Raw genomic sequence first — 72,089 nt, forward strand, 5'->3', positions numbered from 1 at the left:
TTTAGTTCAATTCAGATGATTGAAACTGGATTAGCATGGCCCCAGTTTAATTAAAAGTTATGACCAGTTTAACTAAAAATCATATAGCCTGCCTGTGATTCCTTTTTATTTCATATTAGTTAAATTCAGACTATTGAAACTGGATTAGCATGACCAGGTTAACTTGTTTTATTATTATTATTATTATTATTATTATTATTATTATTATTATTATTATTATTAACTTGTTTAAAAACATATAGGCATGTAATTCAAGATAAGTCTGCATTTTATTTCATATTTCATACAGTTCAAATAAGACTTTCTGAGCATGACCAGTTTGACTTGTTTAAATTTAAAAACATATAGGCCTGTAATTCAAGTCTGCCTTATTTCAATTGGTTTTTAGCCCTAGTTGCACTTCTGTTGCACTTTTTTGTTCATTTGAAGTTTATAACAGTGCATGAAGGCATTGTGTATTAAATTAATGCGCTATTTTTTGTGCAATTAATTTGAGTGGTTCAAAAAAAAATCCGAAATTTAGGTTGCGACTTCATGACAAGGAAAATAGTGGGTCCTGAGGCTACACCAGTTGAGAACCACTGCGTTAAAGCACTTTATTTAAGAAGATATGAAGATATCTTTTGCACTTACACCATACATTTGTATGTATTTTGTATTCGTTCATGCCCTGTCAAAGCTATTTGATGTAGCAAAGCCCGGTGAGTTTTTGTTTAACAAAAAAAAAGTTGTTTTTCAATAAACGGATGGAAACAATATCAGTGCATTTTTTAATCCGATTAATGGATTAATCGAACAAATAAACGACCGATTAATCGATTATCAAAATAATCGTTAGTTGCAGCCCTATAGCCAATATATTCGTCCCTTCGCCCAAACCTACTGTATAAATAACAGTGAACCAAGACATAGATGGATAGATAGATAGATAAATAGATAGTGTTTGCATGCTTGTGAACATTCTTTTTTAGCACATGAAGTATTGGAAACAGCGTAAATGAATGACATGAAAATATTTATAAAACAAATTGTATTTTAAATTTCCATGAGTTTTCTAGGTTTCTCATGGCCGTACGAACCCTGGAATTAGTTTGGTTGTACTTGTACTGTTCAATAACTTGCAAAATAGTCTTAAAAACCAATATGAAAAAGAATCATGATAAGATCGTGGATCGTGATCCTGCCTGAAAAAAAATCGTGATATGATATTTTTGCCATATCGCCCACCCATATATATATATATATATATATATATATATATATATATATATATATATATATATATATATTCTATTAATTCAGAATCTTTATTGTGAATTTAAATGTGGAACACATGAATGTGTGTGTCTTGAGTATAGTATTTTGCTGAGAGAAGATATATAGTTTTGGGAAAACATAATCCAGAGGAATATCTATTTTTGTTGAATAGCTGTTTTGCAGAACAGTGAACAGTTATGTTTTACTTTCCATCATATCCTCACTACAAGCTTTGCTTCAGGAATACAATCATCTCATACTGTGTCAACTAAACCAGTGGTTCTCAAACCTTTTCATGTTAAAGACCCATAAACGGACACAACTTAGACCACACCCCCCATCTGATAAGACTGTTGCTTTGAGATGTCACTGTATGATCTGGTTACATGTTAGTGATGGGCCATGGAAACAGAAATGGTGCGGCAAGAAGCGGTCAAAACGTAGCGTTAAGTCCAGCATGGGAATGATCGGACACACACACACGCACGCACGCACGCACACACGCAGGCAGGCAGGCAGACAGACAGACAGACAGACAGACAGACAGACAGACAGACAGACAGACAGACAGACAGACACGCACACACACACACACACCACTTTGGGGTGAGCTGAACTGGCACGGTGGATTTGATACCTTCACTTTTCCTGTGGAGCGACTGAGTAGTCAAGAAGAATTTAAGAAATAATTAACTATATTATAACTATACTGTTTAGAAGAAGCTGTAGTGATGCAACAGAGACAATAACTCAGAGGATTTGCTTCATGGTGGGAAAGGACATGATGCAGATAAACATGGTGGACTGTGAGGGATTTTGTGAGCTACTGAACTACATTGAGAACCAGGCTGTCGCGTCCCCCCAAAGCACAAGCCACACTGATTTATTTATTTATTCATTGTGGTATGCAGCGTTAATGATTAACCCATTAATTGACTGTTAACGTGTTCAATTAAGGGTTAAGGAAAATGCATGAAATTCCCATCCCTATATGAAACCCATGACCAAAATAGTCACACATCACACAACTTAGACCACACACCCCTATATGATAAGATTGTTGCTTTTAGATGTTTTATTTTTAACCTGATGAAGGTCGATAGACCGAAACGTTGTGTTAATTAAAAGGTTTTTTTGCAAGTAATTGACAGTGTGCGGGACTCCTCTTTATCTCTCAGATGTTTTATTACAGAAAGTGTATGAAACCCATGACCAAAATAGTCATGCATTGTGTCATTGTGCTACTTATGAATGGAAGAATAGTGAAAATAACTTATTGCTGTTTTTAGCTGGGGACCCCTGGAACTGCATCAGGGACCCCACGTTAAGAACCACTGAACTAAGTAACAGTGAAGGGAACCAATTCTACAGAACATGTTCCTTCATCATCATTACTCAAGTCTTCTCAGGTAGGCTGACAGTATAAAGTGCCTTTTAAACATGAACTCTGGATCATGTCCTGCTAGAGAGAACAGGATATTTTCAGGTTTTGCCTTTCTAAACATGAGGGGTGTTTGTTAAGAAACAACTGGATATGAGCCGTTTTTTCTGCCAGTGGGCGGCGGGGGGATAGGAAACAGCTTTAGCTATGAGGCAGTCAAAATAGTGGTCGCACCGTCGTCAATCACTGTGGGTGATTTATTTTACAAGTGGCAACTAGTCATATCTGACTAGTTTTAAATGTAGGCTATTTCTCCCCACAAAAGTTTGATAGCCTATCAGTCAGTCAGCTCCTATCCTCTACGCAGTGGAGAGGCACACAACACTGCCTGCTGATATAATTGGCTGCATCACGTTAGCGACAAATCTGGAGACTTCAAAAAGCATGCCGTTGGTTTTAACGGAGTCCATTCCAACGAGGGGTGGCAATGTGCCAAAAAATGAGCGCTTCGCCTTGCTACATAAAGCAGCCCAGTCAAAATAGTCGTCGGACTGTCGTCAATCACTGTGGGTGATTTATTTTACAAGTGGCATTTCAAGTCATATCTAACTAGTTTTCAATGTATTTCTCCCCACAAAAGTTAGGCTTTTTCTGACATGGGAGCAAGCAGCACAGCAGCATCCCTCCTGATGCACTGGACCTGGCTGCCTGCAGCTGAAGCGCATTGGCCAAACAATCAATCAAGCCGTTTTTGCAGCACTTGAGGAAACCGTGAGTTTGCTCGTTGATATAAGCGATTGCCCGGACGATTCATTAATTAATAAACTAGTGAACGTGAAGTGAGTCACGAAGAGCCACACCTGCCCACTACGGATATGCGGATAATAACCTGCCAGCTGTTTAACATGAGCTGCGATTGCGTGGAAGCGGATCTTATACCGGTGGTCGAGGTAGATAAGATACGGAGTCGCGGGAGTGCGCGTAGGCCGGCTAATTGTTGTTTAACATGCAGGCCAACCGGCTAGGTGCAGGTTATAATACGGATTCCACTGCATGTTAAGAAGTGGCTTAACAGTCCTCTTACCTTGTGTCTGAAGGTCCAGGTTCATCACTGAAGTTTGGATGAAGAAAACCTTTAGTCGAGTCACTCTTCATAGACAGGTAGCTGGGTACTGGAGACTCTGCTCTCTGCCTGTGATCCTGACCTCTGAAACAGACATGTGTTATACACATCATTAGACATTATTGTGACGGCTGCACCAAATCACCACACATCGTGTCAGTAAAACACCCTTACAAAACGCCTTTCCCTTTGTTCATCAGTTAGTTTGTAGCACATTTTACGTTTACAATACACATATCATCACCACTACCACATAACAAACTGACACATAGGCTTTGTTTCAAACATGGTCAACATTTAGTAGCATTATTGATATTGTGTTTCTCATTTAAGTGCACACATTTGAGTTAACATGTTTCTATCATTTTGCTGTGGTTTATAGAAGCTCCTTTCTTTCTCCTCCTCCATGCTGATCCACACGTGTGTCTCACCGGGAGTCGTCCGCCACCTCTTCCAGACCTGGACAGGCAAAGACTGAGCAACCGTTCTGGACCCTACTAAATACCAATGGTGGGGGTGGTGGAACCTCATAGACAACAAACGGAGTAAGGATACACTTCAGGCATAGTTGATGACGCAAGTGCACTCTGTTTTTGTTTCCGAGCGCAGAATAAATGTTGTAATGTGAAAGCTGACCAGAGGGGAGAGGGGATGGGGGCAATCGTTCCCGTGAGCGGAACGGAACGGAACGGAACGGAACGAAAGAAATCGTTCCCAGTGAGAAAGCAGCCTTACTTTGTGTCTGAAGGTCCAGGTTCATTACTGAAGTCTTTGCCGATGTCTTTAGACCGGACACTCTTCATAGACACACAGCTGGGTACTGGAGACTCTGCTCTCTGACTGTGGTACTGACCTCTGAAACAGACATGTGTTATACACATCATTAGTTCTAGTAAAGACAGACAACAATGCATGTGATGTTGCATATTGAAATGTATTGTGTGTTTGTTAGTGTGATGAAGATCACACTGTAGGTCTTGATTAGTTTGCTTCAATGTGATGATTTCAGCACGGTGCTCCTGTTCTCTGTCATGTGTTGGTTGGCCTGTCTCATGTGTGCTACTGTAGTGCTTTCAAACTGTTTGTGCCCAAGGCAAGTCAAGGAGGTTTCAGGAGGTCCCCAGCAGAAAGGGGAATATTTTATTTTCATTATAATTGCATAAGTAACACAATGACAGAATGTCCGACTATGGTCATGGGTTTCATACACTTTCTGTACTGAAACCTCTAAAACAAAATGTTTTAATCAAATGGGGGTCCGTTGTCTAATTTGTGTCAGTTTAGGGGAGCTTGACGTGAAACAGTTTGAAAACCTCATCAGCACAAGGGATTTAATCCACCTTTTTTGGGGGCCCATGGCCCTCCATCCAGAATAATGTTTGGCCCTTCATAGAAAATAATGTGGCACCTCTGGTATAACAGTCATCTTACTTTGTGTCTGAAGGTCCAGGTTCATTACTGAAGTCTTTGCCGATGTCTTTAGACCAGTCTTCAGTCTTCTTAGACAGAGTCGGACAGCTGGGTACTGGAGACTCTGCTCTGCTCTCCTCTTCCTCCACACACACATCCATCTTCTGGACTTCAGTCAGTCTGAAAGAAGCGTGCGCACGCACGCACGCACGCGCACACGCGCACACACACACACACACACACACACACACACACACACACACACACACACACACACACACACACACACACACACACTTTAATATCTTTATTTGTGTTCACATTTAGAAAAGTACAATACTCCTTGGACACAAACAATGATAGATAAATAATGGTAAATCTCAGAATGAAAAATGTATCTAGTCTGAGTCTATGAAAAAGGAAACAGCACTTGCTCCAAATGTGGTGAAGCAATAGACCAATTATACGCCTACGTCACAATGACAACAAACAGCGTCAGATGCGCAAGACGGAGGCAGAAAGACAGACTCCGCGCAGCCCTGTCAAGTAGTTTTCCAGTGGTCCGAAAACTATTCGAGCAAGACATGTCTTCGTGTTGTGCAGTGGGATGCCAGAATCGGAAAGCTATTGTAGCAGAGTATTCGGGTCTGCCTATTCACACTTGGTTAATAAAATAATAAACGATAGAGCCAGGCTGTAACGTTATAACCAGCTTCACCTTTATTCTCCCCACATATCCTGTTCTACGGCAACCGGAGGGAACATACACAGCCTCGCACACACGCAATAGGACACAACACAACACTGAACAGTCTGTTACACTATCAACAAAGCAAGGACTAAAGTTTTACTGAATCCCGTCAACTCATACTGCTTTTAATGCTAACCGTAGGTGTCTTTGGTTGCAAGCCCAAAGAGGAAATCGTTAAAAATGCCCGACTTTGCAGTGCTCGCTCATTTCATATCAGGTATGCTGTAGTAGGCTGCTAATGACAGCCACATCGCTCGGTTAGTTAACAACCAAGTAACGTTAAATCAAATGTCATTATTGAGTTGAACTGATTGGAACGAGGACATCATTAAAAATGCCCGAAATGTAGTGCTCTTCATAATCAGGTAAGCTGCCTGAAACTGTAGGCTGCTCAGCCACATCACTCGGTTAGAACGACCAAGTAACGTTACATAATGTCATTATTGAGTTGTGTGCATTATCAACATAACAATATATCTTTGCAAGTTACAGAATAATTATCTACGCTATCCCCAGTTATAAAGGAATGCACGATATATGTATTGCTGGCCACTCTAGGCTTGGCGAATTGACAGCGCCAGTGCGTATGGTATGGGTCTGTAAGACGTATCCCATTAACCAACGTTAATTTCGATGCATAACATTGCTTATCACTAGGCGATAAGCTGTGGTAGTAAGCCGAGAACTGCAATTTAAAACTAAAATCTAACTGTGTGTCGCAGATGAGCACAGAGCAGTCCTGACAGCGGCGTCTTTCACACAGCTCTGTCTGTGTCAATGAGCGGCTCCGGGCTTTTTGCCTACACGATGTGCGCGCAGCTCCATGTTGACAAGCTGTATAAGGGGTCTATAGACCTTTTTCATGGCAGCCATTTTGTGTCTCAAAGGCAACACAGGTGCAACCAAAACATTAATGAGGGCCCCTGGGCACTGGAACACCTAAATGGAATGGAAGTTGGAAACAATCATTAATGTTTTGGTTACACCTGTGTTTACCCTGCCTTTGAGACACAAAATGACCACTGTGAAAATGGTTGCAGAAATAGAGCAGAATTTTGCCAGTGCCTTTCTGTAGCTTTTTGGGCTGTCCTGCCCTCTGCAGGCCACTTCACAGCCAGCCTGTGGACATTACCTAGGCTTCCAAATATAAAGAGCAGCAATTTACGTTTGTACCCCAGCTGTATAATAGCATCCTTGAGCAGTTGGTACAGAGGAAGAAGCAGAAAGTGACTTTGCTGGTTCTACATTGCAAGCAGTGGTGTATTGCCAACACAGTCTCACAGACAATTGTAAAATAGCAACGTTTTGGACCAACGTTGTTACAATTTCGGCTCCAAAATTGTAAAATGGTAACGTTCTGAGATTTTAGGGTTAGGGTAGGGGGAGGGGTTAGAAACGGAAAATCTCCATAAACCACACCCACCCCTGTAGAAACGTATGTTACCATTTTACAATTTTTATTTTTATTTGTAACTCTAGTTATTTTTCCAGCACCTTGGCCGAGACTTGGCTGGGTCGAGCGGTGGCCCTCCCTCACAATTTTGGAGCTGAAATTGTAACATAGCAACGTCGGTCCAAAAACGTTGCTATTTTACAATTTTTTTGGAGATCGGGTTGGTATTGCAGGGTAGATGCAGATAGACGGCGTATACCCTACCCACTAATTTTTCAGCTGGCTTTGTGTCTGCACTTCTACTGGCAGATTCCACTGGGATACGTTGCATTATGACTGCGAGGAAGACACTGGAGCTGGTCGCAGCCTGTCTAGCACCCTGTGCAGACTACAGTGACGTTTGTCACCTGCTGTCGCCTGCTGGTAGCTTGGTGCTGCAGCTTGATTGGCTGTCTTCCAGTCTTTCCGTCTTCAATAGACCCTTCTCACGGGGGCCATTTTGTGTCGAGAAGCCAGGGTAAACACAGGTGCAAGCAAAACACTAATGAGGGTTTCCAAATCCCAATCATGGAAGTTGGAAACCCTCATTAGTGTTTTGCTTGCACCTGTGTTTACCCTGGCTTCTCGACACAAAATGGCCCCCGTGAGAAGGGTCTATTAGTCTATTTCAAATTGGTCCCTCCTTTCGTCGCTGCCGTCCGACGCTCATCTCTTTGCAAAGCATGCTGGGATATTAGGCGGCAGACGGCAGCGATGAGAGGAGGGGGCAGTTTGAAATCGACCGATTGAAGATGGAATGCGTAGTCAGTGAATGCCTGGGTCCACCAGACGCAGTGCTTCGCGGCACGGTCCTGAAGCTTCCACTCTGCTCCGCTAAATGCGCCCTGTGCATTTTCACTTCCCACTTGGAGTTGTGTCAAGCAGCACAGAGCAGGCTAACCTGACGCTGCCAGATGGATGTAGGTTGGTTCACATTTGTTTCACAACCTACATCCATCTGGGTTTGGCCAAGCTACCCTGCTGAAGAGGGCGGTCACTTTTTTCAAGCTACTCGGCAGGTGATTGGATGGACCGTCTGTCTGTCACCGTCTGGGCATGCCAACGCCAACCAATCAGATCGACTTGCCTTCATGACGCAGCTGCAGCGCCTGGAGAGAATTGTAAACAGCTAGGACTACAATTGAATGTTAAGAGCTAAATGAGGAAGGGCTTTGCCCGAAACGTCACCTTTTTTTGTGGTCAAATAAATATTTGGGAGCAGCTGCCAGTGTGCGGACTCTATTTTTATTACTTCTTTGCACTTCGGTCCACCTCTATGATCATGGCAATAACATCAGCCAAATGCTTTGATACAATATAATGATTTAACGCTACTATTTAGCATTAAATAGTAGTGGAACTCTGTTGTAGGTGTGGAACTCTGTACAAGCCTGCAAAGGCTTCGTTCCCACCTTGCACAGATTTGTACCTAAATTTGTGCTAAACAAATAAACTAAACTAAACTAAACATTAAGGACTGGTGAATTTTATCATATCTGTCAGTGGAATGGTAGATATTTACGCATGACTGGAGAATGTTATTTGCTTACTTTTGTGATAGTAAACTAAACAGAGAAAAGACGGCCGTGTGGTGTTGTTGTTACATAATCTGCTGGTCTTGAGGCACCATTGGATAAAATGATAAGATAAGATATGTATAATTGCATATTATCAAATCAAATGAAATCAAGCAGAGGGGGTGGAGCAATGACCGGGACAGCAGGGGGGATTGGCCAAGTACAACTGGAGAGAAAATGGGGAAGAAACAGGAAGGGGGGGTGGATGTGAAGGTGTGTGGTACCTGTGTGGATACAGACTGGACTGTCCTTTGATGCTCTCAGCCCGTTCACCAGCTGCCCTCTGAAGGGGAGAGTCTGCAGAGACAACCCTCAGTCACTCACCAATCACAGCATCACATAGAATAGCACTCCTGTTCTGAAGACCAATCACAGCATCATATAGAATAGCACTCCTGTTCTGAAGACCAATCACAGCATCACATAGAATAGCACTTCTGTTCTGAAGACCAATCACAGCATCACATAGAATAGCACTTCTGTTCTCAAGACCAATCACAGCATCACATAGAATAGCACTTATGTTCTCAAGACCAATCACAGCATCACATAGAATAGCACTTATGTTCTCAAGACCAATCACAGCATCACATAGAATAGCACTTCTGTTCTGAAGACCAATCACAGCATCCCATAGAATAGCACTTCTGTTCTGAAGACCAATCACAGCATCATATAGAAAAGCACTTCTGTTCTGAAGACCTATCACAGCATCACATAGAATAGCACTCCTGTTCTGAAGACCAATCACAGCATCACATAGAATAGCACTTCTGTTCTGAAGACCAATCACAGCATCATATAGAATAGCACTCCTGTTCTGAAGACCAATCACAGCATCATATAGAATAGCACTTCTGTTCTGAAGACCAATCACAGCATCATATAGAATAGCACTTCTGTTCTGAAGACCAATCACAGCATCACATAGAATAGCACTTCTGTTCTGAAGACCAATCACAGCATCATATAGAATAGCACTTCTGTTCTGAAGACCAATCACAGCATCACATAGAATAGCACTTCTGTTCTGAAGACCAATCACAGCGTCAGATATAGAATAGCACTTCTGTTCTGAAGACCAATCACAGCGTCAGATATAGAATAGCACTTCTGTTCTGAAGACCAATCACAGCGTCAGATATAGAATAGCACTTCTGTTCTGAAGACCAATCACAGCATCATATAGAATAGCACTTCTGTTCTGAAGACCATTCACTGCATCATATAGAATAGCACTCCTGTTCTGAAGACCAATCACAGCATCACATAGAATAGCACTTCTGTTCTGAAGACCAATCACAGCGTCAGATATAGAATAGCACTTCTGTTCTGAAGACCAATCACAGCATCACATAGAATAGCACTTCTGTTCTGAAGACCAATCACAGCTTCAGATATAGAATAGCACTTCTGTTCTGAAGACCAATCACAGCATCATATAGAAAAGCACTTCTGTTCTGAAGACCAATCACAGCATCACATAGAATAGCACTTCTGTTCTGAAGACCAATCACAGCATCACATAGAAAAGCACTTCTGTTCTGAAGACCAATCACAGCGTCAGATATAGAATAGCACTTCTGTTCTGAAGACCAATCACAGCATCACATAGAAAAGCACTTCTGAAGACTTGAGTCTGACTTGTACTTTGATGACTTGAAAAGGTTTCTAAAGTCTTGACTTGAGATCTTGTGTTTGTGTAAATGACTTAGATTGAAAGTGATGAGATTTGTTCCAGCGGACGACTGAATTTAAATTATGTTTTCAGAATTTCTATGGAATGATTAAATTGATTGAAGTTGAAACTGATGATAGAAATCAGACTCATGATGCTCTTACCAGGTTGTGATCCTATTCAAAGCATATTGCATTGAAAAGTCCTGGATATTTAGTTTGATTTCACATATTAAATTGGGACTTGATCAGTGCTCTGTCAGATGTGTCGCTGCACTAATGTGACGATGACAGATTCCTCCACATTAGCAGCACTTGGTGACTGAAGTTATTCTTCATGATGTGTTCTGATTATTCACATGTAATTATCTACTGATTTCTATCTACATATTCCTCTAACACAGCGCTTTTCAAAGTGTGAGGAGTGCCTCCACTGGGGGGCGCCAGCCAACTTCAGGGGAGGCGCGACGTGGCACGCAAAAATCAGAGAGAAGAAAATGCACAGCCTCCACTGGACATGTCCGCGCCGTCACAAAAGTAGCCTACGAGGTTGTCTGCAGAGAGCCTGCGTGGCGTGCACACCCTCTGATGACGGAATTTACACTGATTAATTATTTTTAAATGTACAAAAAGCAAAAGTAGATGTCTGGACATTGTAATTGATTTGTGCGTTACCCAACCCATGCCAACGGCACACAGCAATTAATTTCACCAACATGCAACAATGTAGTGACTTACTGGAAAGCCACTATTAGAAGTTTTCAATACAAAGCTGTGATTGAACAACATTGACCAGCATGCAATGGGAAACACTCACCAAGTCACCTGGTGGCCTGGAGGTGAACAAACAAGCACAGGGCCAGTTAGGTAATCACCTGACCTGAAAAAGATTCAGACAAAATTGAAAATCTCACCTACTCAATCAAACAAAATGAGGTAAAGCACAAGATTAAATTGATTTTGGCATTTTTTATGAGGATGTAATTTAAACAAGTTATCAAAATGACAACTGTATTTTACTCAGTATCTTCTATCTAAATTATATTATAAAAAGGAGCAAGTGGGCAATGTTTATTTGTTCTCTGTTTCAATTTTTGTCCCGCTGATATTGTCATACGAGGTATTGTGACATTGCTGATGATTGTCAAAATGAGTACGGTGTGCCCACATCCCCTCGAACCCCACAGTGACTTAAGGCCTAAACATGGTCGTCCGTCCGCCTCGAATTGGAGCCGTCTCGCCGTCTGGCGGCGCCAGCGAGCCCTACATGCTCGGACGCCACTACGCCCTCCCTCCTCCCACCCTCCCTCCTCCTGTGGGAGCTCCGTGTGAAAATGGCGGAGATTGTGTGCCAGGCAGTCTGAATGAAATTGAATGTAACGTTCCCAATTCTATGTATTAAATTCTAAAAAACGACCCTCAACATTTGGGAAGGCTAGGCCACACAACTAGTTCGTTATAATCTAACATCATGCTTTGAAAGGCGACTTTACGACTATGAGCCAAGGCAACGGCCAGTCACAACTCTCGTGCAGCTGACGTCACGCACGTATCGTCGGCGCTGAGTCACATTTTCGAGCAGCCCCCGTCAGCCGACGGCGCCCCCTCCCCGTAGGACGGGGCGAGGATCTGACGGACGACCATGTTTAGGCCTTTAGGGTGTATTCACACCTCTAGGTCGTTTGCTTTGTCAGGGGCTTAATTGATACAATTGTTGCATTTGTGCCTTGGTTCGTTTGTGTTCACACAGCCACAAATCAAACGATCCAAATAGTATTGCCAAGCCTCCTGGATTGGCCAGCAGACACTCTGATAGGCTAATAGCCTCCTGGGATGGAAAAAATAATTCCCAGAGATTTTATATGATTATAATAATGTGTTTTGTTACACCTACATTGTAGGCTACGTCGAGCGTGCGCGTGTGAGGAGAGAGAGAGAAAGAAAGAGGGGGGGATCGGGAGAGAGAGAGTGAGAAAGTTATTTATTTATTTAGGCTGTCTATCGGGAATTTGGAGATAGAAGATCAAAGACCCTCGCAACCTCTGCTATTAGCTACTATCACGGAGACTTCAGAGGATTAGCCGACACATAGGCTATGAACACCTGTCCTGTCAGGAATAAAATATTAATAAATAATTTAATAATAGCCTACGGACATTTCAAGGAATACATGCAATCAGTCTGATTGTCTGATTGAGCCAGACAATCTTATCACAAAGAAGGCTAGCTCTGATTACCACGACTTGTTATTTAATGGAGACCAGAGGTAAGATGATCGAGTTCAAACTGCTTATGTGATGATGCACGGTTTTTATATGATAAAAATGCTCGTTCTTCAGGCCATTACGCACAGCGCAGCTGACTACGGCAACTGTTTTATCCAAAAGTGCGCACTGTTTCCTGCTTTGTGTCGGATCGAGGTCGGATCACGTTCTCACTACAAACGAACCGCACCAGAGTTCGCTTGGAAGCGGACCGAGACCACCCGCTTGTTTTGTCCCGCATCCGAGTGCGATTGCTGTGTTCACACTCCCCCAAACGAACCGCACCAAGGGGGAAAACGCTCTCTGTTTCGGAACAACTGCTCCAAACCAGATAGGTGTGAATACACCCTAAGGGTCACATATCCTACAAGCCAACGTGCACATTCAGCGGAGGAGTGATGTCATCTAGGACACCATGGCTTGATGCTGCTCAGAGAGCAGCAGCCAAATGGCATGAAGAAAAGAAGAAGTTAGAGGTTATTGCATTATGATGGTATAATTCAGTAATTATTAGGGATGCTCCGATCCGCATTTTTCGCCTCCGATACCGATTCCGATATGTGGGGGTCCTGTATCGGCCGATACCGAGTACCGATCCGATACCAGTGCTTGACATTAACGGCTGTCCAGTTGCCCTTCGCAACCATAAAAAAAAATTGGTCTGTGGTTGCCTCAGTGGCAACCACATTTTAACATATAAACAATAGGGACAGCAAACAGCAAAATGTGCACCCCAAAATAAACATGTTTCTAATATTCCTAAAACCCTAAATCGATATTAATAAGATGACATCACACACAGACTGTCTCTCTCTCATCTCCCCAATGCAGCCCTGCGACTCCACAGTCGCTAGGCATCAGCTTTTGGTTGCCGAAACTGTAATATGGTTGCCATTCTTAGTCACCTTATATTTTGAGTAATTAAGATACTATGCACTTAGTCAACTGGCATGGGTTGGTGGTACAATATGGAAATGATTCCTGTCAGAGAATCCTTTGTTGTTTGATTATTTCCATGAACTGAGTGAACATACAGATATTACAGGGTCTGAAATAAACATAAGCAAATAAATGGTCTTGAGTTTAATGTAGCCTAAATCCAAATATAACAAATATGACGATTATTTCTGTTATACAATAGCTAAGTACACTGTGTATTGAGATACCGTAAGTAACTAACTTTACCTCTTTTTTTAGCACATATTAACAGATTGTCTTAATAAGGGAGAGTAATAAACATTTCAACTGTGTCCATACACCAATAAAGCCATACAGAATTAGGCCTGACCAGCACTGATAATAAGGTAAGGTAACTTCATCTGAAAAGTAGGGTACTTAAACCGTCAGTCAATTGAGCAAGACGTCGGCAAGTAGGCTATGCTAAACAAACAAACAGAATGAGGTAGAATTATTCACAACTGAAATATCACAGCTTACATGTAGGCTATGTCCTCACACAAACTTCAGGGTTATAGACAGTCCATATTATTGTCTCTGGACAGCGTTTCAGCACATACGAGCATGCAACAGCTGCTGCTCGTTAAAGATCGTTAACTAGCTGCTAGTAGGAGTTGCTCTTAATCAAGCAGGGCTGCGTCAGGGAGATGAGAGAGGGAGAGAGAGGGTCCGTGTGTGATGTCACCTTATCAACTGGGTAGCTGTTAATGTCGAGCCCTGTGTCAAACTGGTTGGTGTAGCTAGAGTGAAATACCTCCAAATAGGGGATCCTTTGGCTTGCTCCATGCTGTTAGCTGCTGCTGCCTAGCCTACATCAGTTTGTTTGGAAACAGCCAGGCAGGCGTGCTGAGCACGTTGCTAGCGTATGACATCACACGCTGCACATACATAGAATTAGAGTGAATAGAATGGCCCCTATGGATCGGTCTATGGATCGGGCCATTTGCCACCGATACCCGATCTAGAGCCATTTGCCACCGATACCCGATCTAGAATTTTGTGCTATATCGGGGCCGATACCCGATACCAGTATCGGATCGGTGCATCCCTAGTAATTATGAGGTTTATAATCAGGTTTTGTTTATGTGTTTAAGGGTGTATTCACATCTGTAGGTCGTTTGCTTTGTTCCGATTCAGGTACTTAATTGATACAATTGTTGCATTTGTGCCTTGGTTCGTTTGTGTTCACACAGCCACAAATGAAACGGTCCAAATAGTATTGTCAAACTTCCTGGATTGGCCAGCAAACACTCTGATAGGCTAATAGCCTCTCGGGATGGACAAAATAATTCCCAGATATTTTCCTATTATGATTATAAAAATGCGTTTTGTTAGACCTACATTTTAGGCTATGTCGGGCGTGCGCCGTGCGAGGAGAGAGAGAGAGAGAGAGAGAAAGAAAGAAAGAGGGAGGGATCGGGAGAGAGAGAGAGGGAGAAAGTTCTTTATTTATTTATTAATGTATGCTATGTAGCCTATGTATTTATTTAGCCTATTTAGGCTATTGGGAATTTGGAGATAGAAGATCAAAGACCCTCGCAAATTCTGCTATTAGGCTACTATCACGGAGATGAGGATTAGCCGAGACATAGGCTATATAAACACCTGTCCTGTCAGGAATAAAATATTAATAAATAATTTAATAATAACGGACATTTCGAGGAAGACATGCAATCAGTCTGATTGTCTGATTGAACCAGACAATCTTATCACAAAGAAGGCTGGCTCTGATTACCACGATTTGTTTTCCTTTATTGAATGGAGACCAGAGAGAGCGAGAGAGAGGGAGAGAGAGGGAGGGAGAGAGGGAGCAGCACCCGCTACGCAGCAGCACACCGCACACAATTTACAGGCAAAATCCGTAGAGATTCAACACATTAACGTTGCTTCCCATGGTCCGAGGTAAGTTGATTGAGTTCAAACTGCTGATGTGATGATCCAAAAATCCCCCAAAGCTTATCGATGCAAGTCACAAGTCGCCAAAACAGGATCTGAAAGATGTTGTTTTAAAACGATAAAAATGTTCGTTCTTCAGGCCATTACTCACAGCGCAGCTGACTACGGCAGCTGGTTTATCCAAAAATGCGCACCGTTTACTGCAGTTGTGGCGGATCGAGGTCGGCTCACGTTCTCACCACAAACGAACCGCACCAGAGTTCGTTTAAAGCGGACCGAGACCACCCTTTCTTGGCGATCTCGGTCCGCTTGTTTTGTCCCGCATCCGAGTGCGATTGCTGTGTTCACACTCCCCCAAACGAACCGCACCAAGGGGGGAAATGCTCTCTGTTTCGGAACAACTGCTCCAAACGAGATAGGTGTGAATACACCCTAATACATTACAAGTGGTAATCAATGTGTTCTAAAGGTGTCTGGTGGATACGTATGAAACTATGGTTACAGTACAAGTACAGTAGAGTTAAAACATTATGAGTTTCACACACACAGGGCCTGTGGGGTAACCATGCTGTGTGTGGCAATGTGCACGCATCCGGCAGCAGAACCAGAGAGGAACATTCACGTGTAGGATGCACAGGGCCTGGGGGTATGTGTGAGTTGTTAGATGGCACATACACACACAGTTAAATACAGTGGAGTATGGGCACGCACACACATTTATATTAAGGGTGTAGGGAGTTAAATTAAGTGTGTTTAGAGGAAAAAGAGATAAATGATTTGATGATAGAGGGGTAAAAGAGGAAGTAGATCAGGTGCCTGCTTGAGAAATACAGTGGTTGACTGAAGATATGTGGAAATGAGGAAGTGGTGGTTGGAGAGTTTGCAGGTATGGCGTAACAGTGTTGTAAGAACTGCATGATTTGGCAGAAAAGGTATTTTAAAAAAACAGGAGAAATCATCAATTGGGGTCTTCACGTCCCCCGGCGTGCGGATGCTATCTCCGACCAACCACGGACCTGAGACCAGCCAGAGCGCGAGAGTGAACACTTGCAGAGACCCAGTCTGATTTTGATGGGTACTGGGACCTTTTCAACAAAGGTTTAAGATGTAATTTGTATAAGGAGGGGTCATCTGTCGTTAATTCACAGCTGATAGGAGCACAGGTGGATAGCACAGATGATGTGTCTAGATGGGCTTTTGGCTGATTTCCTCTGGTTAGGAAACAACAGTATGCGTCTGCGAGCCGCTGAAAGAGCCGCCTGCCACAGGAAAGGAAGTGGTTTTTATTAACTGTTAGATGATATTACCTTCCTCCAGGCTAGCGGTTGGGAGAAAGTTTGATGTGTTTAAGCGGCAGTGAGCGAGCTGGCATTAATAATATAGTATTGTGGGTTGATTTGATTTGAGACCGGTTAGAGGGGTTGGGCTTAAAATGGTTGGTGAAGCCGTTTTTTCCTGAAACAGGAAATATATGAGATGAGTGGAAAGAATTAATTTAAAACAGGAGATCACAATTTGTAACAAAGACTATCCATAAGTTACCTAGGCTGGAGCAATTTTATTATTGGATATATAATTAGAAACATAGCGGGCATTCATAGGAGTGGGTTTTGCTATAGAAAAGGACCTAAGACAAATTATTCTATTTGGAGAGAATGGATATAAATGATCCATAGTTATAGAAGAATATTTCCCATATAGCAGAGGGGGGTAAATAAATTATTTCATTAGTCACACACCTTGATTTGTAAAGTAAGTGCTATCATATGGTGAGGCATTTCCATTGTAAAGGTGTTTAAATTAATTTCTCTAACCGAGATAAAGGTGTATGAAGATTGTATAATTGTAAACAAATATTATACAGTTGACAGATATCAGAAATGAATCTGCTCTCACAGCCACACTCCTAGATATAGAGGGAGCATTATTATGTGCTCAAGGTGACGTACATTGCCTTCTATGCTAAAACCCTCTAAATGAATTTTCCCCCTTAAAGCGAATGCATTTATATAAAATACATTTATAGCAGAATAGATTTTATTCAGTGAAAGTTTAGAAATAATTCATTTTCAGGCGTACACACCATGATCAGAATGCGACATGTAATGCCATCTAGGTTCACTTATTAATGGAAGATGGTTAGAGGCGTTTTCCATTTGAATTGAATTCATGCACTGTGGGATTATATGGGATTATTATTAACACTTCATATGGGAGTTTGATGAAATAGCATTTTATTCTGGGAACAATTGTACTGGAATTTATCTGGCTGGGAATTTGATAAGGCAGCACTTTATTCTGGGAACAATTGTACTAGATTTTATCTGGCTGGGAATTTGATAAGGTGGCATTTTATTCTGGGAACAATTGCAAAGTGGTTTATTTGGCTGGGGTGTGAACGTAAACAAGGCAAGTGTTATATCAGTGAGCCTAGGTTAGAGTGAATCTATTTGTATCTGGGGAGGAAACCAGTGGTTTGAGGCCCGCTCGACCTACAGTACAGCTGGTGGTTGACACTCATGTCCCGCTGAGAGGTCAAAAGGACTTAAACGAACGGAACAGGGCCTATAAGCATGCCATTCTACTTAAGGAAATTACATTTGAGTTATTTACTTTATCTCAGCTGGATCATGTCAAGTCCTGGACAATAAGATCTTGTGGAAGCGTTACTTTGAACAAGGAGTGTTAGATTTGGATGGGGGGAGAAAACACTTCCTCTTTTCACTGCGTTAAGCAACAGGTTGGCGCATGAGAGAGCGGCCGTGACAGCTATTTTTAGAATGGGTGCAGAAGGCCACATGCAGCCACAATCAACTTCTACTGAAAGTTACAGTAACTAATTAAAATGTACTGTAGCCATACAACATGTGTTGGGATTTGACTGGAGGTGATCCATCTGAGTTATAGTGACTAATCAGAGTATACTGACTATGGTCATGTTCAATTCAGTTCAAGTGAGTTATATATGAACAGGGTAGCCACCATACCAGAGGGGAAATGCTGTTCAAATGTTGGCTTGTCTGAATCTGGGATGCTATTCCAATGTTGGGGGTGAATTTGGAATGCCTTTAGTGAACATTACGTGCTAACCAGTGAGATTTAACCCATTGATACCTAAGCGCGTTCTCTAGAGTGGCACTCTATAAACCTACTGCACGTTTGTAAACAGCTCCTGTAAACCAGACGTTTTGTGCTCAACTTGACAGAGCGGTCGGCGTTCACTAAAGCCTTCATATCTCAGGCTCTGTAGCACATAGAAACATAAAATAAAAAGCATTTGAGAGCTTAACCCTTTGGCTTTTCGTATTATATTTGCTCTAATGTTCATTAAAACAATGTTTTTATCTTTAACCCCCCCCCCAAAAAATAAAATAATTCTAATGCATTTTACGAAATGTTACTAAAGATTACGGCAAATGTAACCCTTCCAAATAAAAAGCCACGGGTTTAAGCTCTCAAATGCTTTTTATTTCATGTCGATAGCTACTAGAGAGACGGAGGAAATAGGTTTTGTTGAACCCTTGACAATTACTGCAGCAAAAGTAACGCCTACATTCCACTAGGTCCGTGTTCGGTCCGTCTGCGCTACGGCATCGGAGCCGATACGTTTCCACTCTAATCATTGTGTCAACTCCCACCTACTCCGCTGCGTTGCGTGTCTACTCCGTCCCAGCTCCGACGATCCGGAGCTCTCCGAAAAAGATACGCAAGGCTTCTATTTTTCACGGATGACGGAGCAAAGCCGCAGCAAGTTGGGCGGAGCCAGGCATGAAATCAACAGGGCAGAGGTGTTTACAGCATTCAATATCAAGCCAGAGGACAAACATGTATGAGGAAAAGTTCATCATTGAAGTGGAAAACCACAAAATAATATATGACACGACGCATCCTTTTTACAAGGACAACACCAAGCAAGTCCACCCCTCCTCTGCTTCTCCAGTTGGGAACAATGATCTTCTGCCTGTTTGTCATTGTATTTATCCCACATACAAATTGTCTCGCGCGATTTCACCGCGAGAACCTGTCGGTCTCGTCACTCCAGCTGTCTGGCGGAGCGGAGCTGTGACGTGCTCTGCACGCAGCCGGTTAGTGTTGGCGGAGCACAGAGCACGGAGCAAAAGCCGGAGAACAGCCGCAACGCAACGCAAATGCAACCAGTGCAATCCCGGCGTAACGTTAGCGATCTCCGTTTTGCAGTCGTCTTGAAATACGGCAAATTCGCCAAAAGTCACTCACCCAATGAGCCTTGGCTAGCGTGTCAACAGTCACATCATAATCTGGGTGTGGAATCTTCTTATTCATTGATGTCTTCGTCCTCAAAGTACTGGGGAATCGCACTGGTTGCATTTGCATTGCGTTGCGGCTAGGGATGTCCCGATCACCTTTTTTTGCCCCCGAGTCCGAGTCCGAGTCATATGATTTTGAGTATCTGCCGATACCGAGTCCCGATCCGATATTTCTGCAATGCATTGCAGAAATAGTTGGGACAACAAGTTGAGACAACTTGGATGCTTTTCCCCCCTTTTCTTCTAAGTGTTTAAGTGTTTTTATTTTAACCAACCAATATGACATCTTTGTACGGCTCTTTTATCACAACCACAACTCAGTTAGTGCAGCATTGGTTTTAAACCAAGTAAACAAAATAAAATATCTTTACAGCTTATCAATGGTGCAGCACAAAATAACAAAATAAAAAATATGACACAGACTGTTTTTTTCACTACAAACTCGCCATGTTGAAATCTAGCAATTTGAGGTGAAAGGTTGTATGGTGAAAACACATAACACATAAAATGGAGTCGTTTTAGAATCAGTAAATAGGTATATTTTGTAAGATAAAAACTGACTCTGAGAGAGAAATTATGGACACGGCTGGTAGTATTCATTTGCATGCTGCCTAATTTCATTTCACTGGCTAATGTCTGCTATTGTTTCGAGTTTCGGCCATTGAGCCACATCAATAGAATCAGGCATGGAGGTTCTCCACTGTCTGCAGCCAGGTACTCTTCTTGAGCATGCTTGCTAAATGGGGGCGGGGTGCAGCGGTGCAGCTCTGTTTACAAGTTAGACAACATGGAGACACTGAGGACAGTCTGTGTGGATTTAAAATGTTTGAAACTTTATCTGTGAGACGAGTGCAGTCCGGCCACTTCTGACACCATGGAGGAACGACAGATTTTATTCACAAGACCGACGGAATGCCGACAACAAAAAGATGTTCGTTATGGGAACTTTACTGATGATGCAGGCAGTGCAGAACACTTCTGGCTTTTCTTCCTAGTCCGACTCCTAGGTGAGTTTAATCATGATCCCTAACTAACGTTACGTCTTGTTTCTGTTTTAGCCACTGTGCGACCATCTAGTTATGGTTGGACATGTGTTTTTGTATGTTTTATCGCGTTCTGATCAGTTCTGATGTGTGGCTAGTCGAACACTAAACAAAGAGTATGGAAGGAAAGAAGTGACATTAGCAAGAGAACCGCGGCCATTTTGGCGCCGCAAACAACAGGACAATAGCACAGAGAGGTTTGTTGCGCCCCAAAATGGCCAATCTCTTGTGCGCTGTTGCAACGGATTAGTTCGCTTCTTATCAATGCTCACTCGTCACTCCCCACTACTAAAGTTAAAACTGCGTGTGTTGCTGCGTGCAAGAGGGCTCGTGTTTACGATGAATATGACAAATTGCAATGATAAAATAAATGACAGATTGTTTATTTGGATGACTGAAATGTGAGAATTGGCATATTTGTTTTGTGACGTTTTTATACATAAAAATCCGATCTCTTCCCCCCGATTCCGGATCAGTTGAAAATCACGTGATCGGCCCCGATTTCCGATCACGTGATCGGATCGGGACATCCCTAGTTGCGGCTGTGCTCCGGTTTTGCTCCGTGCTCTGTGCTCCGCCAACACTAACCGGCTGCGTGCAGAGCACGTCACGGCTCCGCTCCGCCAGACAGCTGGAGTGACGAGACCGACAGGTTCTCGCGGTGAAATCGCGCGAGACAATTTGTATGTGGGATAAATACAACAACAAACAGGCAGAAGATCATTGTTCCCAACTAGAAGCAGAGGAGGGGTGGACTTGCTTGGTGTTGTCCTTGTAAAAAGGATGCGTTGTGTCATATATTATTTTGTGGTTTTCCACTTCAATGATGAACTTTTCCTCATACATGTTTGTCCTCTGGCTTGATATTGAATGCTGTAAACACCTCTGCCCTGTTGATTTCATGCCTGGCTCCGCCCAACTTGCTGCAGCTTTGCTCCGTCATCCATGAAAAATAGAAGCCTTGCGTATCTTTTTCGGCCGATACGTTTCCACTCTAATCATTGTGTCAACTCCCACCTACTCCGCTGCGTTGCGTGTCTACTCCGTCCCAGCTCCGACGATCCGGAGCTCTCAGCACAGAGCACGGAGTAAAACCGGAGAACAGCCACAACGCAACGCAAATGCAACCAGTGCAATCCCGGCGTAAGTCATACTCCGTTCAGTTCATCACTTAGCGTTAGCATTAACTTAGCTTACTGTCTGAGACGCGGCCATGCAGAATTGCCACCGTGCAGCAGAAGAACGTGCAGTAAAACCTTGAGGCTATTGCAGATTGGAACATGAGATAAATAAATCTGAAATTAGTCAGCAGCATTAATTTCATCCTCTAAAGCCACTTTCACACATGAACTCCGGATCAGGTCAGGGTTGCCCCCCACTGAGCCTGCCCCGGATGATAGGTGAAGTGTACCCTTTCACACATGAGGCATGTTGCATTCACACATGAGTAGCACCTCCGCAGAGTTTGTAAAGTAGAGAGGGGGCGGGCGGCGGGGGTGGGGGAATTTGGGCATGACCACACAGTTGTGAAAACTAAAAATACATAATGGGCGATAACTGCCTAACGTTCACGGCATATAATCGTTTGCGCATAACGTTAGTAAGTAATTAATTAAACAACCCTACAACTCATGCCCAGATGCATCGATTTCCTCGAGTCGCAAGCAGTACAAACAAAACAGGTCTTTGCTATGTTCAGTCCTAAAATGCCTCAAATCTACTAGAATTATACAGAATACAGGAAGCTAGACGTTTTTACCTTCAAAATAAAATAAATGTTGTATTACTTAGTAACAAAAAATCAGAATGTCGACTCACTACGGGTTAAAATTGACTTTTCGAAGGGAGCAGATATTCTTCCAGTTTATCTCCGTTCTGTATCTTTCGAAACACACACAAAAAAACATTACACGTGCATTTACTTTATTTAATTGCCATTATTGCGAAGGTTATACCCGGAAGTTTTCGTTTTATACTGCCTGACTTGACGCTACTTGGAATTTGCGCGAACGCTGTGTAAACGTTAAATCAAAGACATGAACGCAACCAGATCCAGATACCCTACCTAGCGATGTCCAATACTGGGAAGCGGGACGACCCTCGCGTCCAAAAATGCTTATTAAATGTGTGTGCTGTGCTGTGCGAAGCAGACATGAAATCAGATCAGAGCCATGAGCCTTTCAATCCAGCAATCCGCAACATGTTGGCTGTCGCACACGGAGCAGTTTTGAGCTTCATTTGAAAACCAAATGCCATGTGTTTTTTGCTCATTCACATCGACTATTTATATAATAATAATCTGTCACGATCGTCTCTGTCCTCATGCACTCACGAGCTCACGGAGCTCTGGAGGGGGGGGGGGGGGGACAATACGCGTCTGCGACTACGGCTGGGGGTACACTTCCCTCCGCCTAGGACGAGGCTCCGCGGGAGCGCGCATGAGCCGCATGCAGACATTCACATATGACAGCCATCCGTATGGCCTCTAGATAACTCCTGAATTCCAAACATGTGTGAAAGCAGCTTAATACAACTAGAGTTGTATGGGAAGTCTTATTGGAATGCCGGCGCTTCCTTGATTTGCCGTGTAGTTCACACCTGTCCACACCGTCGAGGCAAAAAGAAAAAACTACAAAACCCACAATGCATTTCACCTCCGCCACATCTATTTCAGCAAATCATGATGCATTTCATCGGTCACATGTCTTGAAAGATTTGGGAAAAGCGGGGAACATAGGACCCTTTTTCATAGAAAGGGTTCTATGTTCCCCGGTCCCACAAAAACGGGGAACATAGGACCCGGGGAATATAGGACCCGGGGAACATAGGTACGCTCCCGAGCTGCGTATGCGAGCCGCAGGACCAGCTCAGCAAGCCCACATTGCCCGCAGCGGGTGAGCCTAGGAATGGAGCGTGCGTAGCGTGCAAGATGCCTAGTTCTCTTCTACTTTCTGTATTTTATATCAGGCAGTAATTTTCTCTCAAATGATATTAAACATTTTTGAAGTGAACTCTACTTGCAATGTTTAGCACAAGTTGAGTCAACAAGCGCAAACCTTTGAGCCCACGGCACCACTCCCCCCAAACACCACCCATTTCCTCCTAGCCACTGCACCTACCCACCCCTCGAATCCAGACTCTCTAGCTTCCTAACGCTAGCTACGGCTCCCACTAAATTCACTAAACACGCCCTGCACCCGCTTATGCAGCGCCGGGATTGGCCTGGAACGAGCCAATAGGACCCCAGTCACATGACAGCTCAGGCTTCACCCTAACCTCTCACACATAGCGCACATCTACCACACACTCTGCATCCACACGTCATATAATCAATAAATGATGTCATGTATGTTGTTCCTTAATGTCACATGCTAACGCTAACGTGGCTCCATTGGATCAATATGGCTCGACTGTAGCCCACCTGAAGCCACCTTTCCTTTATTCAAGAATTTTTATATCCCTTCTGTTGGACTCTTTTTTACATTTTCAATTTTCTGTTCTCTTGTACATTTTATTTCCATAATAAACCATTCACAGAGTTTCATTATCGGAAACTCTGTGCATGGTTTAGCCCGGCATCTCTCGGCCTGTCTCGGAGGGGAGTCCCCAGATGGGGGTCCGCTGCTGTGGCCTGGTGGGTGGGCCCGTCCCCCGCGTGGCCTGCTCTCACGCTCTCAGTCACTATGCTGGTGGCTGGGGGCTGGGGGGGCGGGTCGCGTGGGGGCTGGGTCCGCCTGGGCCGCAGCAATTGGCCCCTAGCACAACGACCTCACAAGGTTCCTCCTCAGCCAAGTCACTGGGGCAATCCATGCGGCGATCCATATGGTGGAAAGGTTTTCTTGCGTTCACTGGGGGTGAGGGGGTGCCGCTGTGTCCCGGCCTGGCCTTCCCTCCCACGCCATATGTGGGCGGGGGCCGGGTCGGGGGGCATCGGTGCTCTTCATCACTGGTCGAGGGCTGCCGGTTGGTTTAGAACAGCTTAGGTAGGCGATAGATTAGCTACAGCCTAAGGCTGACCTGTTAGTGTTCAGGCTAAAATCAGACTAGAGCAGGGTAGGATAGGCCAGATTAGGCTGTAGATTAGCTAGATACTATGTCCCAGTTAGCTCTGGCTAATGCTTAGAGTAGTCAGTTGTCTGATCTTCTCCCCCCCCCCCTCTCTTTCCCCCTTTCCCCGCTTCTTCCCTTCTTCCCCCCTCTTGTTCTCCTCTCTTTCCATGCTCTTTCCTCCCCCACATCCCACCGCCCCCCCCTCCCTTCTCCTGCTCTCTCCTCATTCTCCCCCCCCTCTGCTCCTTCTCCTCTTCTCCCCTATTTTCCTGAATCCCTGCCACTTCCTGCTCTCCCTTCTCTCACATTCCCCCTGCTCTCCTTCCCCTGCACCCTCCCACCTCTCCTTCTCTGCCTCTCTGTCCTCCCCCCTCTCTCACATTCCCCCTGCTCTCCTTCCCCTGCACCCTCCCACCTCTCCTTCTCTGTCCTCTCCTCCTCCACATTTCCCATTTTCCCCCCACCCTCGCCCTAATCCGGGCCCGTATCCTACTCCCTCCCTCCACCCTAGACCCTACCTCTACCCTCTGTCCTCCCCCCTCTCTCACATTCCCCCTGCTCTTCTTCCCCTGCTCTCCTTCCCCTGCACCTCTACTCTCTGTCCTCCCCCCTCTCTCACATTCCCCCTGCTCTCCTTCCCCTGCACCCTCCCACCTCTCCTTCTCTGTTCTCTCCTCCTCCACATTTCCCATTTTCTCCCCACCCTCGCCCTAATCCGGGCCCGTATCCTACTCCCTCCCTCCACCCTAGACCCTACCTCTACTCTACCTCCCCTGTACCCTTCCACCTCTCCTTCTCTGTTCTCTCCTCCTCTCTGTCCTCTCCCCTCTCTCACATTCCCACTGCTCTCCTTCCCCTGCGCCCTCCCACCTCTCCTTCTCTGTTCTCTCCTCCTCTCTGCCCTCTCCTCCCTCTCACATTCCCCCTGCTCTCCCTCCCCTGCACCCTCTCCTTCTCTGTTCTCTCCTCCTCCACATTTCCCATTTCTCCCCACCCTCGCCCTAATCCGGGCCCGTATCCTACTCCCTCCCCTCCCCCAACCCTAGACCCTACCCCTACCCTGGCTCTCCCTCCCCTGCACCCTCATCTCTCCTCCCCTGTTCTCTCCTCCTCCACATTTCCTATTTTCTCCCCACCTCCCCCCTCTCCTCCCTCCCTCCCTCCACCCTAGACCCTACCTCTACTCTACCTCCCCTGTACCCTTCCACCTCTCCTTCTCTGTTCTCTCCTCCTCTCTGTCCTCTCCCCTCTCTCACATTCCCACTGCTCTCCTTCCCCTGCGCCCTCCCACCTCTCCACATTTCCTATTTTCTCCCCACCTCCCCCCTCTCCTCCCTCCTCCCTCTCCCTCCCTCCTCCACTCTCCTGCTTTCTTCAAATGTTCAAATGTTATCTTTATTCTGTATATTCTTGTTACTGTGTGTTAGCTAGAATCAGCTAGACATACTTTCTGTGAAGCCCTCTGAGACATGCTTGTGAATTAGGGCTATATAAATAAACTTGACTTGACTTGACTTGAATGCAAACACACCTTGTTGTGAGTTCCTAAAGCATGCAACCTATTACAACACTAACGTTAACATGACTTAAGTCAATTGCAGTAGAAACTGCATTGTGCATTTTTCATTGTGCTTTTGTTTGAGTCTTGCAATCAAGTCAGATGTTGTGAAGAGAACGATCATATATTTGACACCATATTGGCCTCTTCATTTCAGACATCTATCTGCATAGAGGCAAACTTGGGGATCTAATGTCTGCTATTCAGAACTAGAACATGAAATGGAGAAAGGGAGAAATGCACAGCCAGAACGCAGGGCAGTAACTTAAATTGAACCTTAACTGAAATGGCTTCAAACGCACAAACCTGACTTTGATCAGTTTTTGCGTTTTTTGGCACTATGGATAAAGTTCAACATTTTAAGAAAAACAATAAACAGTAGTACAAATGACATTTTGATATAATTTATCTTCACATTGGCCTGTAGCCTACTCATTCAAACATTTTCTTTCAACAGTGCAAACAGCAGTGCGTCCTGGTAGCTCACCTGGTAGCAGCGGCCGACCCGGGTTCAAATCCAACCTGCGGTCCTTTGCCATGACATCCCCTCTCTCTCTCCCCACCTTTCCTGTCTGCCTACTGTCCTACATAAAAATAAATAAAGGCGAAATGCCCCCAAAAAAACAGTGCAAACAGCAATTTTATTTATATATCTATTGTTTTGAATAGAACAGACCTGCAAGAGTTTACATCATTAGTGCAAAACATTAATCTTTCTGAATAAAAGGACAACCATCATCATCATCAGTACATAAATGGGACCTGGGGCTCAGTGATCATCAGTGATGTCATAAATTCACAGTGATGATGTCATCAGTGATGTCATAAACTGTGACATCATCAGTGATGTCAGAGGCATTGTGACATCATCAGTGATGCACACACACACACAAGACACACACACACACACACACACACACATACACACAAGAGACAGACAGGCACACACATGCACACACAGAAGAGACAGACACAGACACTGATGACTTTAGTGATGTCATAAGTGATGTCATCAGTGATGATGTCACAAGTGACGATGTCATCAGTGATGTCATCAGTCTGAGACTGAGGGAGAGAGAGAGAGACAGAGGGGGAGAGAGACTGAGGGAGAGAGAGGAAAGGGGGGGAGAGAGAGGAGGGAGAGAGAGAGGGAGATATTGTGCGCGCCAATAGGGCAGGCAAGGCCACACAGCAGCCGAGCTGTGGGCAAGGCCGAGCTATGAATACAAGCTAAAGGGCCAGCTTGGGGAGCTGCAGGACGACGAGGCCGCACAGCGGCCAAGCCTAGGAATCGAGTAGGGGTGGAGGAAAAAATCGATTCACCTAAGTATCGCGATTTTTAATGTAATGATTTTTTGAATCGATCTTTTATTCCAGAATCGATAATCGAAAAAAAAAAAAAAAAAAAAAAAAATTGGGGTGCTTGCAGTCAGGCCACTCACTGAACAGCAGGCCAGACGCCGCCTACTGGTTTACTAGTGGTTTTATTACTTTATTAGTTAGTCTGAAGTAATAATTACACTTCAGGGTTAAAGTGGGTGCATCTCATTGTAAAATTGGACTTCAGTTCAAACGGCCCAAATCTGGCTTCAAACGGCCCAAATTGGGCTTCAAACGGCCCAAATTTCACGCGCGTCGGCCCATATCGGCCTGTCCTGCTTGGTATCTAATGCCCGGCCTGAATTATGATCCCAGTCCGCCCCTGTTTTTAACTATATCGCCCAGCCCTACTCATGATATAATATACAGTCTCTAGTGTATGATTTCCCATGTTCTAATCTAGTGTAAAAAAGCAAACAAACTGAAAACAGAAAAGAAAAAAATAAACAAAAATCGCAATAAATCGTAATATCGAATCGCAATAATCGTAGAATCGCAATACTTAAGAATCGCAATATAAATCGAATCGGCACCCAAGAATCGTGATAGTATCGAATCGGGAGATAAGTGAATCGCCACAGCCCTAGAATCGAGCGTACATTACATTACATTACGTCATTTGGCAGACGCTTTTATCCAAAGCGACAAAGCTGCGTTCACACCGACCTATTAAAGTTTTTCGCTGGCATCAAGTTTACATACAAAGTCAATGCAAACGAGCGATTGAGCGTATATTCGCCCAGGAGAAAAAACGCTGGGCATCCGAGCGACAGAGACAGAGCGATAGGGAGAAAATTTGCTCGTCGCCCGAGATGAAATATCCCAACTCGAGCGAAATTACGCTGGCATCAGTCGCTCGCTGTTCAACGCTGATTGGCTGCCGTGTGAGAGTGAGTCAAGGATCACAATGGCTTGGAACAAACCGCTGGTTTATTGTGTGGCAACAAACCGCATTGACAGCTGATTGACAGGCTGACAGCTGACATGAAGTGAAGTCTGTACTACCGGTATGGAGCTTGCGTTAGGAGCACGCTGATAGGCTTAGCTTGTAAACAACTACGGTGGCTCGTAGTGGACAAATATCATGACATTGCGTAACGTTATAGGCCCCAGATGTCCGTCAATTATTGTGCCTGTTGATGAGTGATTTAAACGGAGCGACAGAGCGATTCCAAAGGGTTGAATCGAGCGACAGAGAGAAAAATAAATATCTCGTGTGAACACAGCTTTACAATAACACATTTTTGTCAGCAATAGAGCAATCAACTATGCAACACAGTCTATAACAACTACAACTTCTGAAGGAATAGTGGTACAAGTTTAGCTTAGGTTAGTTTAGAAGTTTTGTTTTTTTAAGAGAGAGAAAGAAGTTAGTTCAAGAAGGGCCCAGATGGAGCCGTCCTATTAGTATTAGTACCATTGTACTATTACCATTGTACAATGGTAATAGTGAGAACAGCCCGTGAAAAGTCGCAATGAAACGCTATTATGTGCAGTACTGAGTGCGCTTTCACTCTCAAACGACCGCACATCAGCACATGAATGAAATCACCAAACTTGTTTTTACTGAAAGCCGTTTTAGTTCTCAGCCCTGATAGCCTACTCTGTGCTGCTTTTAATCTCTCTCAATAATGCTCTCAACACAACACATTTACTTGGTGAAATTACTAAAAAGGAACAGTTGCAAATCAAAGTTTATAGCCTACCACATGGGTCAAGAAATGTGGTGAAAACACAGCTCAGTGTTCAGGGCTCAGTGGCTTTTGAAAGCGGCCATGTTTGGAGCGAAGTGCGTTGGTCGCGCTGTGAGAAAAAAAATCATGCACACGGTGAGCGCCCGACGGAGGTAGCGAATAACCACACCCAACAAATTTACGTCCTCGCTCCACCCCCGCGCCCTTCACGGCAGGGTGAGCATAATCGTGCATTCCTTTATAACTGGGGACTGGTAATCTTACGACTTCAAAGGTCATGAGCTGGTATTTCCTAGTGTCCTCTAGAGAGAGAGTGGCGTCAGTGGAGGACCAAAATGCCAAAATGCGTGACTCATTAGCCAATGAACAGCCAGGAATGGGTCTCGCGCTACTTTTGCATGCTAAAATAAAGCTGATAATGTACAATTTGATTCAAGGGATGAAAAACCCTTTCAGAGTACAACACAATCTGTCTATTTTGCTGCAACTCGACAGTGCTGCTTAATCCAGGCCCTTACTTGCTGGAACTCTTGAGAGTAAACAGGTCCATTGGAGTGAATGGAGATGTCGGGACTCTTCTATCTATACGACTCTGGTATTTCCCATTCCAAACTCGTAGCAGCCTCAGCAGCGCTGCCCCAACCTAAAAAATCCAAGATGGCTGCGCCGCGCAACAACAGTAGTAGTAATCGTAGTAATATTGTTTAGCACTTCTGTCTTGTTTGTGTCTCATTAAATCAGCTGTACACACATCACTGCCTAACTTCTATCTGTGTGGACATGAGGCTGCAGTGTTTGTATACGCAAAATGCTGCGAAACGCCATGTTGTCAATTGTTATTGCTAACAATGGCTAGCCTGGCTAGCGACTGGATCTGACCAGTGAACAGTGAACTTCCCAGCTCAAGTTTTCTGCAAATGGAACGCTAACAAAACGGATGTGATGTCATTTAGCCTCCACATCCCAGTTATTTTTGCGATAAAGGAACGCACGATTAATTTCAAAGTGAAAATCAAAGACACTTGCTAGTGAAAGCGTAAGCTAATATTAGCTTAGCTGGTTAGCTAAAATGCCCGAGCAACAGGCATGTTTTCTCTGGAAAATTAGGAAATGGATCGAACTGCATCTAGCAGTTGAGTGTCTTGTAGCTTTGTAGTCTATAGGCTACTGTACCCATATTTTAAGAATATTGTTTGTAGGCCTAAACTAAAGTGATGAAACTTACAACTTCTGATGTAGCGACGCTGGTCTGTAAGCTTCTCGGCAGCGTCACTGCGAAGAAGACTGTGAGAGACTGCGAGAGAACACTGCGAGAGCGAGACCGACCCAGGCGCAGGCGCAGTACGTGTCTTCACCTTATTCACCACACCCACTTTTTCTCTCTTCCGCGTTCGTGTTCATATTTGTTCTCCTGGTAGCAGAAATGTTGGCAATTATGATTAAGAATTGTGAGACCTTAAAAAAATGGAATATGTTTGGAACAGAGCTCGCAATTAGTCAGCTCGCGGACGACACAACCTTGTTTCTCCAGGATGAACATCAGATTCCTGTCGCCTTACAGAATATTGAACTCAAAGGCCTCTGGATTATTTCTCAATATCCAAAAATGTGATCTGCTGTCTATTCATGAACATGACCAGAATGTGATTTATAACATACCAGTTAAAACTGTATTAAAATACCTTGGTATTTATGTAACAAAAGATCAGAAGGAACGTGAACTGCTTTTGACAAACAAAGTAGTGGAATGTAAACGAAAACTTAATGTGTGGTTACAAAGAGATTTATCCATTTTCGGTAGAACGTTTCTCACCAAAATGGAAAGCATCTCCAGAGGTGTTCATCCTGCATCTTCTTTAGCACTTAGCTCAGACTTTGTTAAATCTTTAAATCAACTCTACTGTAGCGTTTCAGGTAATCCAAGTATTACCTGTAATGTGATGTGCAATAGAAGTGTCTAGATTGCACCTAGGAACTAATGTGTGTGGGTGTGTTCCTAGGGGGAAGGGGGTATATAGGACCAGCGGCCGGGGGCCGGGAGTCAGTCAGGCCATGTGTGCGAGCTGACCGGGTGGTTGCAGAGCTAGCAGCGAAGCTAGCTGCTAGGAGCTATATTGTGAAGACAAGAATAAAAAGCCTGTACCAACTTCAAGTCTCCAGTTCCTTGGACAAATACTCACTTCGTTACATTGGTGTCAGCAAGTAAAGCGGTAACGCCTCTGATTCGGCCGAGAGGGGAGAGGGTGAGAAGGAACGGCAAAAGAGACTGGGTGGTGCGGTTTTTGGGCTCTAGATCTAGCGCTAGTAAGTTAGCTACCAGGGGTGCTAACTGCTAACTGCTAGCTGCTAAGACCACGTGCGATGGTGCGCGGAGAATGGCCATCGGTGAACGGGAGGAAAGGGGAGCTGACGGCGGGGATCAGCTCGATGCTGGCGGGCATGGAGGCCCGTGTGTTGAGAGAGGTCGGACGGCTGGTGGAAGAGACTCCTGCCTGGGCAGTAGAGGTGATGCGGGCGCTGCGGGAAGTCATGCAGCGGGTGGACTTGATGAGCGCGGAGGTAATGCAACGGGGAGAGCGGCCGGAGGAGCCACGGAAGAGACTGTGTTGGACCTGCGGTGAGCCGGGCCACGTGGCGAGGTGGTGCCGAGGCGGTCCCGGGAGACGGACCGGGTATGCGGGACAACAACATGGACAGCAGGGAGCCTGCTGGGCATGCGGCGAGATTGGACACCTGGCTAGAGAGTGTCAAAAGGCTGTCAGGGACCGGAGGGCAGCGGGAGAAGAGAGACGTGCAGGCGGCGGACAGGTGAGACTCTGCTGGACTTGCCAGTCGCCGGAGCACTTGGCCAGGGACTGCACTGAGAGTGGGGAGGCCGGAGGTGAGACACGGGCTGGGGAGAGTGTGAGCAGCCGGGGAGAAGAGAACGTTGTGACGGATAGGAGAACGGTGCTGCAGGGGAACAGCCAGAGGGAAGAGAGGGATATCGTCTGCAGCGTTGTTACAGTCGGGAGAGCGACGCTCGTGTCTCCGAGTGAGCGAGGGGGGTTACCGCCGGGGGAACCGGCCCAGCCTAACCGCTATACACCCCCTAACGTTGCACTGCGGAGAGCCGAGGGGAAGATCGACGCCGGTGGTGTTCGCTCTGCTGTCCTCAACCCTGGAGGAGGGGGACGGAAAAACGAGCGAGTGCGAGGCCGGGAGGACGACGCCAGGGTCATGTGGAGAGTCGACGGGCGCGACTGGAGACCGGAGGACGAGGATGTCGATCCGGTGCTCGTTCGTGCATTTGGCTACTGGAACAAACAAAAGGGGGGACCGAAAAGGACCAGGTGGGACAGAAGCTGGGAAAAGGGGGGGATGGAAATGGGGTTTAAAAGAAAAGTTAAGGAAAATGTGGGGGCTTGTGTTTGAATTGAAATGTGTGAAAAAGAAAGGAAATAATGAAAAACTAGACATTATGGAGTGCCTAAGGGGAAACTAGACATTATGGGGGTACCTAATGGAAAACTAGACATTACGGAGTACCTAATGAAAACTGGACATTATGACGGGGGTGCTGAAAAGAAAAGACTGTTTGTTGGGGAATTAGAATTTGATGTGGTGATGGGAAAATTGGTGTGTTGGGTGTGTTTTGGTACAGGGGGATGTGTGTGGGTTGTGCATGTCGCGTGGAAGCGACATTAAAGTTGGGTGGGGGAAATGTAGCGTTTCAGGTAATCCAAGTATTACCTGTAATGTGATGTGCAATAGAAGTGTCTAGATTGCACCTAGGAACTAATGTGTGTGGGTGTGTTCCTAGGGGGAAGGGGGTATATAGGACCAGCGGCCGGGGGCCGGGAGTCAGTCAGGCCATGTGTGCGAGCTGACCGGGTGGTTGCAGAGCTAGCAGCGAAGCTAGCTGCTAGGAGCTATATTGTGAAGACAAGAATAAAAAGCCTGTACCAACTTCAAGTCTCCAGTTCCTTGGACAAATACTCACTTCGTTACACTACTTTAATTTTATGTGGAAGAATCGAACTCACTATATAAAAAAAGCTATAACTGTTAAAGACCTTTGTGAAGGTGGACTAAAAGCAATAGACTTTGAATGTATGAATGGAACTCTTAAAGTGAATTGGTTGAAACAGTGTGTTAAATCCCCTGACGGTATCTGGCACATAGCCTATTCCCTCAAAAAATATTCAACAAGATAAGTGGACTAGAATTTATATTAAAATGTGATTATAATGTCACCAAATTGCCTCTTAAGTTTTCTAAATATCACCAACAGGTTTTACTTTTTTGGAAATTATTTTACAATCACAACTTCACTCCTCACAATACTTCAAGACCACTATGGAACAATCGATATAGACTTCACAAAAGAAAAGCCATCTTCTATAAGAACTGGATGGATAGAAACATTTGGTGTGTAATGGACCTATTAGATGCAAATGGAAATGTACTACCTCATAACGAATTTTGCTTTAAATATGATTTTGATTGTAACCTCAAAGAATTTAAATCTCTTATCAATGCCATTCCCAAAGCATTCCTTAACCTAGCGAAAAATATAGCATTGCACTCTCAGTCCTCATCTCATCTCTGCACTCTTTTTATCAATGGAATACAATTTCTTGATAAAAGGTGCTCAAACCAATTCACAAGGTCTATTCTAACAAATGATTTATACACTGCCCGTTCTTGTAGAAATAATATTTTGAATATTTTTGACAAACCAGCAGTAGATTGAGAACAAAATTCTTCAAATATCCAGTTCCACCCAAAACAAAACAAATTCACTACAAAATAATGAATGACTTCTATCCTTCCAGTGAATTTTTAAGATTAAGATTTGGATTTGAGAGCAATGAGTGTATTTTCTGTAAAGGTGATATTGAAACAACTGAGCATCTTTTTGTTTCATGTTCTCACACCCAACTGTTCTGGAAACAATTCATCGATTGGTTAAATGGAAAAAACACAGTAATGCCTGTTCTTGATTATAATGGTAGCCTATTGTTTTTGGTGTAATATTAGAAGACAAAAAATTTGACCTAATGATCAATGTGTTACTAATCTTAGCTAAATTCTTTATTCATAAGGCAAAATTTATCAAAACTCCACCCATCTTTCCTGCTACTATAACTCTACAACTCTACATAAAGTCCCTGAAATTAGTGAAATCGGATTATGCCAAAGACCTCTATTTATCTTTAACAAGTCTCTAGCCATCTTATGTTTTATTTATTTTAAATTGTATTTTAATTTGTTTTATTTTCGTGTTTCCCCCTGTCTGTCCTGTATTGTGTGAATGTGCTGCCATGTGTCTGTTCATGCTTGTCGAAGTTGTATAGCTACACTTCCCAGCTGGCATTTCAACGTTGTTTCATTATATTTCGATTTTGAAAGGTGAATCAACGTTGATATTGCAACGTTGTTTCAACGTCTCCTTTTCAACAGGTGAATTAAGGTCTTTTCACCAACGTTCAATCACTGTTGAATTATGTTTCGATTTTGAAAGGTGAAACGTTGATATTGCAACGTGTACATTAAAACACGGGCCCATTATTCTATTCAAATAATTTATTGCCAAGTGTGCGTGTCAACAGAAAGTAAATTGACATCAACATGCTGCACCAACATAGCCTAATCAATTAACATGGGCATTAACAGTTAACAGACTGATTCTGAGGTGAAACTGAGTTTTGTCATTAAGGCACACAAGTAGGAAGACAGCAGGTTAGGCAACTCTCAAACCATAATCAAATTATAAACTGCAGCATGAAGTGAGGGGGGATGTCCTGATTCCATTAGCAAGTAACTGGGGCAGAGTTTTGAAGGCAAGAATTGACACATGATTTTTTGAGAAGGGCGCTGCTGCCATTGTGGCCTGAACAAAAAAAGCCCTCAGCCAATGGGAAAAAAGCACTGAACCATGACAGCTAATCAGAGCATAGATGCCTCCTTCAGGCCAGAATGGCAGGTCAGCTGCACTGATGTTGCAATGGAACGAGATTATGGCACATTCCTGAATAAATATGAGGGAAAGCAGCTGTTATCCAATATCAATATTATGAAACACATCCAATGCCAGTATCAGTAAATACTAACAGGTAGATTAACACACAATTTTGAAATGAATGGCAGCTTGTAAAAGTGACAACATCCTTGATCAAATATATGAGATAACAGACATGCATACAAAATCTAGGTAGGAGCCCTGGATCTCTCCTGGAAAAAACTAATGTTCAACTGGGTTTGAACTGAGAACTGTTTTGCAGACCTACAGTACATCAAGAAGAATGGTCTGCTGGATTATTTCTGGCGTGGTCCCCCAGGGGGTTCCTCCGTCTATAACCCCCCCACTAAAAACATGCAGAAGATCAGATCGTCATCGTCATCCGACCAGTGACGACAACATCCGAAGTTGGTCCCCGGGCGCTGTACGAGAAAGCGACCACTGCTCCTGGCCTGCCCCCCGGAGGAAAGGACATGCCTGGATGGGTTAAATGCAGAGGACACTTTTCACCGGCCACCGTCAGCATGAGTGTGTTGTGGCCGCATGCATGTGTTGTGGTGTTCGTGTGACAATAAAAGACGGGGCTTGTCCCGTTACGAGTTTTTCCTGTTCCTCCTCGGGCACTATAATCCAGAGAGAGCAACAGCAATCTGAAGTAGTAGACACCTCCAAACTCTCAATATACACATTGTTCATTCTGGAGCAGGATGGAGTAAATAAAACGAAGAGAAAAGAAAACAGAGTCAAAACACACCTTTCCTTTCCAGACGGTGTGTTTGACAAACAAAGTGGGAGGTGGGGCGAGTGGCACAAACAGAAGTCTCAAGGGAGAATTTTGTCACAAGACAAGACACCTTTATTGCCACACAATTAGGTTGGCATGGTGTTTAGTTTGGGTACAGTAGCCTATATTCTGTAGCTCTGAATGAAACATAAAACATAGAACATGTATAGGCTACATTTACCTGCCTTACCAACAATAAATACAACACACAGACAAGTCAAACAGACAAACTTGACTCACTGTAAGCAACAAACACGCAGACACAGAGATCCAAACTAGTCCCTTAATTAGGCTATCTGACACAGCGCAGGCAGGGGGAAATCCAGACCATGGACAGACAGAAGCACCGTGGCGTGCACAACAGGCAGGGAATGATTGACAGGGTCCAGCAGGCTAAAGGTGGAGATTTTATGGAAATAGGTGTGGTTTCTCCTAAGGTAATTAGCCCTTTATTGTTTTATCAAGCATGTATTGTTGCCGACAATGAAGGCAACATTCAACCAACTGACAGATTTTTAAATTTGGCAAAACATGCGCTGCAAGTGCACAACGCTCCCCGTGCAGCTGGCATTCTTTGTTCAGCTTTGGATGCAGCAGTAGCCTATATAGGCTATAGCCTATTCATGAAATGATGTGAAATGAGTGGCGTGAGTCAACCTCCAAAACGCTGTTTCAAATGGCAAAGGAAATAACTCAACCCCCGCTCCCTCCCGATATCAACAAACTCATTTTAAAAATCACATTCACAACAAGCTGATGTCAGACGCGCACACAGCATGATCTAACCAATCAGTATCAAGGGAGACGCAGTCCAGGCAGGTAGCCTATGTCATGTAGGCCTAGCTAAAATCCTTTGGACCACTTGCATAATTGCAGTGCGCAAACCTAAACTGGACCAAATGTAGGCTATAGGCCTACAATGTAACAAAAACATGGATTTGGTTTGGACCTTGATCCGGACTTTTAGGTGTGAAAACGCCATAAGTTTTATACTTTTCCAAATAAAAAAGCCAAGCCAAGAAACCTACCTCCTCGCTTTAAGTTGCAGCTCCACAGGGTGTTTCTTTGTCTATTTTCTAAATTCTTACCTGAACCTGACAGCTGTCTTTTTCCAGTGACCCTGGTGGAGGGACTCCCCACCCCTATATATAGGCTACCTAATGTTTCCCCCAAGGCATAATACCATGCAGGCTAACACACACGCGGATACATGCATGGAAATGTTGGCTGTTTGAAGCAAGATTTAGTGAATATAATGCTAACGTGACATTATGCCTACATGTTATCTATTTGTTCACTAGAATTCAACATTACCTACACATTTTTATTCTATCTTATTATATTTTAATACTTTATTAGCCTACTTCTACTTTATTACCTTTCTTATTTTACCGTTTGCCTTAATTGCCTTTTCACTGTTCACATTGTTTGCCTATAGCCTATATGTTGCCTTATTGCCATATGCTGTTTTCTGTGGTTCTGTGCCTATTTGTTTTTTGCTGTGATTTTGCACCTATTTACCTACTGCACCTTGTCTGTAACGGAGGAGCCCACAACATAAGACTTTCACACATATGGCTTTGGTGTGTGCTCTGTCAACAACGGAGTTGACTCACACTTGGCTTGTAAAACGCATCCAATAATAAGTGCATAAACGATCTTATCAAGGTGAGTAAACATTATGTTGTATAACTTCTATTGGAAAAAGGTGCATAAAGACATTTACGTCCGTTTAGTCCCAACTACAACCCTGCCTCCACGCTCCACCCCCTAATTTTGACCAAATATTTCCCTCAAGGCATAGGCTAACATGCAACAACCTGCTGACATTCCTTTAACTTTGAAAGGTAGGCTAACTGATTTCACCTGTAGTTTCAGCAAAACTCCTCAGCACAAAACCAACTCAAACAGAAAGATAGCACAGTAACAAATAGCTCAAACTCACCAAGTGCTGCCTGCTACCATATAGATCCCAACAAAAAAGTGCTAAACAAGATGTGATGAAAAAAATCTACACTGCAGATGAAATGTGTAGGTTAGCTTTTGTGTGATAAAAGTAGGCTACCACTGTTGTAGGCTATCTACAGTAGGCCTAGCCTACTTGTATCTACACAAATGAAATACTGTAATTTGATTAACATTGTTTCGCCCTGCAAAAACCTTCATGCTTCAGTTGTGTTAGCTTCGATTTGAGGCCACTTTTACATTTCGAGGAAAATAAACATCATGAACAGCCAAGAGACAATATATTAAAATGGTTTTGAAGAATGCAAACTATTTTATAAATTGCCTGTCCTGCATCTAACATGTCATTTCTGTCACAATTTTTTTGTGGTATGAGAGGTAACATTGCATTGGTATTTTGTTATAGAGAATAGGCTACTCATACGAATGTCACAATCTGTATTTGCATCAAACCCGAAAGTAGAAATGGCATTTTAGAGAGGATGGGAGAGAGAGAGAGAGAGAGAGAGAGAGAGAGAGAGAGAGAGAGAGAGAGAGCGAGAGAGAGAGAGAGAGGGAGAGGGAGACCTAGCCTACTGTATGAGAGGATGGAAGAGCTGAAGATAAAGAAATGACTTTGAGCTGCACAAACTTGACTCACTGTGCATTGTGTGCAACAAACACGCAGACACAGAGATCCAAACTATAGTCCCTTAATTAATATCTGACACAGCGCAGGCAAGGGGAAATCCAGACCATGGACAGACAGACGCACCGCGCACAACAGGCAGGGAATGATTGACAGGTTCCAGCAGGCTAAAGGTGGATATTGAAATAGGTGTGGTTTCTCATAATGATTCGTTATTAGTCCTTTATTGTTTTATCAAGCATATCATTGCCGTCAATGAAGGCAACATTAAACTGAGATATTTTTCAATGGAGTTTGGCAAAACATGCGCTCCATGCAAGTGCACAACGCTCCCTGTGCGGCTCGCATTCTTTGTTCAGCTTTGGATGGCAGCAGTAGCCTATAGCATTGGTTATCAAATGGGGGTCCGGGGACCCCCAGGGGTCCGTGGCACTTTGCAAGGAGGTCCGCGAAAAGTTCTCAGGAAAATAAAAATAAAAACTTTTTTTTGTTGCAAAAGCTATAGTTCAACGAAAATATTTTATGCTTTAAATCTAAAATGGTTCATGGATTACATTCTAATCTAACAAAAACTGTTTAAAAGTCAAGTAGCCTACATTACCATGGAAACAATTAAGCTTAGCCCGAAATCACAAATCAGAATGAGGGGGTCCCCGGTAGGCTATATTTTCTATCTTAAGGGGTCCTTGGCTGAAAAATATTTGAGAACCTCTGGCCTATAGGCTATAGCCTATTCGTGAAATGAGTGGCGTGAATCAACCTCCAAGCTGTTTCAAATGGCAAAGGAATTACCTCAACCCCCGCCCCCTCCCGATATCAACAAATCCATTAAAAAAAATCACCTTCACAACAAGCCGGTGTCAGATGCGTGCACACAGCATGATCTACAAACCAATCAGTATCAAGTAGGCTATAGGGAGATGCAGGGCAGGTAGGCTATGTCATGTAAAATCCTTTGGACCACTTGCATAATTGCAGTGTGAAAGCAAACCTAAACTGGACCAAGTAGGCTATGCAATGTAGCCTAAAAACATGAATTTGGTTTGGACCTTGGTCCGGACTTTTAGGTGTGAAAACTCCATAAGTTTTATACTTTTCCAAATAAAAAAGCCAAGAGCCATAAAACCTACCTCCTCGCTTTAAGTTGCAGCTCCACAGGGTGTTTCTTTGTCTATTTTCTAAAGTCTTATCTGAACCTGACACCTGTCTTTTTCCAGTGACCCTGGTGGAGGGACTCCCCATATATATAGGCTACCTATACAAATATTTCCCGCAGGGCATAGGCCTAATTACAGTGGCGGAACGTGTTTGACTCCTCCCAGGCCATGTAGGCCAACACAAGAAATTCACACATATCGCTTAATTGAGATGAGATAAGATGAGATGATGAGATATAGCCTACTTTATTGTTCTCGGAGGGAAATTTGTCTTGGGCTTAAAAGTGCGCATAGCTGCAACCCAGCGTTACAAAAAACATCAAAGACAGAGACAGACAGGAACATTAACATTGCACAACTCCACAGTAGAGAGAACCTGTTCGGCATGAATTACACAAGCTCTATAGCACAAATTATATAGCTCACAAACATTCCTGAGATTTAGGAAAATAAAATAGAATAGTATCCAAATAAAATAGTGAACCCCTCAAAATCATTACAGCTGCTGGCATAGTTCCAGTTAGTGCTGTAGTGTACATGACATACACTAAAGGATGAATCATCAATGTTATAAAAAATAATAACCAAAAGGGAAAAGATCTGGCAACAGCAAACATAATAAAATAGTAAAGGCGAATGAGAGAATAGAAATTTAAGAAAATAAAATCAGTAAAAATCATATAATCAATCAAATCAATCAGTAAGAGAATACAATATAATCAAATCAATCAAATCATATAATCAATAAAATCAATAGACTTGCTACAAACCTGCCACAATACGAAAGGTGCTAGCTAATGAAAATATAAGAAAATAAAATCAATCAAATCATATAATCAAATCAATAGAAGCGCTACAAAACTGCCACAATTCGAATAGTGCTACACCCGTGGAGAGGGAGCTGTCTGTTTATTCAGCAGTGCAATGGAAGTTGGGAGAAAAGATAACTTGTAGCTCTTAAAGCGACTGCCCTGCACCGTCTGCCAGACGGTAGCAGCTCGTATTCAGAGAATAAAATGTGAGATGGTCAGAACTCTTTGTGCCAAACTGATGACCTTTTTTTCAAAGATAGACTGAAGAGTCGGATACTCGTTCATGCCGATCACCTTCATGGCTGTTTTAACCATTTTCATTATTCTAGATTTGAGCTGGACGGTCATCATTAATTGGTGTGTGGCCAGGGGCGGTTCTAGGCCGTTTTTGGGTGGGCTTTAGCCCACCCAAAAATAGTCTCAGCCCACCCAAAAAAATAGAGGCAAATTTTTTTTTTTTTTTTTTTTTTTTTTTTTTTTTTTTTTTAATCCCTCTCCAAATCCATGGTGGTCATTAGTAGCAGTTTCTGACTACACTCAATGCACTGTGTGCATGTTCCCCCCCCCCCCCTCTATGTTCTTAGGGTGGGCTGAGACAAAAATTTAGGGGGGTTCAGCCCACCCGAAAAGTTTCTAGAACCGCGGCTGCGCAGGCGCTCCCTCCTCCATCTATCTGCCTAATCCCACATCACTTCACACAGGTCACACACAGTACAGCAGCGAAGTAGTCCTCCACAGTCCACACAATCGTTCTCCCCACTCATGATCAATGAAACTGAGGTGAGCATTGAGCAGTCAGAGTCGTTAGTAGTTACTTAATTAGCGCATATTGATATGCAAATTAGCACGTAACGTTGTCGTAGGCTAAACAAAAGAACTTGTCGCTGTGCCTGCCAGACAAACAGGTGGACTGGAGGAAGGTAGGTAGGCTACCATGGCACCAGCCAGCCATGTCATGCTAGCTCGCAGTAAGCGGGTGTAAATGGATGTGATGTTTTTTGAGAAACATATGGGCATAAGTGACAAACATTTTCAAACGGGTCCCTTGTTATCTGAATGAAATTAAGCCCTTCAGAATCGCAAGTGGCTGCTTTACACAGCCTGTCTGATGTGATGATGACGATAGCTTAACATGCGTGCATGGCATCACTTATGTCTTGCTGTGATGTTAGTTCAGTATCTCAATAAAAGTTCTTACAGGCTTGTTATTTCCCTCTAAGGCAGGGATGTCAGAGATACGGCCCGCGGGCCGGATCCGGCCCACGGGCAGGTTTCATCCGGCCTGCGAGATGTTTTGGAATATTAATATATATATATATATATTATTATTATTATTAAATTCACACCCCATTATCATGAACTACGTGTGGCTAATAAGCAAGCTAAGAGTTCATTCATAAGTTAATTAACCTGCACTACAAGGAAGTATGTCAGTAGGTCATCAGGTGTAAACAAAGCCGCCATGATGCCACGCTGGAATTGAATCTCGCATTCAGCTACCTACCAAAAAACAAAAGAATCAACAAGATCAGGCGCGGACTGCATAATCGGGCACGTCGGGCAAATGCCCGGTGGCCTGGCCTGGCCTGGCCTGGCCTGCAAAAAAAAAAAAAAAAAAATTGTGCCCGCAGTCAGGCCACTCACTGAACAGCAGGCCAGGCGCCGCCTACTGGTTTACTAGTGGTTTTATTACTTTATTCAGGATTAAAGTGGGTGCATCTCATTGTAAAATTGGACTTGGCCCAAATTGGGCTTCAAACGGCCCAAATCGGGCTTCAAACGGCCCAAATCTGGCTTTAAACGACCCAAATTGGGCTTCAAACGGCCCACATCTGGCTTCAAACGGCCCAAATTGAGCTTTAAACGGCCCAAATTTTTCTGACGCCGGCACGCGCGTTGGCCCGTATCGGCCTGGCCTGCTTGGTATCTAATGCCTGGCCTGAATTATGATCCCAGTCCGCCCCTGAACAAGATGCTGTCGAAAAAGAGAAAGGTTGACATGGAATGCAGGCAGTTTCAAGAGAAATGGAAAGAGCAGTATTTCTTTTGTGAAGTAAATGGGTAAATGAGTCGAATTGATTTTAGTAAAAAAAAAATCCGGCCCCCATGAGGTCTCAGTTGAACAAATCCGGCCCTCTACCTAATATGAGTCTGACACCCCTGCTCTAAGGGAGTGCAAGGCAGATATTTAAACAGCCTTGTTTGTGTACAGTACCAGTGGCATGGGAGTAATAAAAAGGGATTAAGGACCAGGACCCCTGGTGGTCAGTAAGATGGGCTGGTTGAGCCAATGTTAAAATGATCTTTATTTATTATTTATTTTTGCTTTAAAACTATTTTTTAATTTTCTGCTTAAAGTTCATGAAAAAAGTGGCATTCTTGTTTTTTCACACAATAATTTCATAATACCCTTTGTAATGCCACCGTTGTAGTGCTGTTGTTCAAAATTAAAGTACATTTTCTCAGATTTATTGGTGTCTTTCTAGTCACACAATTTAATAGTCAGTGTTTCCTATACACTGATCTATTTGTGGTGGTACACCCTACATAGATTTTGACCCCCACAAATACTGCCACATATTAATTTCAACTAGTTGACTGCAAACTCCTGCTTTAGTGCTTACAGTATATTATTATCTTGTCGGAATATTATTCCAGCCAATAAGTTAGGAAGTTCCCTTTTGATTTAATTTTACTTTTGTTTTGCCTACAAAGCAAAATGTTACTTTACTTGAAACTCCCCTGAAGTGATTTTGGTATTATTTATGCAAGCATAATTCTACCATATAGTAACCTGTATGCAGAATATATATAGTATATATAGGTAAACAATTATTTTTTCATTGCTGTAAAACCACAGAACGGTAAAGAAGATATTGATGTGTGTAGTTCTTCATAGATCTAGTCTCTTCATTTTGATCTCAAAGTGCGCCAGTTTGATCCATTTTTACTTGAAACTGTACAAAATTTTCTTCCGGGGGGGGCATGCCCCCGGACCCCCCTAGGGGTTCAGTGGTCCATGACCTTTGGGTGGGCCAGGACCCCTGGTGGTCAGTAAGATGGGTTGGTTGAGCCAATGTTAAAATGATCTTTATTTATTATTTATTTTTGCTTTAAAACTATTTTTTAATTTTCTGCTTAAAGTTCATGAAAAAAGTGGCATTCTTGTTTTTTCACACAATAATTTCATAATACCATTTGTAATGCCACCGTTGTAGTGCTGTTGTTCAAAATTAAAGTACATTTTCTCAGATTTATTGGTGTCTTTCTAGTCACACAATTTAATAGTCAGTGTTTCCCATACACTGATCTATTTGTGGTGGTACACCCTACATAGATTTTGACCCCCACAAATACTGCCACATATTAATTTCAACTAGTTGACTGCAAACTCCTGCTTTAGTGCTTACAGTATATTATTATCTTGTCGGAATATTATTCCAGCCAATAAGTTAGGAAGTTCCCTTTTGATTTAATTTTACTTTTGTTTTGCCTACAAAGCAAAATGTTACTTTACTTGAAACTCCCCTGAAGTGATTTTGGTATTATTTATGCAAGCATAATTCTACCATATAGTAACCTGTATGCAGAATATATATAGTATATATAGGGAAACAATTGTTTTTTCATTGCTGTAAAACCACAGAACGGTAAAGAAGATATTGATGTGTGTAGTTCTTCATAGATCTAGTCTCTTCATTTTGATCTCAAAGTGCGCCAGTTTGATCCATTTTTACTTGAAACTGTACAAAATTTTCTTCCGGGGGGGCATGCCCCCGGACCCCTCTAGGGGTTCAGTGGTCCATGACCTTTGGGTGGGCTGAGCCCACCCAAAGCTCTGATGCTAAAACCGCCCCTGTGTGTGGGTAACAGGTACCAGGGGCTGAGATTCCCAAGGGCACGTCGGTGCCCGGCGACCAAAGGTCGTCGAAAGGTCGACCTTTCACAATGTGACCTTACCCAGCAAACATTTTCACGTATAACGACCGTCTGCTGCACGTCAAACCACTACATCTAGTCAGGGTCTAATTATCCGGAATGGAAATCGTAGCGACGTAATTCGTCTACTTCCCCACAACGTTGAAATATGCCGCTCCCACAACGGCTATATTCAGATACAAATCTGCACAGTGTGCATGCAGCAGCGCCAGCGTTGTATATAGCCTACTGTATGTCCAGATTCAACCATTTTTGCTACATCGAAAGAAAAAAAATCTGACCTCGTTGATCACGCAGCGCCCGCTTCAGAGTCCTGTGTCTATACCACTAGGCTATCGATTTTGTTAGACTTTACCTGAATTTTGTCATATATAGAGTCCCTAACATTGAGGACTTAGCTTTTGACGTGATGGTCCCTACTGGAACGTGCATTGCTAGGCTGCCTCGCTAATTCTGTTTCATGATTCCAATCAGCGATGAGGCAGCTATATATTTTATTTTTTATTTTATTTTTAATATATTATATTATTTATTAAATCCATTGCATCGGAGCCAGAGTGTGCGGTTTCTATTCTTTTTATAGATTCTTGTCCGTCACCGGCACCTCGCTGAGATTTCATGGTGTGCATTCTCTCCATTTTTGACAGCTATATATTTTATATCATTTACGATAATGTAACCAACATGACTTGACCATTTATTTAGCAGACAGCACACAGCACAACAAACATCCAAGACCCAGAACACACTGCGTTCAGTTACGGCAAGAGTAATGGGACAATACACCACAGGATTCAGGAAGCTTGTGATAAATACAATAAGAGACACTTGCTATGGGCACTTATATGACATAAACGTGTTTTCATATTTAAAAAAATAAAAGGGCGTTCAATAATAGTCGTCATTGCACGTGCACGTCACACTGTGACTATCTGATCACACAACAATCAAATGTCATTTTATTCAACAAAAACACAAAAGACACCTACATGTGGTGTTTTCAAAGCAATATGAGATCAATATTTATTGTTTTGAAGGGACAGTCTAAACGCTACTTTGGGGGAATGTGGAGAGAACATCAGACTTTCTGGGTAGATGACTTACGGGAATTCTCTCGTCTGGTGACGTCGCGGTCAAGACGATGTTTGCTGGGTAACTAATGATTAACTAATATATTCACGAACTGACATTTATTAATCATTAACGAACGATTAGCTACTCTACTCATGGAACTGACCGACTAATCAGTAACTAATGATTAACTACTAAATTCACGAGCTGACATTTAGTAATCATTAAGTAATGACTATACTCTACTCAAGAACTTAGATACTAATCATTAACTAATGACTACCTACTCATTAACTATGATTAACTAGTGATTGACTAATGGCGAATTATTCATTAACTACTCATTAACTATTAGTTAATGATTAGTTTACTAGTAACTACTACATTGTTTGTGTACCTTATTGTAAAGTGTTACCGGTGTGTGCTCTGTCAACAACGGAGTTGACTCACGCTTGTAAAACTCATAAGTGTAAGTGCATAAACGATCTTATCAAGGTGAGTAAACGCTATGTTGTATTGGAAAAAGGTGCATAAAGGCGTTTACGTGCGTTTAGTCCCAACTACAACCCTGCCTCCACGCTCCACCCCCTAATTTTGACCAAATATTTCCCTCAAGGCATAGGCTAACATGCAACAACCTGATGCTGACATTCCTTTACCTTTGAAAGGTAGGCTGATTTCACCTGTAGTTTCAGCAAAACTCCTCAGCACAAAACCAACTCAAACAGAAAGATAGCACAGTAACAAATAGCTCAAACTCACCAAGTGCTGCCTGCTACCATATAGATCCCAACAAAAAGTGCTAAACAAGATGTGATGAAAAAAATCTACACTGCAATCTACTTCTGGCTGCTCAGTGACGTAGCCAGAAATGAAATTGCAGGTGGGCCTGAATCAAAGTGGATGGGCCACACTATTGACATGTAAGTTGGGGCTTGGCCAGCCCCGGCTGGGTCACCTGGGCGAGGGTGTATGATGTTGCGAGACCCGAAACATCCTATGACCCCAGGGTACATCACTGAGGATACGTCCCAGTTATGCATCCATGCAATGTTTTTTCTTTCTTTATTAGTTAGCCTGGCCTAGCCAGTGACTCATAGGAATAGACTATGTGACAACCAGGAAAGACTGGTGACTACTGGAGAGTCAGTTGACAGCCGGAACAGGGACGGCACCCGGGTAGCAGTATGGGTTAGCTCCCCAGCCTGCGTCTTCCGTGAGGAAGAAGCCCAAAAACCCACGAGAGGCCTTTTAGGAGGGCCATTCAAGCCGCAAGTGGAGACTGCAGTACCACCAAGTACTGGTACTGCATGGTGTCCACTAAGATACCATCACCTCGGAATGAGATGTTTGGAGCGGGGGAGTCTGGTGCAGCGCACAGGTCGTAGACCTGGTGAGACGAGGGAGGAACCCGGCCGGGTGGCAACCCACAGAGCTCGGTCCCTCTACGTACCAGAGCTCTCTCCCTCCCCCGGTCCCGGCAGAGTAGTTCCGGAGCAGCGGATTGAGTGGCCCTGACCGCATGACCACCTTCGACCCTCCCTATAGGGCTGACCGTGGGTAGCTACTGGGACGTAAGTTGGGGCTTGGCCAGCCCCGGCTGGGTCACCTGGGCGAGGGTGTATGATGTTGCGAGACCCGAAACATCCTATGACCCCAGGGTACATCACTGAGGATACGTCCCAGTTATGCATCCATGCGATGTTTTTTCTTTCTTTACATAATTGACATTATCCGAATCAGAATCAGCTTTATTGGCCAAGTATGTAGACATACAGGGAATATGACTCCGGTATACGTTGCTCTTAATGTGCTTTCAAAGGAAAAGAAAATGTATGCATACAAGCTAAAACGAACAAGGACTGCGATCAAAGGTATATAAAGCAAGTTAACTGCTTTTTGCATTCATTATATACAATAAGTGTGATGTAGAATGTCCGCTATGACTATATATATAAGCAGGAGTAAAATAAATAAATAATGGTATACCTATGTACAAATCATTGTATAGCTCACTGCAAAGACAGTAAAAGTAGGGTTTGTTTGCTGTCTAAAGGGTGTCAGGGGCGATGGATAGGGGGGTGTTAATCTGGCTCTGCATTTGCCCATCCACTGTAGGTCATTTAGAGGCACCAGTATTTCATAAACAGTTTAAAAGTTCTGTGTATGGATTTAATTTTAACGTTATACATTATAGCCTACTTCGGCTATGGGCGGAGGGCAGATATTCGGTTGCTATGACGACCAGGTGTGGGCGGAGGCGAGTAAACTTGCTATGTAAATGGAGTCTATATCAAGTAGAGACGAGTAAGACCAGATCGAGTAGAGCTGTACTGTGCTGTATGTGGTGGAAGTGAAGCTCCTCCCCAGGCCAACACTGACTGCTTCTGTAACAGAAGCAGTCAAACTACAAAGTCTTCTTCAACTGTAATAAATGATGTGTAAATCATTTATAAGTCACTTATGAGGCTTTCTTTATCCCCTGAGAATTAGGGCCTAATCTAAAGTGTAAACAATTCATCACACATAAATGTGTTACATATCATTTGTAGGTAACTGAGTCTGTTAGAATTCAAAATCCTTGCTACCAACACTTACCTAGCCTGTAGCCTACTCTACTGTAGGCTAGGGCATTCACGACTAGTGAATTTTGCTAGTCGACTAGTCGTCCCTAAAGGTAGTCGACTAGTCGACTAACCGTTTTTTTTTTTTTTTTTTTTTTTTTTTTTTTAATCTTTAACACATTCACTGCCAGCCTTTTTTTTTTTACTGTAGGTAGCTTTTGCCAGAGGGTTTTTTTGAGGATTCTGGCTCATTTTACAAGAGCCAAGGATAATTTTCTGCTTGGAGTTTGTCAACACAAAGTTCACAAAAGTACTAATAGAATGTGTGCTTTCTCTGTCTAAAAGAGTTAGTTTGTAGAGTTAGTAGTTATGTAGATATTAGCCGTTGAGTACAGCATGGTTTCAGCGTCTGAGACAAAAAGCTGAGATAATCGCAGTTTTGTGAAATTCAATATCAAACAGTCACTTTAACCATTTATTTTTGGCATCAGTGAGACATCAGACATAAACAATATAGTTCTGAACAGTAATTTCCTCCATAGCAGCACCCGCACCCCCTCTCCTTACAACTCCTCCCTCCGTGGGCGTGTCTCCGTGTTTGTCAGTCACAAGCCAGTCTCTCCTGCCTGTCTGAGCAGTGAGCAGCAGCCTCTCTCTGGCGGTCCCTCGTCGGCGAGCGTGGATGTGGCTTAATCCGTTCTTGGATTTTCGGTTGAGAGCTTTGACGAAGCCTTGTGTGACTCTAGGCTTATGCTGCGCGCTTCAAAGTGTGCTTTCCACCCAGTCCACCTGTGGAAGCCCCCACCGCCGTGCGCCCGTGTGAAAGGTTTTCGCCTACAGTATGAGAATGAGGCTCGTTCGCTTCTGGGTCCTCGGTTGAGCTCAGCTGGAATGCGTGCGTTTCTGGCCAAACAACACTCAATAGTCTGAGCACCGTCGCCACTCAGTGGGTCGGCGGAATGGATTGCACACGCCCGGCGGCTCTAACAGTATAATAGAAGATGCAAAAGGACCAGATCAACGATCCACCGTCAAAAAAAAAAAAACGATTTTTTTGACGTATCCATACGTCGCTGGCAGTTAACGGTTGGATTCTGCTTGACGTATGCATACGTCGCTGGCAGTTAACGTGTTAAGAAAGAACATGAGGTATTTACACGACATACATGGACTATCATATCCCATATCCCCCACAAAGAACATCAAAACACAACAAAACAAAACAAGAAAACTGCATAAGATACACAATAATCCAAGAACAAACAAGACTATTGGACAAACAACCAAACAAAAACAATGCATTCAGCTCCTATCCTGATAAGCCTAATGACACTGGGGTAAAAAGTTCTTAAAGTCAAACTCTGTATGTGGTTGCCATATTTTGGGGATGTCTAAGAATCTGCCTTTGCTCTTGTAGTAAATGTTATCCAACGTATGGTAACTTGAGAGTTCATTCCACCAGTGAACTACAGCTGGGGGATTGGATGCTTTCCAATTTAAAGCTATGCATTTCCTAGCTGCCAACAGGGCAAGATCTATGTATTTACTTTGAATGCATTGTTTTGGTTTGGTTGTTTGTCCAATAGTCTTGTTTGTTCTTGGATTATTGTGTATCTTATGCAGTTTTCTTGTTTTGTTTTGTTGTGTTTTGATGTTCTTTGTGGGGGATATGGGATATGGGATATGATAGTCCATGTATGTCGTGTAAATACCTCATGTTCTTTCTTAAAGATTAAAAAAAAAAAAAAAAAAAAAAAAAAAATTCTTTTTGCTAAAACGACTAGTCGACTACTAAGCACAGTGTCGACTAGTGGTTTTACTAGTCGACTAGTCGACTAGTCTGTGAATGCCCTACTGTAGGCTACTGTACATACAGTCAACCTAGTGACATCATAGCAGCGACCTAGTTGGCAAAAAGGTGAAATGTTATGAGTACATGAGCCATGATCAAATGTTTCATGTCCTCACATGTCATCTTTGTTTAATTTCATTGCAGAATGTGAATCTATTTTCTTATTTTACTTTATTGTATTTTATTATTTTAGGCTACTTTGTTGAAAGTACACATTGTTCTGCTCTCATGTTAATGTTTACAGTTTTTACTGTACAGTAGATTGTTTGCACAGCAATTGAATAATTTGAAATAATGCTGACATAAGTCATGCTAGCATGGCAGCATGATCACATAATTCCTCCTATATTCTAATAACAAGAGTATCAACTTTCCACTCATACCCAATTTAGGCAATTCCAAAACTGCTTAGGGACCCCAGTATGCAAAAATATTCAAATACAATAGGTACAAATAACACATATATAAAAAAAAATGATTTGCTTGGTCAAACAAAGCGATTCAGTTATATTTAGAATCAGCATTTTACTTGGACAAAAAAATGGTTTTGTTTTTATCTTGTTTTCCCCTTTCTTGTGTCCGAGTGTAATGTTCGGGGAAGCGGGGGGCGATGGGTAGGGGGGGCCCGGGAGCTTCAGTGCCCAGGGGCCCCTGGGGGTGTTAATCTGGCTCTGAATTGACATCAACATGCGGCACCAACATAGCCTAATCAATTAACATGGGCATTAAACAGTTAACAGACTGATTCTGAGGTCAAACTGACTTTTGTCATTAAGGCACACAAGGAGGAAGACAGCAGGTTAGGCAACTCTCAAACAATAATCAAATTATAAACTGCAGCGTGAAGTGAGGGGGGATCTTCTGATTCCATGAGCAAGTAACTGGGGCAGAGTTTTGAAGGCAAGAATTGACACATCATTTTTTTGAGAAGGGCGCTGCTGCCATTGTGGCCTGAACAAAAAAAGCCTTCAGCCAATGGGAAAAAAGCACTGAGAAATGACAGCTAATCAGAGCATAGATGCCTCCTTCAGGCCAGAATGGCAGGTCAGCTGCACTGATGTTGCAATGGAACGATCGACTAGCTGTCCCTCTTATCAATGTAAATTATTTGGCAAAGGTGAGACGTGAGGATGTGAAGGATTCTGGGAGTCCAGGATGTTTAACAAAACCATGTTGAAAATCAACAATAAAGCATAGATTGCATTTCCTTTTACACTGTATATTGTGCAATAAATTTCAGCGGTTGCAATTGGATCAACATGACAAATACTGACTTAATCAGTGATTTACATATTTTCAATGCATAAATATGTATGCAACTTTGTGCATACTATCACCATATACACAAAAATAAACACCTCAATAACTCAGTGGTAAAGCTTGAATATTATCAAATCAGACTCCATAGAAAAAGATTATGGCACATTCCTGAATAAATATGAGGGAAAGCAGCTGTTATCCAATATCAATATTATGAAACACATCCAATGCCAGTATCAGTAAATACTAACAGGTAGATTAACACACCATTCTGAAATGAATGGCAGCTTGTAAAAGTGACAACATCCTTGATCAAATATATGAGATAACAGACATGCATACAAAATCTAGGTAGGAGCCCTGGATCTCTCCTGGAACAAACAAATGTTCAACTGGGTTTGAACTGAGAACTGTTTTGCAGACCTACAGTACATCAAGAAGAATGGTCTGCTGGATTATTTCTGGCGTGGTCCTTCCTGTTCCTCCTCGGGCACTATAATCCAGAGAGAGCAACAGCAATCTGAAGTAGTAGACACCTCCAAACTCTCAATATACACATTGTTCATTCTGGAGCAGGATGGAGTAAATAAAACGAAGAGAAAAGAAAACAGAGTCAAAACACACCTTTCCTTTCCAGACGGTGTGTTTGACAAACAAAGTGGGAGGTGGGGCGAGTGGCACAAACAGAAGTCTCAAGGGAGAATTTTGTCACAAGACAAGACACCTTTATTGCCACACAATTAGGTTGGCATGGTGTTTAGTTTGGGTACAGTATATTCTGTAGCTCTGAATGAAACATAAAACATAGAACATGTATACATTTACCTGCCTTCCCAACAATAAATACAACACACAGACAAGTCAAACATTAGAGTACATCAGGTGCTTAGTTAAGGTGATGGGGTGAGAGGGTGTGGGGGTCCAAGGGAGTTCAGGGTTCATACGGATTTGGGGAAAAATCTGTCATTGAAGCGGCTGGTTTTGGGGTGAATAGACCTGTAGTGTCTACCTGAGGGCATGGGCTGAAATAGGTGGTGTGCTGGGTGGGAGGGGTCCTTGGAAATCTTGCCACCACGAGTGACTGTAGGAGAGGGGAAGTAAAAAAAAAAAAAAAAGATTGTACGCCTGTGCTTTCTCACCATTTTTTCTCCAGGCTTTCCATGTGGTCTAAAACAGAAAGAGAGAGAGTTTTAACAAGTTTTAACAAGAACTTCATTATTAAAAAGCACTCTTAAAACATTCAACCCTTTCAAACAGCAAAATAAAACATTCACAAACCAAAATTGTAGAGAGAGATACAGAGACACTTGTCTCTCAAGCCAGACTGTTCTTCTCCATTCTGCGAATGCAGCTTAAACAGTCTGTAATTCACGCCCACATAACATGGACAAAGGTGATTGGAGAAATACGGTATTGTTCCAATCAATTGCCTTTAGGCGGAACATCCCCCTATCATCGCTCATTCATTTCCCAGATTTTTTTATTTAATTTCCCCTGAGCTTCCCTTTCCGTTTTGACCAAGTTTTCCATGCTCGAATTACACACGTTTAGGCGGTGAGAGACATACAATGAGAGACAGCAGTCTGTTTTAAGAGACTACAGAGAGAGAGACACACACACATACAGTGAGAGACAGCAGTCTGTTTTAAGAGACTACAGAGAGAGAGAGACACACACATACAGTGAGAGACAGCAGTCTGTTTTAAGAGACTACAGAGAGAGACACACACACATACAGTGAGAGACAGCAGTCTGTTTTAAGAGACTACAGAGAGAGAGAGACACACACATACAGTGAGAGACAGCAGTCTGTTTTAAGAGACTACAGAGAGAGAGAGACACACACATACAGTGAGAGACAGCAGTCTGTTTTAAGAGACTACAGAGAGAGACACACACACATACAGTGAGAGACAGCAGTCTGTTTTAAGAGACTACAGAGAGAGAGAGACACACACATACAGTGAGAGACAGCAGTCTGTTTTAAGAGACTACAGAGAGAGAGACACACACACATACAGTGAGAGACAGCAGTCTGTTTTAAGAGACTACAGAGAGAGACACACACACACATACAGTGAGAGACAGCAGTCTGTTTTAAGAGACTACAGAGAGAGAGACACACACACATACAGTGAGAGACAGCAGTCTGTTTTAAGAGACTACAGAGAGAGAGACACACACACACACACATACAGTGAGAGACAGCAGTCTGTTTTAAGAGACTACAGAGAGAGAGACACACACACACACACACACATACAGTGAGAGACAGCAGTCTGTTTTAAGAGACTACAGAGAGAGACACACACACATACAGTGAGAGACAGCAGTCTGTTTTAAGAGACTACAGAGAGAGAGAGAGACACACACACATACAGTGAGAGACAGCAGTCTGTTTTAAGAGACTACAGAGAGAGAGACACACACACACACACACACACACATACAGTGAGAGACAGCAGTCTGTTTTAAGAGACTACAGAGAGAGAGACACACACACACACACACATACAGTGAGAGGCAGCAGTCTGTTTTAAGAGACTACAGAGAGAGAGACACACACACACATACACACACACACACACACACACATACAGTGATAGACAGCAGTCTGTTTTAAGAGACTACAGAGAGAGACACACACACATACACACACACACACACACACATACAGTGAGAGGCAGCAGTCTGTTTTAAGAGACTACAGAGAGAGAGAGACACACACACACACACACACACACACACACACATAAAGTGAGAGACAGCAGTCTGTTTTAAGAGACTACAGAGAGAGAGACACACACACACACACACACACACACATACAGTGATAGACAGCAGTCTGTTTTAAGAGACTACAGAGAGAGACACACACACATACAGTGAGAGACAGCAGTCTGTTTTAAGAGACTACAGAGAGAGAGACACACACACACATACAGTGAGAGACAGCAGTCTGTTTTAAGAGACTACAGAGAGACACACACACACACACATACAGTGAGAGACATACAGTCTGTTTTAAGAGACTACAGAGAGAGAGACACACACACACACACACACACAGTGAGAGACAGCAGTCTGTTTTAAGAGACTACAGAGAGAGAGACACACACATACATACAGTGAGAGACAGCAGTCTGTTTTAAGAGACTACAGAGAGAGACACACACACACATACAGTGAGAGACAGCAGTCTGTTTTAAGAGACTACAGAGAGAGAGAGACACACACACACATACAGTGAGAGACAGCAGTCTGTTTTAAGAGACTACAGAGAGAGAGACACACACATACATACAGTGAGAGACAGCAGTCTGTTTTAAGAGACTACAGAGAGAGAGACACACACACATACATACAGTGAGAGACAGCAGTCTGTTTTAAGAGACTACAGAGAGAGAGACACACACATACATACAGTGAGAGACAGCAGTCTGTTTTAAGAGACTACAGAGAGAGAGACACACACATACATACAGTGAGAGACAGCAGTCTGTTTTAAGAGACTACAGAGAGAGAGACACACACACATACAGTGAGAGACAGCAGTCTGTTTTAAGAGACTACAGAGAGAGAGACACACACACGTACAGTGAGAGACAGCAGTCTGTTTTAAGAGACTACAGAGAGACACACACACACACACATACAGTGAGAGACAGCAGTCTGGGAACACAAAATCTATCAGTCTGACGACTAATAAGTCTCTGGGACAGACAGATGATTTTTCAGGGTTTTTGGTGTTGAGCAGATATGTCCACCCCAAGACTTCCTTTGTTCAAACAAACTGGCAATCAGCCAGTAGCGAGCACACTCACCGGTGTTTTTTAAAGTTTCGGTGCACGGCACAGGAGAATACTTTGTAGGAGGAGAGCCAGCACACAAAATGTCCTTTCGTTAGATTTATTCCATTTTTCACCAGGTACAACACGGACGTTTCAGCCTAACGGCCTTCTTCAGCGTGTTGCTGTGTCAGGCGGAAATGACGTTTAAATACACTGAGACCGGAAGTCCATTCAATAAACAAAATATCAAAATTCAGTTACAGTATATAAAGAATTCAAGAACCAAGCAATGCACAACACACAAGTTCCATTATCAAAGAAAAACAAAATGTCTACATACAACAATGTATGCATTCATAAATAACACTAGTTTGGTCAGCCCCACTGTGTGGGAGAGCAGAACCAGGCCTAGGTAGAGGCCCTGCTGTGTTCAAAGTGACAGGTAGGGGGGAGTAAGCCAGGTCTGGACTACAGATAGATACAAAACAAAATACAAAATACAATAGATTTTTTTTTTTTAAGAATTATGCTTAAATAATTGCACGTTTCCACTATAATGGCCTAGAAAGAGGTCCTGCTGTGTTGTGGTAGCAGACAGGAGAGATTAAGCTAGGGCTGGAATGCATATTACTAAGTACATTAAAAATAGACAATACAAATATATACAGAATTGCACATTCAAAGAAAGCAGCCTAATAACAGTTCCTCATTAAGTCGTTTCGGATGCTCTGTCTGAAGAGTGTGAATCCAAAAGGCCTCTGTAGCAAGGCCCTATCTCTCTCCCCACCCCTTCTCAATGGACTGACAGTTTCTATGCCCTGGAACCTCAGGGTGCAAACATCATGTCCCATAGCGTTGAAATGTCTCGCTACAGAAGATTTTTCATCCTTATTACGAATTTTACTTTTGTGCTCGGAGATGCGGGTTTTGAGTTCTCTACGAGTATTCCCAACGTAAACATTTGAACAAGGACACTTTAACAAGTACACGACAAATTTAGATCTACAAGAAATTCTACTTTTAATGTTGTACTTCTTGCCAGAGTGTGGGTGAGTGAAGGTTCCATCTTCTAAAGCTGACCCATTTAAGACTCGAGTAGAAATGTTTAAATTCTTAAGAAATATTAAGCTTCGCGCTTTTTTTTATAAGCCCCCCCCCCCCCGCACACAGACTAACTCCACACAGACTCTGGGTGTTGAACCCAACTCCATTCCTGAGTCCACACGCCTGAGGGCTAAAAGTACATTTGTTCCGCCCATTTTGAACTCTTCTGTGTCCACCTTCTGCAGACTGGTCGAGCAGGATGTTATGCAGAAGGTACAAGAGAACAATAAAAAAAGACTTTACTCCAACATTGAACAAGAAGAGAAGAAAGCGCTTTTGTCACTGTCTAGTGATTGCTCTATTGTTATTAAATCTGCTGACAAGGGAGGCGCCATTATTGTCCAAAATAAAGAATCCTATAGAACAGAGATTTTGAGACAGCTTGGTATGTGTGAATTTTACACTCCTTTGATGGGGGACCCTACTGTTAAATTTCTACAGAGGGTCGATGCTTTTTTAAGTTCAGCTTTGAGTTCCTCTTTTATTAGTCAGGATGAACATAAATTCATGCTACAGAAACATCCTGTGCGCCCTGTGTTTTACACTCTTCCTAAGATCCACAAGAGCTGTACAGAAACGGTCCCTGGGAGGCCCATTGTCGCTGGAAGCCAATCCATCACTGAACCCATTTCACAATATATTGACCGACACAGAGGTATGGTGGCCAAAGTTCCTTCTTTTGTCAAAGACACCACTGATTTCCTTAATAAGTTAAGTTCTTTACAACCCACTGTAGAAAACAGCATTCTATGCACAATGGATGTTAATAGTCTGTATACAAATGTGCCCCATGTGGAGGGTTTAAAGAGCCCTGGCACACTTTTTAGACAAAAGACCCACTCCGACACTAGACACATCTGGCTAGACTGGTATTAGAGATCAATTACTTTAGGTTTGAAAATGCATTTTACTTGCAGTGTCAGGGTGTTAGCATGGGAAGCCCTTGTTCTCCCAACTATGCCAACTTGTTCATGGGTAAATTTGAAGAAGACTTTGTATATCTTAATAACCCCTTTTCAGAATTATTACTTTGTTGGTTTAGATTTATAGACGACATCTTCTTCATTTTCACGGGCTCTCTCAGTGAACTCGAGGTATTCAAGAATTACATTAACTCGAGACTGCCATCTATTAAGTTTTCTTTAGAATACAGTCATGAATCAGTTTCTTTTTTGGATGTTTTGGTCCACAACACTGTACCACTGACTACCAATCTGTTTAGAAAACAGATGGATAGAAATAGCTTTTTACATTTTTCCAGCTTTCACTCCCCCAGTCTCAAAAGGGGTTTACCCTACAGCCAGCTCCTTCGAGTTAAAAGAATCTGCAGTAATGACACACTTTTTGAGCAACAAGCTTCCGACCTGTGTGACTGTTTCCGGGCCAAAGGCTACAACAGCCAGGACCTGGATGTGAGCCTTCAGAAGGTCAGGGATCTCAACAGAAATGACCTGCTCACTCCCAAATCTCCCTCAGGCCACGGCACTAAAATTGTATGTGCCACAACTTTTTCTCCGGTGTCGCATGAAATAAAAAACGCTGTTGTCAGCCACTGGCATATTTCGTGCAGTGACCCCCTGGTGGGACACGCTTTTACAAATTCCCCCATTTTTGCTCAGAAGCGGGCTCGAAACCTGAGAGACATGTTAGTCAGGGCAGATTGTTATACACGCCCTACACATTTTTTATCCAATTTGCCTAATGGTAATTTTCCTTGTTCGAGCTGTCTGCAGTGTAATGCAATGATCAGAGGTGAATCCTTCACTCACCCACACTCTGGCAAGAAGTACAACATTAAAAGTAGAATTTCTTGTAGATCTAAATTCGTCGTCTAAATTCGTCGTGTGCTTGCTTTGGGAACCACCACCCGCCACCGGCTTTCTCCTGTGGCCGGCTCCTTCCAGGCCCTCTGCAGCACTCCTTCATGCACCCGCAGACACTCAAATTCGTGCCACAGATTTCTTGTGGCGGTTGCGACCCCTGCCACCTCCTCCGAGGGTGGTCTCCGACCCGCCTCCACCCACTGTAGGACCGGCTGCAAAGCTGGGTCTTGCTCCTGCTGCGCTCTCCACACGGCTGCTCCGATTACTCGCAGTTCTCTGCAGATCGGCCCCGCCCCTTCATGCACGGGGCACAACCCTGCTTCTCCATGGCGCTCCTCCTCCCGTGCATCTCTCTTGTCGCAGTATCGACACCCCTTTGAAGCACAGGGGCGTCTGGACAGGGCGTCAGCGTTCGTGTGGCGTGCCCCGGCCCGGTGTACAATTGTGAAATTGTATGCCTGTAGCTTCTCCAGCCAGCGTGCTATCTGTCCCTCCGGCTCGCGAAAGGACAACAGCCACTGGAGAGCGGAGTGATCAGTCCTGATGGTGAATGGCATGCCGCACAGGTAGTATCTGAAATGCTTGACAGCCGCTACCACGACGAGAAGCTCCCGGCGGGTGACGCAGTAGTTACGCTCAGCTTTGTTGAATGTCTTACTGAAGTAGGCCACCACTCTCTCTCCTTCCGGCCCCACCTGAGCCAGTACGGCACCCATGCCCGTGTTGCTGGCGTCCGTGTCCAAGACAAACGCCAGGGCGGGATCTGGGGGCTTGAGGATGGGCGCCTCCGTCAACGCCTTTTTAAGGGCATCGAAGGCTTTCTGGCATTCAGGCCTCCAGATGAAAGTTGCGCCCTTTTCCTTCAGGCGAAAGAGGGGCTCCGCAATACTCGAGAAACCCCACACAAACCTCCTGTAGTACGAGGCGAGACCCACAAAACTCTCCAGCTGTTTTTTGGTGGTGGGGGTGGGCCACTCTCTTACCACCTGGATCTTCTCCTCTTGAGTGCTGATGCCCTCGCCCCCGATCTTGTGTCCCAGAAACTCCACCTCCCTCCTCATAAAGTGGCGTTTGTCCAGGTGGACCTTCAGGCCCGCCTCCCGTATCCTCTCCAGGACCCTCCTCAATGTCCTCAGAGCCATGTGGAAAGAACCCCCGTGTGTCAAGATGTCATCAAGGTAGACAACGCATTCCCACTGAGGAATGCCAGCCAGCACCTTCTCCATTAGCCTCTCAAAAGTGGCTGGGGCGTTGCACAATCCAAAGCTGAGGATGCAAAACTGCCACAACCCCCTCCCCGTGCGGAAGGCTGTTTTTTGTTTGGCATCGGAGCTGAGGGGCACCTGCCAGTAGCCACTGCGCAGATCCAGCGAGGAGAACCAGTCCGAGCCAGCCACCGTGTCCAGCGACTCGTCGACGTGGGGCATCGGGTATGAGTCCTTCTTGGTCACCTTGTTCACCTGCCTGTAGTCCACGCAGAACCTCTTCTTGTTGCTCTTCTTTCTCTTCACCATTACAACCCCTGAGGCCCAGGGACTATCTGAGGGTTCAATGATCCCCGCCTTTAGCATCCCCTCGATGGCCTCCTCAGCCTCCTCCCTGAATGCCATGGGGACTCTGCGGGCCGGCGTCCTTATGGGCCGTGCGTCCCCAGTGTCTATCTGGTGTTGCACCAGGTGTGTGCGGCCTAGATCCTCATCCGAAAGGGCGAAACTCCTGAAACTCTATCAGCACTCGCCACAGCTCCTCTTGCTCCCTGGGCTCTAACCCGCTACGGTTGCGCTCCCACATCTCTCTTATCGCCGCCACCCTGTCCGCCCCCCGCTCGTATTTGGTGGCACTAGCGAAGGAGGTCCCAGTGGCGTAAAGGGGGCTGCCGTTGGCGACAGGGGCTGGCTAGTGGCCGGGGGGAGGGGCTGATCGTCGGGGGAGGGGTTGAGAGGAAGCGAGCCTGGTGGCTCGGAGACATAGCCCTGCTGGATGGTAGTACCTGTGGGGGAGGAGCTATCACTGATGGCCGGGGAAACTGCAGCATGGCCGCATGTCTTCATAGTTCTCACTGCAAGTGGGCCTGTTTTCTGGGCTTGTGGGGGGGGGCATTAACTCGACAGTGGGGCCGCCAGGGAAACACAGGGTGTTTTCCCCTAGGTTCATTATGCAGCGAGTAAACTTAAGAAAGTCTAAACCCAGTATGCAGGGCTCCTGCACATCCGCTACCCATACCAGGAAACTCACTGACAGTCCCCCCACATTTATCGTGACCCTCGCCCTCCCCTTCATGGGAGCCAACTCACCAGTCACTGTCCTCAGTTGCTTCACTGTAGACTCCCACTGCACCCCCTCCGGAACGAGTTCAGGTCTCAGTATCGTTGCAGTGGACCCGGTGTCCACCAGGGCCACACACTGCACACCTGCCAGGCTGACAAGGACGTAACAGGATCCCAGAAAATCCCCAACCCTTGTCCACCCCACCACCATGTCTGATTCAGCGCCATTCTCCGCTCCGGGGGAAAACAGAGCCTCACTTCCCCAGCTGTGCCGTTGGGCTCCTTCTGCCGATGACCGGGCAGCATGGGACATGACGCCGGGGTCCACTCCGTCCCTTCTACACGAGCCCCGCGCCGTTTCCCCGCCCCCTCGCACGCTGGCGGCAGTCTCTCGCCAGATGTCCAGGGCAGTTACACTCCCAACAGCGCCTCACGTCCGGTTGCGGTGGTGCTGCACTGGGTGGAGATTGCAGCGTCACAGCCGTATCAGCTCAGCTATCTGTCCTGTCAGCTTGTTCGCCCATGCTGGCTCTTCCTGGGCCGGGTTGTACTCCACTGTAGCCCTCACGGTGGGGGTGTCCCCCCTCGCGCTGTTCTCCGTGGCCGCCGCCCCCACGATCTCTCCCTCCGATGCCAGCTCCAGCGCCTCCTGCAGCGTCTTCGGGCGTGCCAGCTCCGTCTGGGCGCGCAGCCATCCCGGGGTCAAAGCTTGAACAAACTGGTCCCTGGCAAGTTCACTCTGCACCTCTGGCAACATGTGGCTATATGCCCTTCTTGATAAAGTCTCAATGTCATTAGCCAAAACACGCAGTGGCTCGCCAGGCTGTCGGCGCCTGTTACACAGTTCGGAGCGCTGTATACTCGGCAGCTCACAATGCCCGAATCTCCTCTGCAGGGCCCCCACCAGTGCTCCATAGTCACCTCTTTCTCCTGGGCGTACTTCTGCGTCTTGATGGGGACCCGCCCGCCGCTCCTCTGCACAGGATCTCCCCCGGCTTCCGCTGCTCCGCGCACGGGTCCCTGTCTGTTAGAGGGGCCCGGTTCGGCTTTGTTCTCCCTCCGCCCGCGGCTCTCCTTCATCCGTCTGTAGTCCTCCACCAAGCCCTCCACCGTAGCATTCATCCTCGCGAACTCCGAGGCTACAGCCTCTTCCACCTCCCTTCTCTCCACCTTTATCCTTGGGCGGGCTCCTCTCCGCTCCATTTTTCAGATGCTACCGCATGAGGCGAGCGGCCAAAGTTCGTAGTTAACACTTCTGACACCAATGTAATGATCCGCTCCGGGACCGAAAGCAAGGAGGAAGGACACGAAGTTCGCCTTGCAATCTGTGCATTTATTCACAGTTCAGGTCACTGTTCTAGGCTTTGACCTACAGCCAAATACATGAGCAACTGTTAGCTCTCCCTCTCGTTAGCTTGCTCCAAAACAGTCTCAACATCACACACATGTTTCACACAGACAAAATGGCCTCCCGCCCGCTCAACCAATCCCCGGCTAAATAACAACCCCACGTGACTCCATGCTCCCTTCACATGCATCACTTCCGTTCACAGCGCGTTCAAGTGCTGTAGGAAAACACAACTACAACATTTCAGCAACTAAACCTGACAACCAGACAATCCCATGTTTACTTACAAAACCCACATCGCTACAATATGTACAAATGTGAGAACCTGACTGCCCCAAGGTAACAGCAGCCCTGTACCCCACCTTGTTTGTTTCCAGATTATAAACAGTCTATGGACGATGCTCGGGACTGTGTTGAACGGTTCAACACACAGTTATAGTTATAGAAGGCCCGGTTCTGATAGGCAAGGTTCGCCACTGAGTCCATGGTTGAATCTCCCAGTAACCATACAGTGTGACACAGATAGCCTTACTGTCCAAACTAATTTATTGATATAGCCTAATACAGGATTGAAAGAACATAGCGTACAAGACATTCACACGGCAAGTCCCATCAACAACAGTTCTCATTCACTGCAGGAAACACCTCAAAACGATACATATGACATTCCATATAAAAGATCACAAATGCAATAAAAATGTCTGGAGCAGTCACATAAAATTAGATGCTTTTTTGAATATTATAATGGTAAATTAAATATTGGTAACACTTTACAGTAACGTACACAAATAATGTAGTTACTAGTAAACTAATCATTAATAGTTAGTTAATGAGTAGCTAATGAATAATGTCATTAGTCAATCACTGAATGTTTGCACAATGAGGATGACTATACCTAAGTAAACTTGCTTTTATACACTCTTTTATGCAGGATATTCCTTGTACTTGTGTTTATGTCGTTGGTGACTGGAATGCTGACATAACGGATAAAAGCTCCCTATTTGCCAAGCACCTGGTTCACCTTTGTGAGGACAGTGATCTCATAATATCCAGCCAAGTGCTCTTACCAGCTGACAGCTATACTTATATTAGTGAAGCCTGGCACACTACATCCTGGCTAGATCACTGTGTCACCACGGCCGATGCTCATGCCAGTATACGCTCTATGGAGATTGTGTATGAAGCGTCCATGAGTGACCACATTCCTTTTACTTTTGATATTGAGGTGGACAGTCTCCCAGAGTTGAGTCGGGAGAGCAATGATGGCTCTAGAGCTAAAGTAGACTGGTCAAAACTCTCAGATGATGATATCAGGTCGTATGGTGAAAGAACTGATTCTCTTCTGAACAATGTGTTTTTGCCTTAAGATGCTATTATGTGTTCTGATCTTAATTGTAAGAACAAAGCTCACCATATTGCTCTTTGCGCTATGTATGAGACTATAGCTGAAACCATCTGTAATGCCAGTACTTGCTTTACATATGCAAATAGGGCAAAAAGTAAGCCGGGTAAACCAGGTTGGCAGAAACATGTAGCTCCTCATCATGCTGCAGCCAGGGAAGCTTACAGTGAGTGGGTTCAGGCAGGCAGGCCCAGGCAGGGACCTTCTCTGGACTACAAAAAGTTCACACATGCCAGATACAAATCAGCCATCCGCTACGTTGCCAGACATGAACAACTTATTAGAGCAGACTCTATGGCAGAGAAGCTCCTTAGCTGTAATGTAACTGGGTTCTGGAAGGAGGTGAAGGCCTTGAACCGGGGAAGCGTATCCCTGCCTTGTTCAGTTGAGGGAGTAACTGGATCAGAAAACATAGCGGAGTTGTGGAGGCAACACTATTCCGCTATCTTTAACTGCTTAGATAGTGACCCATTGGAAGTGGGGAGCATCCCTGACAGCGAGGTAGTTGGAGTCACAGCTATTGAGGTGCAGGAGGCAATAACTCAGCTGGCTAGTCATAAAGCAGCCGGTCCAGATAAGATCACTGCAGAGCATTTAAAGTATGCAAGCCCTAGGGTGTCTGTTCTGCTCGCCATATGTTTTACAGGCCTCATGTCACATGGGCTGCTGCCAAACTCCATGTTGCCTGTTACCTTGGTGCCAGTCATCAAGGATAAGACAGGCAAGGTGGGTAGCCTGGACAATTACCGGCCAATTGCACTTGCTAGTGTACTCTCCAAAGTTTTAGAGAAAATTTTACTATCTCGTTTAAATCCATATATAGGCACTGTTGATAATCAGTTTGGGTTTAAAGCCAAGCATGGTACTGACCTTTGCATCTATGGACTGAAAGCAGTTATTGACATGTATAAAGGTAAAAACTCCTCGGTCCTAGTGAGTTTCATTGATGCTTCTAAGGCATTTGACCGTGTAAACCACCAGAAACTGTTTATTAAGCTGAGGGAGAGGGGAGTGCCTTGCAATTTGATCAGAATCCTGGCATACTGGTATGCAAACCAGACTATGCAGATCAAGTGGGGCAACGTGGTCTCTGCTCCTTTTGGGGTTGGGAATGGTGTCCGTCAGGGAGGGCTTCTTTCTCCTGTGCTTTTTAATTTTTATATGAATGACCTTTCTGTGCAGCTCAGTAGCTGTAGAACTGGATGTGTGCTTGGTAACACTGTCATTAATCACTTTATGTATGCTGACGACCTGGCCATACTGTCGCCAAGCAGTGCGGGTTTCCAACAGCTGCTAAATATTTGTTCTGACTATGGTGTAGAGTTTGATGTAAAGTACAATGCTAAAAAGAGTGTCATTATGATCTTCAGGACAAGAGATGATAGGGATCTCTCCTTCCCATCTTTTATCTGTCAGGACATGTGCTGGATGTGTGTAGCAGTACTAAATATCTAGGCCACATCATTAATGATCATATGAGTGATGATGATGACATGTATAGACTGCGACGCATGTTGTATGCACAAGCAAATATGCTGAAAAATAAGTTTTATTTCTGCTCTGAAGAGATTAAGATAACCCTGTTCAAAGCCTATTGTACATCGCTTTATACTGCCCCCTTGTGGGTCAAGTTTAAGCAGGCTAGCATTCAGAAACTGCAGGTGGCCTACAATGACGGTATGAGAATACTGCTTGGGAGGCCAAGGTGTTGTAGTGCCAGTGAAATGTTTTGTGTTGTAGGGGTCAATACCTTTCATGCCCTACTGAGAAACCTGACCTATAAATTTATTTGTCGTCTGAATGTTTCTCAGAATATCATAATCTTGCTTCTGACTCAGCCCAGTCTTAGTGCAATTAAGTATCAGTCCAGCACTTGGGCTCATTGGTACAGGCTCTTATTGTAGTATTTTGATGTGCTGATGTTAATTGTGTAATTTGTTTGATGTTGTGTTGCTGTTTTTTTACTGTGTGTTTATATTGGACCTTGTGTCTGCTAATAAAGATTGATTGATTGATTGACTAGTTAATCATAGTTAATGAGTAGGTAGTCATTAGTTAATGATTAGTATCTAAGTTCCTGAGTAGAGTAGTTAATCATTACTAAATGCCAGCTCATGAATATAGTAGTTAATCATCAGTTACTGATTAGTCGGTCAGTTCCATGAGTAGAGTAGTTAATCGTTTGTTAATGATTAATAAATGTCAGTTCGTGAATATATTAGTTAATCATTAGTTAAGGTCACATTGTGAGTAGGCTATAGTAGTTAATCATTAGACCTATCTGCCTCTGATTTGTGGTTCAGTTGAATAAATAAATAAATAAATTGACTGGAACAACTATAGTAATATATAAGCAACAACTATAAAATGGCAGAAAAATGGTTAAAAAATATTGATCACACAATAAATTCCTCCATTTCTCACACCTTGGAGTGCAGACTCACTCTCTTTTTTATGACTGTGTTGCATTTCTCTCCTCTCACGTCGTTGGATTCTTCTCCCGACCCCTCTCATCAGCCCTACTCAGCATTGGTAACATGTCCCACATTGTCCCACACAAACATTCTTCTTCTTCCTACATTTGGTTTGCTGGGATCTGGTCACCCTAGTTAGTGCTGTGGGACAGTAACATATTTCAGTGTGTAGATCTTAGAAGCTGAAGTTCTCCATTAAAATAGTAAAGAACGAGACAAGAGCTTCTATATCTTCAACACTTATTGTCAGTGAAACAGAACACTGCAGATTTCATTCCAACTCGAGTCTGCGCTCATCACCTCAGGCTTCAGAGACAGTAGAGACAATGCATGTTAGGAGACACACAGGCTCAGTCTGCACTCATCACCTCGGCTTCAGAGACAGTAGAGACAATGCATGTTAGGAGACACACAGACTCAGTCTGCACTCATCACCTCAGGCTTTACAGACAGCAGAGACAATGTATGTTAGGAGACACACAGGCTCAGTCTGCACTCATCACCTCAGGCTTCAGAGACAGTAGAGACAATGCATGTTAGGAGACACACAGACTCAGTCTGCACTCATCACCTCAGGCTTTACAGACAGCAGAGACAATGTATGTTAGGAGACACACAGACTCAGTCTGCACTCATCACCTCAGGCTTCAGAGACAGTAGAGACAATGCATGTTAGGAGACACACAGACTCAGTCTGCACTCATCACCTCAGGCTTCAGAGACAGTAGAGACAATGCATGTTAGGAGACACACAGGCTCAGTCTGCACTCATCACCTCAGGCTTTACAGACAGCAGAGACAATGTATGTTAGGAGACACACAGGCTCAGTCTGCACTCATCACCTCAGGCTTTACAGACAGCAGAGACAATGTATGTTAGGAGACACACAGGCTCAGTCTGCACCAGTAGCGTAGCCAGACTTGGCTCATTGGGTGTGCCACAGGAAGCCAGGGTATGCCAGGGGGCGGACCATTTGGCGCCAACATTTTTTTAGGTCTTTTCAAACCAGATTTAGAGGAATATTAAGATAGGACCTGACCATAACCATCAATGTTTGCTCCTTTTCACACTCATTATTAGCAGGTAGAAGCAGTCAATTAAATTGTATTTTTTGGCAACATGTAAAACCACTTTGGTATCTCAAAAATGTCTCACCTACTTTTTCCAATGAGTGTTCTAGTCAGGAAAGAACGCAAGTTTGGTTGGCATGCAGGTTCGTCTACTGCAGAGAGATCTGTAGCGTTCTCAGTGTCCTCTGACTGCTGCTGCACAAACCATCAGTGTGTTTTTGGCTGCGTCCCCCCGCTGTTATTAACGTCATTGTTTCGGCTGCATCATCTTCATCATCGTCTGTCTCTCCACTGTCCACCACCAAGCGTTCACCCCCAAAGCGTTTTTTTCAGTCAGAACGCTATGAAAATCATGTTGAGAGCGCTTCCATTGTGCACAAAACACAGCACACAGAGTGTTTTTTTGTGCTCCGTTTGTTTTCCCCTGTAGTCGCGTGCAGTACGGATAAGAACGACCACACGGATGGTAACCAGCTAGTTTTGTCTGTTTGATGTTGTTCACTGTCCACATGAAAGCCAGATTATTGCTAATTCTGGCAGCAACAGAGGTTGAAAATCCCTCGGGAGGAGAAAAGGTAGGCTACAGTAGAAAGAGTGAAAAAGACGATCAGGGCGCTTTTCCTCAATGTTCAACTTTTTCAGCTTAAAAAGTAAACACCCACAGCGCTCCTCCAAAAACAACAGACGCCACCAGCGCTGAAACGCCAGGTGCGTTCAAGAGGAGCACGTATAGCGCGTCCTTACATAGAGAATGAATTGCAGAAAGACGTTGGCAGCTCCAAAAACGCTATTGGTCTGAATGAACAAACACAACTTAATTTTTCCCCCTTTCTGTTTGGGTGCGCCAGCTGCCTGTGTGGGTGGCATTTGCACACCCAGGCGCACCCGTGGCTACGCGCATGGTCTGCACTCATCACCTCAGGCTTCAGAGACAGTAGAGACAATGCATGTTAGGAGACACACAGGCTCAGTCTGCACTCATCACCTCAGGCTTCAGAGACAGTAGAGACAATGCATGTTAGGAGACACACAGGCTCAGGCTTCATAGACAGTAGAGACAATGCATGTTAGGAGACACACAGGCTCAGGCTTCATAGACAGTAGAGACAATGCATGTTAGGAGACACACAGACTCAGTCTGCACTCATCACCTCAGGCTTTACAGACAGCAGAGACAATGTATGTTAGGAGACACACAGGCTCGGTCTGCACTCATCACCTCAGGCTTCAGAGACAGCAGAGACAATGCATGTTAGGAGACACACAGGCTCAGGCTTCATAGACAGTAGAGACAATGCATGTTAGGAGACACACAGGCTCAGGCTTCATAGACAGTAGAGACAATGCATGTTAGGAGACACACAGGCTCAGTCTGCACTCATCACCTCAGGCTTCAGAGACAGTAGAGACAATGTATGTTAGGAGACACACAGACTCAGTCTGCACTCATCACCTCAGGCTTCAGAGACAGCAGAGACAATGTATGTTAGGAGACACACAGGCTCGGTCTGCACTCATCACCTCAGGCTTCAGAGACAGTAGAGACAATGCATGTTAGGAGACACACAGGCTCAGTCTGCACTCATCACCTCAAGCTTCAGAGACAGTAGAGACAATGCATGTTACGGCCGGGACACACATCTTGCGTGTACCTACCTAGTGCGTGTGCGTGGCGTGCTGGCTGCGGCTGGCACGCCTGCGGCATCCACACAGGCAGCGTGGCTGCTGTGCGCTGCTGTCTGTCTGCCAACTCTCTTCCTATAGAGTTTACCTTTTATTAAATTTGCTATAAACAATACAATGATGATTTTAACTGAAGATCGCTTGGGCTCACTTCGTAATCAAGGCTGTATTGATTTGTGTGTGTGTGTGTGTGTGTGTGTGTGTGTGTGTGTGTGTCTGTGTGTGTGTGGTGGGGAGGGGAGGAACGAAGCCACTTGTAGCCTATGTGGTTTTCAGAGGGCAGGAGAACTGCAGCTGTGAGCTCAGCTCATCCTCCCGTCTCAAATCAAAACGAGCCTTGATTGGCTGTGGCTGCCCCTGTAAAATATAATTTTAATGTCTATTTGTGTCTATTTGTGTAGAGACACGCTAGAGACACGTGCGCGGTAAGCAGAAAAAATAGGCGTTGCTTCTATACTCTAGATGACGCGCGTCTCACGCCTCGCAGACACAGCTCAGTCTGCACTCATCACCTCAGGCTTCAGAGACAGTAGAGACAATGCATGTTAGGAGACACACAGCTCAGTCTGCACTCATCACCTCAGGCTTCAGAGACAGCAGAGACAATGCATGTTAGGAGACACACAGGCTGGCCCAGATTATCACTGTATCACTATCCAACTAATTTCACTCACCACTGAAATATCCATGAGGATAACTAAATGGTTGCAATCAATCACGTATTTCTCAGCATGGGCTATTTTTTATCCAAAATCCGAGTGATCAGCACTTGCATGTGGACACTGGAAAATCTGTGGTGATTAACACGTTGAGTGCCATAGCCGAGATATCTCGTCTTACATAATCCAACGGTTAAGTGCCATAGACGAGCTATCTCGTCTTACATAAACATTTTTTTTTTTTGACGGTGGGACATCAATCAACCCCTTTTACGTCTTCTATATCACTATTGGAGCAAGAGAATGTGTATAATCTATTTTACCGACCACTAAGTGGCGACAGTTCTCTCCAGACAGAGACAGAGAGAAAGCCACAGCCACGGGACCCGTGGACCAAAAGCAGCCGCCTCCCGCGGAAATGGCTTGGCGATTTTACAGTCAGAAACGAACGAGCCTCATTCTCATACTGTAGGCGGGGACGCTTCGCGCTGCTGCGGTGGGGGGTTCCAGAAATGGACTGGGTGAGCAGCATAAAGCCTAGAGTCGCACGGGGCTTAATCGGGGCTCTCAAACCCAAGAGACAGTGAGACCTATCCACACTCGCTGCCAGGGAGAGAGGCTGCTCAACTCGCTGCTCAAACTCCCAGCAGCAGAGCACTCCGCAGCACAGACGGAGGGAGGAGTTTGGAGACACACACACACTCTCTCTCTCTCTCTCTCTCTCTCTCTCTCTCTCTCTCTCTCTCTCTCTCTCTCTCTCTCTCTCTCGAGAGAGAGAGAGAGAGAGAGAGAGAGAGAGAGAGAGAGAGAGAGAGAGAGAGAGGAGAGAGAGAGAGAGAGAGAGAGAGAGAGAGAGCGCACAGAGTGGGAGACAAGGGCACCCATAATCACAGGCACGTGAGGTGGTTCTAAAAATCCATTTATCTCCAAACTCTCTGAAAATCTCTGAAACCATGCTGTACTCAACGGCTAATATCTACATAACTACTAACTCTGCAAACTAACTCTTTTAGACAGAGAAAGCACACATTCTATTAGTTATTTTTAGATGATTGGTGTTCACGAATTCTTAACAGAAAATAATCCTCGGCTCTTGTAAAATGAGCCAGAATCCTCAAAAAAAAACCTGGCACAACTTACCTACAGGATTGAAAAAATGGCTGGCACTCAATGTGTTAACAAACTGTTTATTCGTGGAGGTGGGACTACGAGGAGATGAATTGCGGGGGAATCCTGCAATTGTCTCACTTGCATATCTTGTTGCCAGATGGTTTTGAAAGAGAGAAAATACACTGCGAAGCATGAACTATACATTTGAGTTGAAAGTTGCATGCTGTAGCATTGGGCGGCGTTAATGTGTTTCGGGGTTCTGCTTACACAGATTAATTGTAGACGGTTACACTGTGATATGCAATCCACAAAGACTTGACGCCAACGTTTTAAATAAAAAACAAGTTTCTGCCATAATCCTACGACGGTATAGGCTATTCATGTCTCGTAGCCTGTGTGTGTGCAGAAGCACTGGCAAACAAAAGTTATAGGCTGGTGGTGACTAGCCTGGGTAAACCCATCCCCCACGTGACCTGCTCTCAGACCTGTTCTCAGTCACTATGGTCTGGAATCCCACCATTGTTAAACGATTTCCTGCGGTTGTTGGGCCCCCCCCGATAGACCGCTCCATTACGCAACCATCATCCAACCAGTTTAGTGCACAGAGCACATGCGCAGTGCAGCAGATGGCGTCATCACTCTGCGACCTTTGTTGTTAGCGCATTAGCTAACACTTTTCATTTCAGTACTGCTAACACGCAAATGGTTACAACCAGCTACAACCAACCAAGCCCCCCTCCGCCCGAAATGTAAACAGACTCAGAGCTGGCCTACGGATCGATGTGTGATTTCCAGGTAAGAATATGTTATTCACAGGTATATGCCACACTATATATTATCTCAGAAACTAGCGTAATTGTGTTTGGTAAGAAAGACATTCGATAAATGACTGACTTTTCCTCATCGGCTGTGTGGGGGTTAGCTAGATTACGGGAGCATTTAACGATCTAATGAATTCTAGAAAAACATGTCAGAAGCTAGCTAACGTTAGCCACGTGTAACATACAGTAACTGCTACGTTTTATATTATTAGAGCTTCCAAGAAGAGAGAACATCGCCTCTGCCAATGACTCCTGTGACGGTGGTCAGGGAATGAACAGGACAACTGTCTACACGGACCCAAACCTCGATCCCTGCTGCAGATGGCCGCAGATCTGGAGAGATATTTGTGGCTGTGAAGAACAGTCATCATCTATACAGTTATCAGGGACACGCTGTCTTATCTGCATAAATCATATTGAATAGTACCAGACAAAACCTTCTAAACAAATCAAGCTCATGCAGGGTGTCGGGCAGGCAGCAGTGCATCGCGCACCCCCTCTGGAGCTCACAGAGCTCCAGGCTGCCTCCGGGGCTCGACTCTGCTGCAGCCCGGAAATGATCGTGGACTTAATGTTAATCAAAAACGGCCACACTCATAACGGTAAGGTGTGTTTGACCTAGCTAGAAATAACGTTAATGCACTCGCATTTCAGCGTGGTTACAGATGTAGCTGACGCTAGCTAGCTACAGTAGATTTTTGGAGGCTATAGCGTTAACGTGAATGTCATGATAGTGAGCGTAGTGTTATACTGTATATTATACA

This window comes from Poromitra crassiceps, assembly GCF_964638095.1.
Source record: "Poromitra crassiceps genome assembly, chromosome: 2".
NCBI classification, from domain to species: domain Eukaryota; kingdom Metazoa; phylum Chordata; class Actinopteri; order Beryciformes; family Melamphaidae; genus Poromitra; species Poromitra crassiceps.